The following is a 72,089-nucleotide window of genomic DNA, read 5'->3' on the forward strand; positions in this document are numbered from 1 at the left end:
TCCAGGGCTATCTGACACAAGAGTGCATCTCTTTCTGCGAGAATTTTCTATATGGCGCAGACCTGCAGCCGCCTGGTGTTAGTGTTGGTTTGCCCGTTAAGAAGCACGATGGGAGGCTCGAAGGAGAAGGTCACTCCAACGGTCATAGGGAACTGCACGTGGCATACTCAGATCGACGCAGGGACTTTGACAGAGCAAACTTGGTTGTGCTACAACACCTAGACGAAGTAGATCCTTTCATGGCACTGCACAAAGAAATTACCGCAAAGAAGTATCGTGACCGGGGGGTATGCAGGATAGACGCTGAAGTTACTAGAGAGCACAACTCTACTTTCCTGCATTGGTTCAAAGAGCATATTATTGCTAATCCCCCGGAGGAGGGCTCTAAGGACGGATTGCTCATATACGCCTTAGCACATGGCCCCTCGCCCAACCTCGTAATCTATCAGGCATACGATATCAACGGATACACGTTCTACACGGAGGCCAAAGATATGGACAGTGATGATCAGAACTCAGGGGTGACGATGGAATGCATGACCGGCAGCGACAACGGCGCAACTGAAAGATTTTACGGAAGGGTCGAGGAGATCTGGGAGCTTGACTACGCTGGACTGCACAACAAGACGATGTTCCGTGTCAGATGGGCTAAGAATGTCGAAAGAGAAAACCAAAATTTCACTACCATGACAATACCCGACGCCAAGAGCGCTACCGTGAATGCTATCGCAAAAAACGAGCCATGGGTACATGCTAAGCACGTGACACAATGCTTCTTCATAACCGACCCGTGCAATCCCAACCGTGTTGTCGTGAGGAGAGGCAAAAGGAACATCATTGGAATGGATGGAGTCGCCAACAAGGAAGACTATGATCAGTACGGCAACCCAATGAGGGAAGATGACGATGATGATGAAGTATACGTCAAAAGAAGAATCAATACTACATTACCTAACAAAAATCGTACTCCATGGAAAAGGCAAAGTCACAATGAGGGGCTCAATTATTCTTCAACGAACAAGAAGGGAAAGAAGCTGACTCAAAAACGAAAACATCAACGCTGAGGAACCGTATGTTATCAGTCAAATGATGTAATATATATATACATATATGTTCCTATTCTGTATACACACTTAATTAGCCATTATTATGCATGGGTCCAATGATGTAATATATATGTTCCTATTTTGTATACATATTTAACCCTCAAATGATGCAATATATATAGCCTTCCCTTCGGTCACTGCTCTCTGAAAAAAAAGTCAGAGAAAATCAAGGAAAAGAAAAAGGAAAACTGGTTATAGTAGTAGCGCTTGACTGAAAAAGAGCTACAGCTAGTCAAGGTAGCAGTAGCGGTTTCCGTATAAAACCGCTATAGCTGCCTGTAATAGTAGTAGCGCGTTTGGTCTAAAGGCGCTACTGCTACGTCCACTTAACCCAAAATCCCCACTCTCTCTACTTCATCCCGCCTCTTTTCCCCACAAATCCCCAGTCTCTCTTCCCCCGTCGCACCGCCGCGCCCCGGCGCTTGCCCCCGACCCCGACGCTCGCCCCCGACACCGACGCGCCACGCCTCCCTCCTCTGCTTCCTCCCCTCCCAACCTCGGTCGTCGTCGGGCCTGCCTCCTCGCCCCTGCACCCTCTGTAAACCCCCCTCTCTCTGCTAGCTAGGGCTCTTCGGTTAATTTACTTAGGTTTTAGTTAGGTCAGTAGGTTAATTAGGTTATCTATTTAGTTATGAATTTAGCTAGGTTTTAAAATAGGTAGGCTGAATTTAGGTAGGCTGAATTTATATGCAAATTTGAACTGGACATTTGATATGTGGACATGTCATGTTTTGGACATGTGATATGTGGAATTTGGACATGTGATGTTTTGGTTCAATTTTGGTAAATGATCCGAGTGGCCTATGTTACGCTGGAATGTTGATTCATTTCCATTCCAGTGAATTTCAGGCGCTCGATATGTCCATTTTTTAGCAAAGGTCATGCCGAAATTTTCCGTGAATTTTGGATGATTTGTGCTAGATAGTAGGCATATCGAGTGCTGGCACATAGATTTCTTTTTTATGTCATTTCTCATTTTTTCATACTTTTAGAAATAAACAAGGGGACTTAATCATAGGAAACATGTCGAACAACGAAGAAACTGGGCCTTCTGACCAAGATGCAGACGAGATGGATTATGAGGGTGAACAAGAGTACCTCGACTATTTGACTGCTAAGCAAGGTTTGCAGGTCGGCCTCGATGATGGTACTGACGCCGACATCGACACCGACAGTGCCTGCCCTGATGGCGGCGCCGAGACCGGCGGGGAAGGTATCGGCGGGGAAGATAACGGCAGGGAAGGCACCGGCACCGATGCCGCTACCGAAAAGAAGAAGCAGAAGAAGCAAAGGATACGAAAACCTAACAAACTAGGGATTGGATGACTAGTGATCACAAAGATGGCACCTGGCAAGTTTGAGCCATTAGAGCCGGAAGAACCTCGGAAGTGCTATGGGAACCAAGTAGGATGCATCCTACGGGAATGCGCGAGCATCAACGACGATGACATAAGGAGTAAAGAACATTTGACGCAGTTGCTCCTGACGAAGTTGCACAAGAGATTCAAGTTCCCCGACCGGGATGATAACATAGAACAACCGTGGGATGATCCAAATATGAAAAAGATTAACAATCACGCCATGGGCATGTTCAGCAATGATTTGGCCTCCTGGAAAGGTAGGGTGAAACGAGCTATTGAGGCTGAGGAACCCCTGTCCAATATTCTGGAGGAAAATCCGACACTTACGGAAGAGAAGTTCGAAAAGTTCAAGGACACTTGCGCTACCGAGGCAGCCAAGGCTAAGGCTGCGAAATTCAAGAGCCTTCAGCAAAGGAACACGGGGAAGCATCGCCTCGGAAGCCCTAGCTACCTTGGTAAAAGGCCCATATGGGATAAGGAGGACGAGGAACGTGAAGCCGCGGATCTCCCAGACCCCTTCGCGAAGTTCACCAACCCCTTGGAGCGTGACTTCATCAGGGCCCTCTACAAGTGGGACAAGGAAAAAAAGGTTTTCTACACGGACCAGATCACGACGAAATTGATTAGACTACTGGTAATTATTCTTTTAGCACCTTACATTTAGCTCCATATCTAGTCGACTACACATTCCTAAACGGTTCACGCTCCTTCTGCAGGAGAAGCAACACCAGCTTGCAGCCGAAAGCCCTACTTCTCCGATGAGGCCCAAGTGGGACACCCCTCTCATTCGGGCCTTGAACGAACTTAAGGGACTCCCTTTGGGCCAGCGGCCGCAATATGTTCGTGTGCACGGCACTGCAGACGGCGCCACGTGGAAGGTGTTTTACAACGAGGGCCCGGAGGCCAAGAAGCAGAAAAAGAAGTTTAGTCAGGCGAACATCGACGCGAAGGTGAAGCTTGCGGTCGAGAAAAAAGCAGTTGAGGACACGAAAAAAATAGCCGAGGAGATAATTGAGTTGCTACAACAGGCAGTCAATGCAGCTGTAACTGCCTGCAAAAATGATTTCGCTACTATCTTGGTTCCAGCTATCATCAACTGGATGAAGGAAAATCCAGACAAGACGGTACATGATTTCCCGATGCCCAGTTTCGTCGGGAGCAACTCCATGAACAACAACAACACCGCACCATCACTTGCTCATGCAACCGAGCCTCCTCTCGCAGCCGCTCCCGCTCATAGCAGCCCGTCCTCAGTCTCTGGCGCGCTAGGTGGGCCTTCGTCTTTGGCTGAGCTCGACGCCGTCACGGTAATTACATGTCGCACCAACATATATATATAGAATATTCCATTTTCGTTGCCTTCCGGATGTTTTACGCCACAGACATATGTGTTTGCAGGGCGAAGAAACCTTGTGCACCATACTCTACTTGATCAAAGGCCAGAAGGTGGACGTGGGAAAGGGGATGATAATGAACCCCTTGCAACCCACGTTCCACAACCAGCCGATCCCCGCTGGGCACTTCAGGGTTAGATTGTCCAGTGTGAAATCAGGGCACGAGGCTTTAAATTTGCCTCCTCCAGTACAGCATGTGGGAGAGGACGACGAGACCCCGCCGCGGATTGGAAGCTGCAAGGGTTGGCTGCTGCTATGGCCGAAGAATCTTATTCGTTTGGAGCCGGCCGAGAGCACACCAATAACCACACATCAACAAGCATGTGCGGAGACCACCACCCCGCCTACGCAATTACCAGCTCCTGTAGTGACGGGTGAGAGCGGCGGATGACATGATGAAGGGGGTGCAATAGTACTGGCTGATGTAATCAGTCCTGTAGAACAGAGAATGGATGATGAGACGGAGATCGACCCTATGGGTTTCCTCAATAGAAACGCGTATAACTGTGACATAGATATGATGAGTCAACCATATGACGAATCGGGCTATCAGCATGCTAATGAGGATATGGATGATCTGCCCGGGCAGGAAGGTCGTTGGAAGGATTGCAAAAAGTCTCTCTTCATGAATTCCTCACAGGACACGCCTGAAGATGCCGCCTCAACACATGCTCAACTAGCCGGGGGTCATACAGTTCTTAGCCCAGGAACCCTAGGGCAGGGGTTAAGGAAGGGTCTGGAAGGTGTGCCCAAGAAAAAGGAGTGGAAGTGTGCCTGAGGGGAAGTGCTAGGTCGACACATGGCCCGCGCAGGTGTTCTTCCTGCGGTTTGACCATATCTTTGAGATGTTTCTGACAAGTCGGCTCGATTTTACAATCGTTCGCCTTTTTGCGCTACATATGAGCTCCGTCATGAAGAGTAAAGAAGTCTCGCAAATCTGTGTGGCGGATCCGTACTACATGCACGAGTTTTTCTTGAGTCTCAGTGACTTTGAGCGTGAAACTGCTAGGGACTACCTCCAAAACTTCGTGGTACAGAATAAGGACCAGGAAATTGTCCTCCTACCTTATCATCCAAAGTAAGTCAGTTCCGGACAACCCTTCCGTACATTTCAATCATTCCTTCTCGCTCATACGAAGAATAATTTGAGGTTTCTTTTCCCTGCAGCAACGGGCGCGCCGTCCTTATCATTCTTTACCCGCAAGTCTCCCACGCCGTGTATTTTGACCCTTCCAGAGACTACGAGAAAAAGGACTACACCCACATAATGAATATTCTAGATGATGCTCTCCAAGGCTTCAGCATTAGAGGTGGCCACATGCAGATCAGGAAACAAAGGAACAAGAAGATGGGTTTCGTGCATAAAACTAACTTCTCCTGCATCCATGTCCCAAAACCAAGCAAGAAGGATGGATTCAACATCGTCCATCTCATGATTGAGTTCAGCACGGATCACCAAAAGCTTCGCATGACAAGCAGAAATGATGATCATATCCACAAGTGGCTAGAATCTCATGGAGAAGCGGATTATAAACTTAGAGATGACTTCTTTCGCATCCAAAGGGACATTGCGGCAACCATCATGAAAGAAGTCGTCGATGAGAAGGGGATGTTCCACCACGGCCCTATATCGCGAGCTGACGTCCGAACTCGCATATGCATGCAACGTCTAGAGCTCACGTCGTTCAAGAAGCTAGGGTCCATCCTCGATGATATGGAAGGATGGAACTTCTAGTGATTTACGATGCCGATGATGATCATATGTGTCGGTTGAACTTGTATACTTTCTGTAGCGATGAAACTTTGTGATGTCCACGGTCCCTGCCGAACTTGCGTAACGCTACTTTGTTAGTTTGTGTACGATGACATGCGTACCTCTAGTTAATTAGTTTGCATACTGTATGTTGCATCTAGTTGCTAACCCTTTCTTTTTCATGTTGCTCTAGTATATTTTGTTGCATATGATTGTACATCCTCTTCATGAAAATGCCTCTCTAACAGGTACCTAGTTTCTTGATGGCGAAGTGCTATGTCGTGTACGAAGGGAAGGTTTCGGGAGTGTATGACGAGTGGCAGGAGTGTCAGGCGCAAGTGCAGGGGGTCTCGGGTGCCAGCCATAAAGGCTTCAAAAGCAGACAAGAAGCACAAGCTAGTTACTTGAGTTTCAGGAGAGCGCGAGAGAGGACTCATGACCGCCGCCTCATGTACTGCATAGTGATAGCACTTCTCGCGTATATCATTGTTTAGATGGATGACGTTGTAGGTGCAAGTATACGAGACTTGCATGTATCGCTATTTTTGAGATGATGATGAGATACCACTTTGTGTTGGATGATGATTATGATGAGACTATTTGTATGTATATGCTATGATTACATTTGTGATCTCGCAGCGATTTGTATGTGTATCATGAGGACATTTGTATATGCTAAAGATTCTTGTATAAAGCCTATTCAAATACAAAACAAATATGCAGAAAAAATAAAAAAAACTACTAAAATTAGCAGTAGCGAGTGGAGGAAAGTTAGCAGCAGCGTCACTATAGCAGTAGCGCGTACAGCCAAAGCGCGGTAGAGCTATTAGCAGTAGCGAGCTTACACGCAGCATGCTGCTGCTACAGTTCTATAGCAGTAGCGCGGGCGCGCACGCGCTGCTGCTATGGGTTAGCTGTAGCGCCCTATTAGTAGCGCCGGTGTACGCGCTACTGGTAGGCCAAAAACCGGCGCTGCTGCTACGCTTTTCCCTAGTAGTGATCATCGACTCAGCAGATGGACCTGAGGAGTACACGGGTCCACAAGAGAGGTCGCACTCTTTTGTTTCTCCTTATGTTATGCATTGCTTAAAATTACCTGCTACTTTATCGTCTTGTTCACCTCTTGGACTCCAAGTCAGGTCCAAATTAATGTTCAAACTTGAGTTCTAAATTAGTTGTGGGGCACATATCGAGGAAGCAATGAATAGTATCAATGTCTAATATCTGGTTCGCCTAGAGTATGCTTATGTTGTTCATCTTGGGTGTGAAACAAATAGTAAAGCAATCATCATCTGTCTTTTTATTAAATTAAAGCAATCATCAGCCTGCTATCATTTTTTTTGGATCCATCCACTGGTTGTTACCATTACTCTAAATTTCTGCATGCTCTCCTTACATAATCAGACCATATTTTTTTCGTATGCATGTCAGATATTGTACACAGTCATGCTGAACATGTAGAGAAAAAGAGAAGAGTTTTGCGCGGCAATACAATGTCATGCAGACATCGCTCCATGGTGGGTTCAATGGCAAACCCTCCCCACCCCTCTCCAGATTGTAATCCGGAGGAAGATATCTATTCTGAGGCGGATTCAGACGCTGCTGACCACTCTTATTTACCCCCCAACACTACTAGGAAAAAGGCTACTAGCAACGCGGGTAAAATAGCTACTAGCAGCGTGGGTACCCGCGCTATTAGTATCGCGCTACAGCTAATAGTTAGTAGTAGCGCGGGTTAAACCCGCGCTACTACTAACTTTGTTAGTAGTAGCGTGTGCCACCCACGCTACTACTATTTCGTACCCGCGCTACTACTAACGAAATAGTAGTAGTGCCCCTATAATACCAACGCTACAAGTATCCTAAATACTAGTAGCGCTCAATTTGTTCCCACGCTACTACTAACTATTTAGGATTTAAAAAATTTAAAATTGACCAATTCCATTTTATGCATACAATTCCAAGAAACAATAGTGATGGAAAAATGTCACTATCACACAGTTGCCATATTCCTTATTCCTGATTCTACTATCACACAGTTGCCATATCTACTACCACACAGTTTCTCATTCTACATGTCCTCACTCCAATAGTAAGAAAAATGAAAAGGAAAAATAGAGCTAATCTGCCATTGAAATGTCATTATTCCTGAGTAATATACAATGGAACGGTGCAATTTTACTACAGTCTCATGGATTCACTCTGCCACTTCGACATCTCATTATCCTGCAGCGATGGAAATGAGCATCAGCAAGGCATATAGATATAATGAAGAAATGGAGAGGAAGCATAATCTCAGACGATACAGGAGAAAAGGACTAAGATTCTCATACAATGCGAATATGCACTGTAAGTACACATATATTTCAGTTACAAAAAGATATTCAGTTAAAAAGTGACAAATAACTGAATGAAACTCAGACTATATATTTCAGTTACAAAAAATATTTCAGCTTAGGAATGCAGTGTATAAATCAGACTAAATAGATAACACTACCGAAGCTTAAATTTTAAATGTGCAGTTTAAGTACGAGCACCTACCAACTGAATATAGCAAGCTAGCATAAATGTCAACTGGCGCATGATTTTCCTTAGTGCATTCGCACTAGGAAACTAGTCCTAACACATCAATATTTTGATCAGCATTATCCTACAGACCCTGTGTAGCAGAGTTGATGATCTTATTATCCTACAGACCCATCACTCAAGTGCATAACTAACAGTAGTAACCATCAACAGTACAGACGTATGTAATAACGTTACTAACTCAAAGAAGATGCTAGGGGTTTGTTAAGAATGCTAAATATCTCTAAGTTACCAAAGCTAGTGAGAATCATCTCAAATTCGTAAACCCACTTCATTTATCTTGTTCCGACTTGTGAATGGCGACTGAATTTGTTTTAGACAGTAAGTAAGGTTGGTAACTGTGCAGCAGAGTGGCAGGATTCAGATACTATTGCAGAAAGAATGGTGGTGGTAATGCAGGAACAGAAGGCGGCACATCTCCAGGAGGAAGCTTAGAGGCACAAAAGTTCAGGCAACTTCATCCTCCAAGACGACATGTACGCGCACAACTCCCAACCCGCCGCCTCACCTAGGAGGAGAAGCCAAGAGCGCAGAGAGAATCAAGACCCCGGCGGAACAGAGTAAGTCGAGAAGAGAGCACCCACCTCCGTTCCCGGCGACGGCGTCAATGCGCCACCCTAAGGCAGCGGCGTCCGATCTACCAATGCATCTGGCAAAGGAAAAGGCGACGGACGACCAGGGCGGACTCTGCTGGAACAGCCGCTTCGGCGTGTACACCCTCACCTGCATGCCCATCGCGCCATGCATGGATCAGTAATCTACTGCTGGACTGCTGGTTGGTACTTTGGTCAACAAAAGAAAAGATGCAGCAACATTCCATGGAGAAAAAGGGGTGTCAAGTTAAGTTTTGTTTCATCATTGTGTCATGCTATGGTGCATTTAGCTTTATCACTTTGGGAAACATTTGTTCCACTCCACTTTACTCTACTAGGGTTATACTCCTTATGTTTCCTCTACATCCAATTAGTCAAAAGAGTGTCTCGCGGCAGTGTATGTATGTATGTATGTCTCAGTGCTAAGAATGTTCCGTCTTTTGGGAGCATCTTTTCGGAAATCTGAAACTTCTCGTGCGTGCTAGAGTCTAGAGAGGAGGTGGAGTAGTTCTTCATACCGCGGGATCAGAGTGGCTGCCGGAGCAAAGCGCGAAGCGCAGTAGATGCTCGGGTCGATGGATGAAGGCTTGCCATTGCCCCCCTGCTTTGCTCCCTCTGCTTTTCATCCTTGGGTGCAGCAAAGTCCTCGGCCACTGCATGCGCCGGCCAAAGGGTTTACAATCAGAATTTGTCCACACATTTAATCGAGTATTGCAGGAATATTGTGCTCGATCTGCACCATGCTTTCTTGACCAAATGATGCAGCATTGGAGATACTACTACTCTTTTCTACAGAAACTTAAATTACCGAGAGCTGAACCAAACCCTATGTCATTCACAAGTATCACATCATTCTCTACTCTATTCTACTAACATGCACAGATTTAACTAATTCATTGGGCATGGCACGTCATACTCTTCTCACGGCGCATTACACGGTTTTCTTTTAATAACCCTATTATCTGAGATAAACACCTAAGATCAGACTATGTGCACTTGACATTACCTAAGCTCTCCTAGAACTGCATTCTGTATCACTAGTAGGGAAAAGCCTATACACAGAATTTTAGCAGTAGCGCATGTTAAAAAAGGGCGCTACTGCTAACCGCGCTGCAGATACATATATAGCAGTAGCGCGTCCCGCTGTAACAGCGCTACTACAAAAATTCCCACCACTAAGCCGATCGGCTACACATAATAGTAGCGCTCTTTCAGAAACAGCGCTGCCGCTAATTTTGTTGTAGCAGCGCGTTTATGTGTAAGGCGCTACTGCTAACCAAAATAAATTAAAATGAAAAACAAGTAGAAAAGTAAATGAAAATGAAAGAAATAGAAAAAGGAGAAAGGAAAAAAATAAAATGTAAAGAAAAATAAATGAAAAAGGGGAAAAAGGAGAAAGGAATAGCAGTAGCGCGTTTCAGGAAACGCGCAGTAGCTAACTTAGCTATAGCGCGTTTTCAAGCACGCGCTACCGTTACGTTCCTCTTAAACAGCGGTTTCCCTCCCCCGACCACCAGTTCTTCCCCAAATCCCTCGCCCTCGCTGCCGTCTCCCCAATTCGCCGTCGCCCCACTTCGCCGCCGTCTCCTGCCGGCGTGGACGCCCGCAACCTCACCGTCTCCCCACGAGGCTGCCGTCATCCTCACCGCTGCTGCCCGAGGCCGCCCTCGACCTCACCGTCGCCGCCCTCCACCTCACCGCCGCCCGAGCCCGCCCAGGACTACCGTTGCCCGTGCCCGAGCCCGCCCTCTCCGCCCCTGCCTCCGTCACCGAGCACCACCCCGCCACCATCTCCCCTCTCTGTATGTCCCCCACCCCTCCCCCCCCCCACTCCTCTCTTTGCATTTTAGATTAAAAATTAGTAGAGAAAAAGTTAGTTTATAGCAAAAAATTTAGTTTAGAGCAAAGGATGTTAAGTAGTAGATGTTAGAGCAAAAATTAGTTTAGAGCAAAAAAATTGGTTTACAGCAAAAGTTAGTTAGGGCAGTAGGGTTTAATTAGGGTAGATGCTGCTTGTAGTATATAGTGATACTAGTAGATGTTAATTAGGTTAGGGCAGTAGTGGTACTAGTAGATGTTAATTAGATGTTTTCAGTTAGGGAAGTAGAGTTTTGCTATGTTAATTAGGTTAGTAGTGCTGCTAGTAGTAGTGGTACAGTAGGTTAATTAGGTGAAGTTAAATGAATAACCTAAATGAATGAAAATAGTAGTTAACTGAATTGTTTTTCCTTTCATCATTATAGAGCACTAAAGTTAACTGAATTTTGTTCTATTAGTAGTTAAATGAATTTTTTCTACACTTTGTTTTTGAATTAGCTTGTGAAATTTGGACATGTGGTTGCTCGTGTATATTTGGACATGTGTTGCGGTGTCGAAGAGGGTGAACACTGTTTCCAGGGAATGAAGCTGAGTGGCCTATGTTTTGCCGGAATGTTGATTCATTTCCGTTCCGGCAAATATCAGGTTCTCGATTTGTCCACTTTTTAGCAAAGGTCATGTCGAAATTTTTCGTGAATTTCGGCATGACTTGTGCTAAAAACTAGGACATATCGAGTGCCCGGGATTTGCCGCACCAGGAAGGAGTCAACGTTCCTGCAAAACAATAGGCCTTTTTTATGTCATTATTCATTTTATTAGGTCTAGAATTAATTGACTAGATTTAATCATAGGAAACATGGCTACCAACGATGATGGACAGGGTTCTGGTGATTGCGATGATGTCTACCGGGTGGCAGACGAATTTTTGAGCCTTGTAGACGATCAAGCGATGTTGTTGCTAGGCCCACCGGTGGCATCGGGGACTGAGACCGACACGCAGACCGGTGCTGAGACTGAGAACGGCGCTGAGACTCAGACCGGCATCGAGACCGGCGCTGAGACTGAGACCGGCGTTGCCTCGGGGAGTGGAGCCGGTGTAGAACCGAAATCAAAGAGGGCGGCTTCCTAACAAACTCAGGACTACTAGACTGGTGGTCGCGGAGGTGGACGACGGCAATTTTGAGCCAAAGGCGCCCGAGGAAGCGCGTCGATGCTACGGCAATAAAATAGGTTGCATGGTACGGACAACCGCCACCATCAACGATGAGAAATTACAGAAGATAGATAATATGAGGCCCTCCCTCCTAAAGAAGTTTCACCAGATATTCTTGTTCCCGGGCCGGAATTATGAGAAGGATTATGAAGATCTAGATAAGGACCTGGCAATGAAGAAGATAAACAAACACGCCATGACCAAGTTTAGCGATGCGTTGGCCGCCTGGAAAGCAAGGGTGAAAGCAAGGATCATCGACAAGGAACCCTACTCCGAGATTGTAAAGGATAATCCGACAATCACGGAAGAGCAGTTTCAAATATTCAAGGAGACTTGCAAGGCCGAAGCTGCCAAAAAAAGTCTAAGTACACGAAGGGGCTTCAAGAGAGGAACATTGGGAGCCACCACCTCGGAAGCCGTGGTTACAGCGAAAAGAGGTCCAAATGGGCCAAGGAGGACACGGAAGCCGCGAGTATGGGCATCCCAGACCCCTTGGCGGAGTTCACCGTCCCGCAGGAGCGTGACGTCCTCAGGGCCCGGCACCGTTGGGACCCTGTGAAGAAGGTTTACAAGACAAACCCGGTCACGACGGAGTTCATGAGACTGTTGTTAATTTTAGTTTCTGATCAATTCAACTGCACACGTTAGTCATATTTGTAAACGATCCTTGTGCCTTTTGCAGAGAGAGCAGCACAGGATTGCGGCCGAAAGCGACTTGCCATCTGAGGCATTGGCGAGGCCCAAGTGGGACACTCCATTCAACCGGGCGTTGAACATATTGAAACGACTCCCGGTGCATACTCGACCATCGTATGGACGCGTGCACGGTGTCGAAGACGGCGCCACGTGGAAGAAGTACTACCGTGAGACCACGGAGGAGAGAAAGGAAAGACGGAGGTTAACTGAAGAAAACATCGACAAGAAGGTTGAGATTGCAGTTGAGAAGAAATCATCTCAGACAGTCGTAACAGCGGTAGCTGCCGCAAAACAGGTGGTTGCAGATATATCTACTTCGTTGGTTCGGGCTGTTTTAACTTGGACCAGGCAAAATCCAGAAAAAAATGTGGAGGACTTTTCCCTTGCTGACTTCGTGGGGAGCAGCTCGACTAGCGTTGCACCAGCACCAACTCAGGGTTTGAGCGTCATGAGTCGGTGCCTGAATTGCCATCTCCGGAGGCTGAAGGTATTATGGACGACCTTCCGGTAGTAAAGAAGTCTAGGAAGAGAGCGAGGAAAGGGAAAAAAGCTGATTCTATGATCCAGCCGCCTCAGCAGCCGCGGCTTCGGGACCGTATAGACATCCCCGATGCGGATAAATGGCATATCCCCGGTCAACCAATCCTACATGCAAGAGCGCTAGGGGCCAGATATGGCGATCTAAGGAGACTTCATGACGATGTGCTGCGGATAGAGAAAGGCCTCATCGCCTCGAAAGATCCAGGATACCCACTCTACGTGGTTAACGTTCCGCGGCAAATGTCGTACATCGACTGCTTCCCTGCGGATAAGTTCTTCCTTCGATTCGATTACATATTCGACATGTTTCACGTGAAGAAGCTGGATTATACGTTTGTCCGCCTTTATGCCTTGCACATGAACTACATCATCGGGGTTGAGCAGATACCTCATATCTGTGTCGCTGACCCGTACTACATGCACGAGGGCTTCTTGGGAGTCTGCGCAAAGCACCGTGAATACGCGAGGGAATACATCGTCAGTTTCATGCTCGCCAATAAGGACAAGGAGGCGATTCTCGTGCCTTATCATCCCGTGTAAGTCATCCGCGCGGTTATCCTTCCTTTGATTTCAATCATTCATTTGCACGGTGGAGGCTAATTAATTTGAGGTGTACTTATTTTGCGCAGCAGCGGGCGCGCCGTCCTCATCATCCTCTACCCCCGATACTCCCACGCTCTTTACTTGGACTCGTCGAAGAACATTCACAAAAAGGATTACACCCACATCAAGGATGTTCTCGAGAGTGCTATGTTTTACTACCAAGCACGGGGTGGAGAGGTCAAGGACAAGAAGAGAAGGGGCGGCAGGCTCGCCTTCGGCCATAAGACCGACTTCTCTTGCATCCAGCAACCGAGCGATTCTCTTAATGATGGATTCTATGTCCTACACCACATGCTGGAGTATAGACGGGATCACCAGAACCTTCGCATGTCACCTAGATCCGGTGATGCCCATATTCTGCAATGGCCAAAGGACATAGGAGATATCGAGGATCATCGACTTCGAGCTGAGTTCTATAACATCCAGCGTGAACTTGCCCAAATCATCATGAAGGAGGTCGTTGGAAAAACAGGCATGTTCTACGGAGAAGGACAAATGACGCGGGAAGACGTCCGAACATGGGTAGCCTCTCAGCGTCTCGACATGAAGCCTTTCACTAAGCTCGGGGACTATCTCCCTGACATGGATGGATGGCACGACATGTTGGAGTGATTGTCGATATATGACAATGTGTCCGTTTAGTCCATACTTTCTGTATGACAAAACTTTGAGTTATGCACGGCGAAACTTTATTTGTGATGTAATTAAACCGTCCTCCTCCTCGACTGGCGAAGATCACTCTAGTTAGGGCATTATGGGTACGATGAACTTTGTTATTTATGCTTATGATATGTTGTTTCTATTTTTGCCAAGTCTGTCTCTTTCTGTTGCTCAACTATATATGTTGCATATCATCGACTCATGTGACGATGCAGGTGCATAGATCATCGATGGCGAAGAAGTGCTATGCCAGGAGTATATATACGACGAGTGGCCGGAGTGTCAGGCCCAGGTGTACCGGTTTCCCGTTTCCGAGCGACAGGTAGTAGTTAGTTTAGGTTCACGCTAATGCGAGAGAGGGATACAAACTCATGTACTACATAGTTCCGCTCTCACTCAAAGTGGTAGCTCTTCTGGCGTATATCATTGTTTAGATGGATGATGATGTATTTGCAAGTAATCTAGACTATTTGTATGTATATGCTATGATTACATTTGTGGTCTCGCAGCCATTTGTATGTGTATCATGATGACATTTATATCTGCTAAAGATTCTTGTATAAAGCCTATTCAAATACAAAAAAATATGCAGAAAAAAACAAAAACTACTAAAATTAGTAGTAGCGAGTGGAAAAAAGTTAGCAGCAGCGTCACAGTAGCAGTAGCGCGTCCAGGCAATGCGCGCTAGAGCTATTAGAAGTAGCGAGCTTCCACAAAGCACGCTGCTGCTACACCTGTATAGCAGTAGCGCGGGTGTCCACACGCTGCTGCTACGGGTTAGCTGTAGTGCCTTATTAGTAGCGTCTGTCCCCGCGCTACTAATGTACCTATAACCCGCGCTGCTCCTAGGCTTTTCCCTAGTAGTGTATGTTTATATATGCTACAAACATTGCCAAATTTGTACTGAAACTTTTTTCTGTGTGTGAATGCTGAAACTTGAATTTCTAAGAGCTGAACCCAGACATGTGTCCTTCACATGTGTCACACCACTATCTACTCTTTTCTACTACTACTACTACTAGCAAGTGTAGCATGCACAGATTAAACAAACTCATCTCACGCCACAAAACAAACACCCACCTCAAAGGACAGAGCAGCCTCACCATGAGCCATGGAGAACTTCAGAGCTTCAGGGATGCCCCTCTCCCCATCGGCTGCAGCGGCAGCGGCACCGCGTCGAGCAGCGCCTGGGCCCTCGGAACGACCTGGAACTGGCCGTCCTGGCAGGCATCCTCCGGCGGCGACATGGACATGGTCGTCTTGTGCGGCGGCGTCAAGGTTGTCCACCTCCTCGTCTAGCATGTCATACGTAGCCTTCTGGTTGCCACAGCCGTGGTCGGTCGAAGGCAGAAGAGGTTGGATCTGCAACACGAAGCTGCCCCGCATGAGAGGAGATGGAGAAGAGATGTAGGCGGAAGGAGGAGGAGGAGGGCATACCTTGGGCTATGATGAGGTCATGCAGCCCGTCAGAGATGCTGCTGGCGTCGATGGCCACCGCTGCAAGCTCCCGGTGTGCCACGCCCCACCAAGAGAAGAGAAGGGGGCAGATCCCATTGCGGCCGGGGAGGGTCCATGGAGCTACAGGTGGGTGCGGGTGCGGATCCGGCGGGGTGGTCGCCCCAATCCCATCCCCATCCATGTGTGGGTGAGGGGCTAGGGTTTCGGGCGTTGTCGCCCCATCCATACCATCCATGGGTGGGCGGAGGTGTCGCCCCATCCATGGGTGGGTGGGTGGAGCTGTTGGCCCATCCATCCATGAAGGGAGAGGTGAGGTCGCCGGTGGGGGTCGGCGGCGGCGGGATTGTAGATGAATCCGGGTGGTGGGGAGAGGACGGAGGAGCTTGAGTGGATCTGCGGCGAGGGACGACAGAGGAGAGAAGGGGGAAGGGGTGGCCAGCAGTGGAGTGGAGTGGGACGGTTGTTGGTGGGGTGGGTGGTGCGGGTGGAGTGACAAGCTTAGTACTACTAGCGTGGGGTGTTTCATCAGTGCTATAGCTATTCACATAGTAGTAGCGCAGGTTTACAACCAGCGCTACTACTATGGCATGTCCGTGGGATATGGTTGGAGATATTTAGTAGTAGCGTGTTTTATTGGGCCACGCGCTACTAGTAAATATTACTAGTAGTGTGGGTCAATATAGCGCGCTACTAGTAATTAGCAGTAGCGCGGGTCAGAATAGCACGCTACTAGTAAGCTCCTGTCTATAGGCATTTCCCTAGTAGTACAAGGTGTTTGCTCTAGCATGCCATGATGATATTAGTCATAGCATGCATATGTTGCCTTGCAGTGCCTACTTTTGACATCATATATATCATCTGCTTAGTTTAGACATGTTTTGTAATGCCACCTGTTTAGTTTCTATATCATATATGGGAATTATGCTGTCTTATGTCTTTTAGCCAGCCATAATATATGTGAAATGTGCAATGTAATCCTGTTTAACCAGGCATCATATATTTGAATGATATCTTGCCCATCCTTTTCTTCATTACATTTCCATTTGTCGACAATGTTTGTACATTAAACTACTCTTCCTGTGAATCAGCCATTTGGGTGGGAGATGGATAAATCTGGAGTGAAAACAAGGCCTTCAGAGCAGACAGTGCTACCTGTCGAAGCAGATCTCTTGTTGGGTCCCGATAGCTTCTCAGAGATGGATTCAGAGACACATGATCAGTCATATTCCCCCACCAAGGTGTATGCTCTAACTTGGCATGGTTATACTGCTCATATCATGCATATGGTGTCTTGCATTGAATAGTTTAGACATCATATACACAATATTCAACACCATGTTCTTAGTTCAGACATCATATCGAATGCCCTCTGTTTAGCATATAAATCACATATGTGAATTAAATGATGCGATCCTGATTACTTAGATAACATCTAGGTGAATTATGTCATGCGATCCTGTTTAGTTATTAATCATATCTTTGAATTATGTTATGCTATGCTATCCAGTTTAGATAGACATCATATATGTGAAATTATGTCATGCTATCCGTTTTAGTTAAACAATATACATGTCAACTATTTCATGCCCTCTTTTTTCCACACTATCTATTGCATCTGTCTCTCATACAATGTCTGTACATTCACCTATGTTTCCTGTTTATCAGCCATTTGAATTGGAGCAGGTGATGCCAGTATCTAGCGGACTAAAAACACGATCTTCAAATAAAACAGTGCTACCTCTTGGTGGAGATAGCACCCCGGTTGTACATGCACGAGAACCAGCCCTACCACACATAACCAAAACACTCGTAGATTGTACCCCTACTGCGATGGACAGAGAACCAGCTTCACCCAATCAATCCTCAACCCCAGCAGATAGTAACCCAGTTCCTGTTGACACAACACCATCTCCACCACAGAGCTCCCAAACAAGAGCAGTAGTAAGGTAGCTCCAGTGCCCAAAGGGCTAGTACTACCACGGCGAACCCCAACTCCACTAGTTACTATGCCTATTCCTGTGGAGGAAGCACAACCAGCTAGTCATAGTTTAGCATCTATCGCATTTGATGTTGTTAAATCGTATGTGCGTATCTTCCCATCTTGGAAATATTATACTGAAGATGAAGGAAAATGACAGTTGCAGGTGTTTGTCCAGGAGTTATGTGTAAGTAATGTTATTCATGGCAATTACTTTGCTTTGTCCCATAGATCCTACCTCCATGATGGTTATAATACAACAAATTTTCCCATTTTTCTCTATAGAGAGGGACCGATTTGTAAACTTGGGATGAGGTAACCTATGCTAATACCTCTGCTATCTTTAAGAATGCTTGGTGGCAGTATCGGAATTACCTGAAGAAAACGTACTTCACCAGCAAAGAAACTCATCAAATTCCCTTACGTTCTCCTAAGACACATTCACTGGACGATGACTGGGAACGCCTTGTTCTATACTGGTCCCGAACCAAGAATGTGGTAAGGTCTATGAGCTCATTTTCTATTTTTAAGTACTATATTCTTGCGTCTTACTATACTCTGTTCATGTAGAACAAGTGCCTAAACCTGAAGAACAACTGTTCTAATTTAAGATTCCATTGCTATCATAGTTCAAAAAAGCGCTAGGTGTTAATTGTGCGTTTTGCCACCGCCTTGCGCTTTACTAACCAAAGCGCATGCTTATGCGCAGTTATGCACAGATTAAGCGTAGTTATGTGCAATGCGTTTTTCCAACGCCTAGAGCCAAGGCACGCTTAAGCGCTCGCTTAGGCGCGCCTTTTTTAACTATGATTGGTATCGTGCATACTGCTTTGCTCTTGTATCTCTGTATTTACTCATACAAACTTATTTTTAAATTGAAGGATCCAATCGAAACTCCAATGACACAGTAGGTATGTTCACGCATGTTTCTTTAACAGGTTTGCTCTTATCAATAGCTCTATTGATTTCAATTTCAATTGTGTATACAGTTGACTTCTCATATCATGCACATTACTAGCATCACAATAGAGCCAATAGTATTGTTGTACATATAAACCCGTGGTACCCATCTGAAATCTTGTTGTGTCGTGTAGTTTCCCACGCTTTGTATTCTTTCACTTCGGCTTTGTCTTGAACTGATATGATTTGAACTGTGTCTGTGTTTTTATTTGGCAAGACAATGTAGTGACCATAGGACATAGATATATGTTTGTTTGATCCTTTTATTATGTACTAGTACTTGGAAATAGAATACTTGGCAGTTTAATCCTATCCACCTTACTAATGAACTGGTTCACCGAAATGAGTTTCATATACTAGTACATGCTAAACCTGTTATGTGTCTGCTTGTTTCTTCTTTTAGAATGCTGACAGAATATTGGGGAAGAGTGCCTTATTAAGCAACGGTAAAGGAAGTAGTGAAGATAAGGTTCAGGATAGTGACACATCCTTGTTGGTCTCCAACAAAGCTGATAAAACAGCTAAGGAAGACTATCTTGAAGACAGTGAGACAACCCCAAAGTCCTGTCTTGGTTTAGTGTTCGAGTTACTGGCCACTACCGCTTGCACAAGCTATTCAAACTCATTGTATGAATCAGTTCGGTTCCTTGAGTCTCAACTACAAGCTGAAAGATAACGATCAGTTGTGCTGCGACAAGAAGCGGAAGGACTGCGGAAGTCCCTGGAGCATTCAGATGCATACTTTCTGGTGCAACAGCAAGGGTTGGAGGATTTTAGCACCAAACAGGACAAAGCTAATAAGCTTGCTATGCCAGCATGGTGGATACCCAGGATAACGTTTCTCAAGCTCTTCTGAATTTGTTTCAGTTATGCTCTTGTTTTGCTGCCGCGTTTATTTGCACTGGTGGCCAATTTTGACGGCCAGTGTATGTAATATGCCCAGTGGATGTAATATGTGTAATAGCGGTAATAGGCTAGCGTTAATTGCTTGCTTATTTATTTCCTTATTGTCTTGTTTAGTTGTTTGCTTGTAGTCACTGCAGTTCTTTTTCTGTGTTTTTCTAGTGGCCACAATAGCCTATTTTTGGTAACTAGGCCAAAATAATCATGGCAACACACGGACTGTTGTAACCATGGGCCTCCTGTGGGCCGTATGATCCATGGGCCTTCTATGGGCCGTAGGATCCATTGGCCTTTTATACGGGCCGTAGGATCCATGGGCCTTCTACGGGCCGTATGATCCATGGGCCTTTTACCGGCCGTACGATCCATGGGCCTTCTATGGGCCGTTGGATCCATGGGTCTTCTACGGGGCGTATCATCATTTCGCCAATCATGGGCCGTACTATTCATGGACCATACTGGGCCATTAACAGGCCGTATTTGATAACTCTATGAAAACAGCCCAACGGTTTTTTTACATGAAAACGACCCAACGTATTAACGTGCCAAAAACGGGCCGACTGTAACGACGGGCTGAATTTGGCCCACAAGCAGAAAATGACAGTAACGGGCCGTAAGTAACCAAATGCTGGAAATGAGCCCAGGAATAAATGGGCCCTGAGAAGGCCGAAAGATAACTTCGGCTGGAAACGGCCCAATGGAATAATGGGCCGTTAATGGGTATAAAGTGATACACTGTTCATTACGGGCCAGTTTCACCACGGGCCGTTAATGGGCCAAGAGTTACAAAGGGCCTCATATGGGCCGAAAGACGTCATGGGCCATACATGGGCCGGATGTTAAAACGGGCTGGAATCATATTGGACGGCCCAGATGAAGCTACTGAGCCTAATTCGGAGAGGTCGTAACGGGCCCTGGGTTAGCGTGATGTAAATGGGCTATATGCGAACATGCCGTTAATAGGCTTTCCGTGGGCCGGCCCGCCACCTTTTGACCAAGTCAAACGGGCCGGCCTTTTCACAGGAATGGGCCTCTGTTGGGCCGTGCCATGTGTCGACGTATCATAGGCACCTTGGGTCCAATGAGTGGATGACATCTGTCCCAACGGTGAGCCGACACATGTTTCCTCCAGCCAATGATGATTTTACACGTGGAAAATCCCCATTGGTCGGGGCTGTTAACGGGTTATCGGATCCAAAACCGGACCCGATAGCTTAACGGCGTTCCGTTACGGTGGATGCCACGTGTCGATCACCCTTGATGAAAGGAATTCTGTGACGCGTGATTTATCCTCATGGAAGTGGACACTTCCATGATGATAATTTTGGTAATGTCATGGAACACTTCTATGACAGCACAGGTATGACTATCTAGATTCTGTCATAAAATCATCATGGATGTACATGCATGACAAAAAACGTGACCTACTGTGACAAACACGTGTCATCACGGAAGTGTATTTTTTTGCAGTGCATGTTGTTATCGCCATCGGCCTCCTTCTCCTTTGGTGTGTCCACCATGTATATATTGTATGAGGAGGTGGCTGTCCAACGCTCTGTAGGCAATGGTTCTTGCTCCTCTCCGGCATCGTCGTCCATAGCGTCGATGTCTTCGGAGTCGTAGTCAAGCATGTTGGTTAAGTCGTCGAAAGTGGCTATAAAGTGGGTGGTGGGTGGGGAACGAAGTTTTTCGTCGTCCGCTTCCCATTCGAGCCGGACATAGTTTGGCCGAGAGTCCCCCGATAAGGAGAGGGATTTCAATGAGTTTAACACATCGCCTAGAGGTGAGTGACGAAAGATGTCCGCGGAGCTGAAATCCAAGATCGGCGCCCAATCAGGTTCAATGGACGCGGACACACGCGGTCCAGAACCTATGGCCGGAGACGAATCTGAGGTTCTGGTGACACAAGCCCAGCTCGATGTGGGGTATGTGTGCGGCTAGAGCGCCGCTCAGTCTGCGGCTTCCGCAGCGGGGTTAAGCTTCCCGTCTTCGGATGACGCGGTCTGCTCTGGATCTAGGGCCAGAGCGATCACAGGCGCTATCTCCTAAACGCGGCCAGATGACAGATCTAGGTCATGTTCATCGTGGTGGCCGGGGACAGCCGTCAGGGGCTCGAACCCGTCGAAGATCAAGTCCTCACGGATATCGGCCATGAAATTCAGGCTTCCAAATCTGACCTGATGGCCAGGGGCGTAGCTATCGATCTGCTCTAGTTGGCCAAGCGAGTCGGCCCGCTGTGCGAAGCCACAAAATCTGAAGATCTGTCCGGGGAGGAAGATCTCCCCCTGGACTGCGATGTTGTAGATGATTGATGGAGCCATCAAGCCTTCCGGTGACGACGCAGTGGAACTCTTAATGAAAGCACCAATGTCGGTGTCAAAACTGGCGGATCTCGGGTAGGGGGTCCGAAACTGTGCGTCTAAGTCTAATTGTAACAGGAGGCGGGGGACACAATGTTTACCCAGGTTCGGGCCCTCTCTATGTAGGTAATACCCTACTTCCTGCTTGATTGATCTTGATGAATATGATTATTACAATAGTTGATCTACCACGAGATCGTAATGGCTAAACCCTAGAAGCCTAGCCTATGAGATTAGAATTGTTGTGGCTAAACCCTAGAAGTCTAAACCCTCAGGTTTATATAGACACCGGAAGGGGCTAGGGTTACACAAAGTCGGTTACAGAGAAAGGAATCTACATATCCGAATCGCCAAGCTTGCCTTCCACGCAAAGGAGAGTCCCATCCGGACACGGGAATAAGTCTTCTATCTTGTATCTTCATAGCCCAACAGTCCGGCCAAAGTATATTGTCCGACTGTCCGAGGACCCCTTAGTCTAGGAGTCCCTTAGAGTGCCCAACTGCATGGTAGCTAGACTACCCCGATCGAAGCGCCGTAGTAATTCCCAATGAGCCGTCAAATCACAAAACCCCCTCTTTCCCAGCAGTAAGTTGGACGGATGAAGCAACCATCATTTCACTCTTCTCTCTCAGATTCCTCTCTACCCAACCCTCGCTTCTCCCTCATCTTGTTCCTCATTTCTTCAAGAAAACCCCGACCTGCTTCTGCTATTGTTCTTCTCTCCCAAAGAAGGAAAGGTGAGCGCATCAATGGTGTTGATTCTGGCCAAGGCCAGGTCTTGCAACCCCGAGACTGATCCTATAACTCCCTCTCTGTTCTTCTTTTGGGTTCGGGATTATGGTTTCTTTTCTTTTATTTCTATTTGACAATTTCTTGATGGACGCTGGAGCACCGGCCGAAGTGATGTCTATGGCCCTGGCCAAAACCGTCGAGGCTCATGGTACAAAGAAGCGCAAGCACGCCGCCGAGACTACCGCAGACAAGCTCAAAGCCATCGCCCTGTCCAAGCCCCCCTCTCCAGGATCCCTCATTAAGCAAGTCCAGGTAATATCTCTTCTTGACGATCTTTTTCTCGATCTTGATCGTGTTTTTTCATCTAACACGCAGTACCAGTACTAGTAGTACAACTTTCTGGGTGATCTTGCATGTGATTTTTCTGTGCCAAATGATGGTTCTAAATTCCTCTTTTGACCAAAACTTGCGAGAGGTTGACACTGATTTCTTATAGATTACTTTCAACTACTTTATGAACATCAATGCTACCTTTGAAGAGGGTATATTTGCATCACTAACTTGCGTTATGGATATTGCAAGTAATCCCTCTCCTCTCATGCCTTTGAAGACATGTTCTAGTGTCTTTGTTCACTCATTTCTATGCGTATATGTAGTCATATATGGAGTAAAATACCGAAAATCATCTTATATTTCTGAATGGAGGTAGTAATAAAATATTTGGTTTCTGTTTGAATTAGAACCAGGTCCGCGGTGGAGATGAAGTTCTCAAAGTCATGCCGTGTGAACTGGAAGACCTGAGGTATGAGTTCTATTGCTAAACTATCCAGCTGTTGTGTCCTTGTCGCCACGTCTCCTGAACTAGTGTTTTCCTGTAGCATTGTTGTCGGGCATGTTCTCGAGGCTGTACGTGACCACAACAATTTCCTGGCTGTTCCTTCAATTACGAATGGTGTGGTTCTTGTAAAGCTTCCCAACAAATCTAATGCGGCATGTATTCATCGTCATGTTTATGAGTGGAAAGACCACTCTGTTAGGTACTCCAGGGTTGAGGAGATGGTGATGGTGCCGGTAGACATCTATCACGAAGTCCATGGCCTAGTCAGTTATGCGGGGTTCATCCCGTAGGTTGGTGGCAAGAAATAGTCTGCAGAGTTTAATTAGTGCAACTTTGCTTATCTGTAGTAAGTACTATTGTTCAGTACTTGATTTGTGTTTGTGAACCCTGTATTATTTAGTACTGCCACTTTCGGTGTGTGGTGAGTCCTGAGAACAGTCTATGTTAATGTCTGTCCACTCAATTTAGTCTGTATATTTTGAAGTATCCAGATCATCTTTTTTGTGAGGACGGTTTATCAACTATGGTTACACTCCAATATATGTATGCATTGCAGGGTTTATCGCACCTACCAGGATTTCCAGTCCCATGGATGTTCGGTCCATACGATTTGTCACGACCTTTGAACTGTCCTACTTGTGGGAGTAGGCGGGGGCCCTGCATGCCACGCGTAGTTGGACGACCAATCTTCTGTTTAGTACTTCAACATAGTGATTTCCTGGTAAGGATTCACTCGTGTCACATCAAGTAAATATTGTTGATTTACTGTCTAAATCTTATTGGTTTAATGTCATGTTTTCTTTCTTTTGCTACAATTTTACAATGCAAGGTTTGCCATGTGACATTCATCACAGAATAAATTGTTTGGTTTGCTCTGCGTTGGATATTTTTGCAGGTTTCACTTCTTATGTCATGTCAGTAACGAAAGCACTAACCATCATTTATATTACTGGAAAAAATTGGACCAGTCTGTTGTCTGAGTACAAGCTGAATCCCTATGATGAACTGCAGTTTGGTTTAACAAACACGCCACAATTAGTCCTTCTCGCGTTTAAAAGAAATGAAGAAAAGGTTGGATCACCGTCACGGAGCCTAGTCAAGTTAGAAATCTGATCATAGCAGACCAGACACGATCGCTTTCAGCAATGGATCGAGCACCGACAGTTGCTCTTGCACTGACAGCGGCAGTAGCTCGGTCTAATCCAGCTGAGGATTGGGCACCGACCGCGTCAGCGGATCAGGCTGATCTACCGGAGGATTGGGCATCGACAACGGCACCTGCTCTGACACCGGCACTAGCTCTACAAGGAGCACCATCTCCGGCAGCAGCAGCAGCACTACCAGTCGCACCGGCATGGGCACTAGCAATGGCTTCGGCACCTGCACCAACACTTGCCCTTGCATCTGCTCCGGCCCGTGCAGCGAAAACAGAACTAGCAGTTGCACCGGCAACAGACTGGGCTGCAGTTCGCACTTCATATACCAAAGTCCTTACAAAAACCGACATGCCACCTTCTTGGTGAGCATTGGTTGCCCAAGTGCTCCGTTCTTTTTTCTTTCCATGTTGTTTCACATGATTCACTGTGTTGATCTAACTGTTTGTGTATGTATTCTTGTTTGCAAACAGAGAGTTCCTAGAGCAACGAGGGAGTCGTTCAACAATCCGGGCGACCGTGGCCAAGTTTCTCTTACCATGCACAGCCTTGGTGTGAATGAACCTGCTCAATATACCGTAAGTACAGAGGATGGTCGCATGATGATTGATGCTAAAGGATGGTCAAGGTTCAAATCTAAATCATATCTTGCGGTAGGGGATGATGTCAAAATCGAACTTTCTCGGCAAGGAGAGCTGGTCCAAATCAACTTTGAAATTCTTCAGTAGCAGCACGCAACTGCCGAACTGATCTATCCTCTGAGAGATTTTGATGTAATACTCTGGCATGGTGAAACAAGTGCCATGTGTGTATAAGTAGTACGATAGTATCGTTGATCGAATTGCAACTCTGATTGCTGGTTAGGAACTGTCGTTTGATTTCATTCCAACCGCTGTCGTGCTTTATAAAATTTTGTGTATTCTCCTTGCGACAGCATCTAAAACCAGCGTCATACCGACCGCTTGCAATATGAAAAGCGCTGAGGAAGAACACATGGGCCCCCAAACATGCAGGCCAACCTGCCTATGGCCCAAAGTCCAGAACCGTGAGCCTATCTGAGTATTTCTCAGCTGAACCCCCATAATGACCGTGCATTGCACGTAACATCAAGATGCATTGTATGATTATTTTATCTTGTGAGAGAAAAGGATGAACGAGGGAAGGCCTTATTTGCAAATGTGGAGAGGTGTGTGGGTACCTTTTTGCAAAATTGACATAGTTTCCTTCCTATCCGTCAGATATAAATCGGACGGCCTATATTGCAGGATGGCAGGCACACCATCATCACCAACTCGCCTATACCGTGTTAAAAAAACACTGTTTTTTTATAATTATATATGTTATTTATATTTCCCTTGATTTTTTACAGAGGGAGTATCTCTCTGTCAAAAATATATTTATGTGTAACTAGTTACTCCTGTCTTTCTACTTCCTTTCGCTGATATTTGGGGCATCCGGCAACGGACTCCACGTGCCATATGAACCAAATTAGAGTGCACAACTGCATGGTAGACGCACCCTGGTCGTAGCGCCGCAGTAATGCCTAATGAGCCGTCAAATCACAAAACCCCCCACCTTTCCAGCTATAGCAGAAAGCTGGACGGACGAAGCGACAATATTTCACTGGGCCTGAATCCCCTTCTCCCTCGTCTGCTTGTTCAGAGAAAACCCCCCCTTGCATAGGGTTTTCTCATGGAGAACCTGGTACGAATTCCTCATCCATCCCCGATAAATCCAAGTCCCTTGGTCGCGGGTACTCCTAGGATGGCAACCGCCGCCGTTGATGCATTTTTCTTCCTACTGAATCTAGTGTGTTTCATTTGCAGTGCCCAAAGTGCGAGGACCCTACGGGTTTCTGCTCCCATGGCGAGATGCCACACTTGTTCCTTCTCATCCTAACACATGATTTAAAAACGCGCACAGTATGTTCCTATAATCCTCTTTTCTTTCCACGAGGGTGGGGTTTTTTAACATGTTGTCAACTAATTTGGAAATTTGGATTGCTATATTTGGATAAAAGGTACTAGTACCATGGTCAACACTGACGTGAAGGAGGAAATTATTTCTAGATTTGGATATAGGGAATACATTGTGTTCTCATATTATTTTTCCTGCAGTGCATTCCTTGCTCTGCCAGAACACATGTACTCAAGATGCTCGGCCTTGCCATAACTGAATACACCAGTTTAATGGTCACAGTGAAGACAAGCCATGGATATAAGTTTCGAGTTGGGTTCATGAACCAAGAAGATCGCCGCTTTTTTATGGCCAAACTTGGATAAACTTTCTCAAGTGTTACAGACTGAAAGTTGGCACACGAATGTTGATGGAAATAGCAGAACCTGGTCTCATCTTCACTGCGATCTTCCACCCCAACGTCGTTCCAATTGTTCATCCATGTTAGTTTTGTATCTGGTTCTTGCTTCTTGCCTCGATTACTTCTTAATCGACCTATTCTGTCTAACTAATCACAATTTAACTTTAGAAGTAGCAACGAATCTCTCACGAAGATGCTACTTCTAACTAATATTTTCTTATAATTGGTGGCACGTGTAGGTTTTTTCAGAGTTAAGTAGGCTACTCGTTTGTTATTCTATAAGAACTCGATTGTTACTCATGGCACTGAAGTTGACTTGGACGACATCCACAAGTTCCTACACTTTATTGATCTTCTTGAGGTCCTTGTGGGGCGTTTCAATGGTGGACGGCCACGTGGGATATGTGTGCCACTGTTGCACTAATTGAACAGGTCCAACTGTGTTGAGAAACTTATGGTACGTGATACGTCTCCAACGTATCTATAATTTTTGATTGTTCCATGCTATTATATTACTTGTTTTGGATGTTTATGGGCTTTACTTTACACTTTTATATCATTTTTGGGACTAACCTACTAACCGGAGGCCCAGCCCATGTTGCTGTTTTTTTGCCTATTTCAGTATTTCGAAGAAAAGGAATATGAAAAGGAGTCCAAACGGAATGAAACCTTCGGGAGCGGGATTTTTGGAACGAACGTGATCCAGAGGACTTGGAGTGCAAGTCAAGAAGCAATCGAGGCAGCCACGAGGGTGGAGGGTGCGCCCTCCCCTACTGGGTGCGCCCCCTATCTCATGGGCCCCTCGGGCGTCCACCGACCTACTTCTACCTCCTATATATACCCACATACCCCAAAAACATCAGAGGCGACCACGAAAAACTATTTCCACGACCATAACCTTCTGTATCCGCGAGATCCCATCTTGGAGCCTTCGCCGGTGCTCCACCGGAGGGGGAATCGTTCACGGAGGCCTTCTACATCAACACCATAGCTCCTCCGATGAGTTGTGAGTAGTTTACCACAGACCTTCGGGTCCATAGTTATTAGCTAGATGGCTTATTCTCTCTCTTTGAATCTCAATACAAAGTTCTCCTCGATCTTCTTGGAGATCTATTCGATGTAACTGTTTTTGCGGTCTGTTTGTCAAGATCCGATTAATTGTGGGTTTATGATCAAGTTTATCTATGAGAAATTTTTGAATCTTCTCTGAATTCTTTTATGTGTGATTAATTTATCTTTGCAAGTCTCTTCGGATTATCAGTTTGGTTTGGCCTACTAGATTGATCTTTCTTGCAATCGGAGAAGTTCATAGATTTGGGTTCAATCTTGCGGTGTCCTTTCCCAGTGACTGTAGGGGTAGAAAGGCATGTATTGTATTGTTGCCATCGAGGATAAAAAGATGGGGTTTATATCATATTGCATGAGTTTATCCCTCTACATCATGTCATCTTTCTTAATGCGTTACTCTGTTCTTTATGAACTTAATACTCTAGATGCATGCTGGATAGCGGTCGATGTGTGGAGTAATAGTAGTAGATGCAGAATCGTTTCGGTCTACTTGTCACGAATGTGATGCCTATATACATGATCATGCCTAGATAATCTCATAGTTATTCGCTTTTCTATCAATTGCTCGATAGTAACTCGTTCACCCACCGTAATACTTATGCTATCTTGAGAGAAGCCACTAGTGAAACCTATGGCCCCCGGGTCTATCTTTTATCATATAAGCTTTCAATCTACTTTTATTTGCATCTTTACTTTTCCAATCTATATTATAAAATACCAAAAATATATTTATGTTATCGTATTATCTCTATCAGATCTCACATTCGCAAGTGGCTGTGAAGGGATTGACAACCCCTTTATTGCGTTGGTTGCGAGTTCTTGTTTGTTTGTGTAGGTGTGTGGGACTTTTGAGGAGCCTCCTACTGGATTGATACCTTGGTTCTCAAAAACTGAGGGAAATACTTACGCTACTATTGCTGCATCACCCTTTCCTCTTCAAGGAAAACCAACGCAAGCTCAACACGTAGCAAGAAGGATTTCTGGCGCCGTTGCCGGGGAGGTCTTCGCTCAAGTCAAGACATAACAAGTACCCATCACAAACTCATCTCCCTCGCATTTACATTATTTGCCATTTGCCTCTCGTTTTCCTCTCCCCCACTTCACCTTTGCCGTTTTATTCGCCCTCTCTTTCCCAATCTCCTCTCTCTTTCGCTTGCTTCTTTGCTTGTGTGTTGGATTGCTTGTTGCCATGGCGCAAGATAATACCAAGTTGTGTGAGTTTCCAATACCAATAATAATGATTTCCTTAGCACTCTGATTGCTCCTCTTAATGATGTTGAGTCTTGTGAAAACAATGCCGCCTTGCTGAATCTTGTTATGGAAGATCAATTCTCCGACCTTCCTAGTGAAGATGCTGCTACCCATCTAAACAACTTTGTTGATTTATGTTAGATGCAAACGAACAAAGATACGGATAATGATATTGTTAAATTGAATTTATTTCCGTTTTCACTAAGATATCGTGCTAAAGTTTGGTTTTCGTCTTTGCCTAAGAATAGTATTGGTTCTTGGAATAAGTGCAAAGATGCCTTTATCTCTAAGTATTTTCCTCCCGCTAAGATTATCTCTCTTAGGAACGATATAATGAATTTTAAACAACTTGATCCTGAGCATGTTGCCCAATCTTGGGAAAGAATGAAATTGATGATTCGGAATTGTCCTACTCATGGTTTGAATTTACGGATGATCATACAAAAAATTTATGCCGGCTTGAATTTTGCTTCTAGAAATCTTTTAGATTCGGCCGCGGGAGGCACTTTTATGGAAATCACATTAGGAGAAGCTACTAAACTCCTTGATAATATTATGGCTAATTATTCTCAATGGCACACCGAAAGATCTACCAGTAAAAAGTGCATACTATAGAAGAAATTAATGTTTTGAGTGGAAAGATGGATGAACTTATGAAATTGTTTGCTACTAACAGTGTTTCTATTGATCCCAATGATATGCCTTTGTCTACTTTGATTGAAAATAATAATGAATCTATGGATGTTAATTATGTTGGCAGGAATAATTTTGGTAACAATGCTTATAGAGGAAACTTTAATCCTAGACCATTCCCTAGTAATTCCTCTACTAATTATGGAAATTCCTACAATAATTCTTATGGTAATTTTAATAAGATGCCCTCTGAATTTGAGAATAGTGTGAAAGAATTTATGATCTCTCAAAAGAATTTTAATGCCATGCTTGAAGAAAAAATGCTTAAAGTTGATGATCTGGCTAGGAACGTCGACAGACTTTCACTTGATGTTGATTCCTTGAAACTTAGATCTACTCCTCCTAAGCATGATATCAATGAGGCTCTGAAAGATATGAGAATTTCCATTGATGAGTGCAAAGAAAGAACCGCTAGATTGCGTGCTAAGAAAGATTGCTTTGTAAAAATGTGTTCTTCTAGTTTCCATGAAAATAATGATGAGGATCTTAAAGTTATTGATGTGTCCCCTATTAGATCCTTGTTTTGCAATATGAATCTTGATAATGATGGGACTGGAGATGAGTCAACTTTAGTTAAAAGGCGTCCCAATGATTCGGAGTTTTTAGATCTTGATGCTAAATTTGGTAAAAGTGAGATTGGAGTGGTCAAGACTTTAAATAGCATTGAACCCACTATCTTGGATTTTAAGGAATTTAATTATGATAATTGTCCTTTAAAAGATTGTATTTCCTTGTTGCAAGCCGTTGTGAATTCTCCTCATGCTTATAGTCAAAATAAAGCTTTTACCTAACATATTGTTGATGCCTTGATGCAATCTTATGATGAAAAACTTAATTTGGAAGTTTCTATACCTAGAAAACTTTATGATGAGTGGGAACCTACTATAAATATTGAAATTAAAGATCATAAGTGCTATGCTTTATGTGATTTGGGTGCTAGTGTTTCCACGATTCCGAAAACTTTATGTGATATTCTAGGTTTCCATGATCTTGATGATTGCTCTTTAAATTTGCACCTTGCGGATTCCACCATTAAAAAGCCAATGGGAAGGATCAATGATGTTCTCATTATTGCAAATAGGAATTTGGTGCCCGTAGATTTTATTGTTCTTGATATAGATTGCAATCTTTCATGTCCTATTATTCTTGGTAGACCTTTCCTTAGAATGATTGGTGCAATTATTGATATGAAGGAAGGGAATATTAGATTCCAATTTCCATTAAGGAAAGGCATGGAACACTTTCCAAGAAAGAAAGTCAAATTACCTTATGAATATATCATGCGAGCTACTTATGAATTGGGTGCCAAAGATGGCACTACTTAGATCTATCCTCGCTTTTATGCCTAGCTAGGGGCGTTAGACGATAGCGCTAGTTGGGAGGCAACCCAATTTTCTTTGTGTTTTTTGTTTTTGTTTCTGTTTAGTAATAAAGTTTTCATCTACCTTCTGTTTAGATGTGTTTTCATGTTTTAATTAGTGTTTGTGCCAAGTAGAACCTATAGGATAACCTATGGTGATAGTTAATTTGATTCTGCTGAAAAGCAGAAACTTTGCGCGCACGAGAAAAAAATTAATTAATCATAGAAAAGTGTTTTTGCGTTGATTCTTGTTTCTGTAGATCAATTGACAAATTTGCTAGGACTTCCTATTTTGGTAGATATTTTGGAGTTCCAGAAGTTGGCGTTAGTTACAGATTACTACAGACTGTTCTGTTTTTGACAGATTATGTTTTTCGTGTGTTGTTTGCTTATTTTGATGCATCTATGGCTAGTAAAATAGTTTATAAACCATAGAGAAGTTGGAATACAGTAGGTCTAACACCAATATAAATAAAGAATGAGTTCATTAAAGTAACTTGAAGGGGTGTTTTTTTTTCTTTCGCTAACGGAGCTTACGAGATTTCTGTTGAGTTTTGTGTTGTGAAGTTTTCAAGTTTTGGGTAAAGATTTGATGGACTATGGAATAAGGAGTGGCAAGAGCCTAAGCTTGGGGATGCCCATGGAATACCAAGATATTCAAGAATATCCAGAAGCCTAAGCTTGGGGATGCCCCGGGAAGGCATCCCCTCATTCGTCTTCGTTTATCGGTAACTTTACTTGGAGCTATATTTTTATTCGCCACATGATATGTGTTTTGCTTGGAGCGTCTTGTATGATATTAGTCTTTGCTTTTTAGATAACCACAATCATCCTTGCTGTACACACCTTTTGGGAGAGACCCACTTGATTGGAATTTATTAGAATACTCTATGTGCTTCACTTATATCTTTTGAGCTAGATAGTTTTTGCTCTAGTGCTTCACTTATATTTTTTAGAGCATGGCGGTGGTTTAATTTTGAAGAAATTGTTGATCTCTCATGCTTCACTTATATTATTTTGAGAGTATTTTATAACAGCATGGTATTTGCTATGGTTATAAATTTGGTCCTAGAATGATGAGCACCCAAGTTGAGTATAATAAAAACTATCATAAAAAGTGCATTTAACACTAGGATCAATTTGATGCTTCATAATTGTTTTGAGATATAAAGGTAGTAATGCTAGAGTCATGCTAGTTGGGTAATTATGAAATTGAGAAATACTTGTGTTGAAGCTGGCAAGTCCCGTAGCATGCACGTATTGTAAAAGTTGTGTGACAAATTTGTTACATGAGGTGCTCGTTTGATTGTCTTCCTTATGAGTGGCAGTCGGGGACGAGCGATGGTCTTTTCCTACCAATCTATCCCTCTCGGGGCATGCGTAGTAGTAACTTGCTTCGAGGGCTAAGTAAACTTTTGCAATAAGTATATGAGTTCTTTATGACTAATGTGAGTCCACGGATATACGCACACTTACCCTTCCACTTTGCTAGCCTCTCTTATGCCGCACAACTTTCGCCGGTATCTTGCACCCATTATTTACCTTCCTCAAAACAGCCACCATACCTACCTATTATGGCATTTCCATAGCCATTCCCAGAGATATTGCCATACAACTTTCCACCGTTCCGTTTATTATGACACGCTCCATCATTGTCATATTGCTCCTTGCATGATCATGTAGTTTACATTGTAGTCGTGGCAAGGCCAACTTCATAATTTTTCATACATGTCACTCTTGATTCATTGCATATCCCGGTACACCGCCCGAGGCATTTATATAGAGTCGTATTTTGTTCTAAGTGTTGAGTTGAAATTCTTGAGTTGTAAATCAATAAAAGTGTGATGATCTTCATTATTACAGCATTGTCCCAAGTGAGAAAAGGATGATGAAGACTATGATTCCCCCACAAGTCGGGATGAGACTTCGAACTTTATAAAAATAAAAGAGGCCGAAGAAGCCCACCAAAAGAAAAAAAAGAGAAAAAGAAAAAAAGAAAAAAGAAAGGGAAGAAAGAAAAAAAAGAAAAGAAAAAAAGAGAGAAAAAAAAGAGAGAAAAAGAGAGAAGGGGCAATGCTACTATCTCTTTTCCACACTTGTGCTTCAAAGTAGCACAATGATCTCCATGATAGAGAGTCTCCTATGTTGTCACTTTCATATACTAGTGCGAATTTTTCATTATAGAACTTGGCTTGTATATTCCAATGATGGGCTTCCTCAAAATGCCCTAGGTCTTCGTGAGCAAGCGAGTTGGATGCACACCTACTGGGTGCACCCCCTATCTCCTGGGCCCCTCGGGCGTCCACCGACCTATTTCTTCCTCCTATATATACCCACGTACCCCGAAAACATCAGAGGCGACCACGAAAAACTATTTCCACCACCATAACCTTCTGTATCCGCGAGATCCCATCTTGGAGCCTTCGCCGACGCTCCGCCGGAGGGGGGATCGATCACGGAGGGCTTCTACATCAACACCATAGCCCCTTCGATGAGTTGTGAGTAGTTTACCACAGAACTTCGGGTCCATAGTTATTAGCTAGATGGCTTCTTCTCTCTCTTTGAATCTCAATACAAAGTTCTCCTCGATTTTCTTGGAGATCTATTCGATGTAACTCTTTTTGCTGTGTGTTTGTCGAGATCCGATGAATTGTGGGTTTATGATCAAGTTTATCTATGAGAAATATTTGAATGTTCTCTGAATTCTTTTATGTGTGATTACGTTATCTTTGCAAGTCTCTTCGAATTACCAGTTTGGTTTCGCCTACTAGATTGATCTTTCTTGCAATGGGAGAAGTGCTTAGCTTTGGGTTCAATCTTGCGGTGTCCTTTCCCAGTGACAGTAGGGGCAGGAAGGCACGTATTATATTGTTGCCATCGAGGATAAAAAAGATGGGGTTTATATCATATTGCATGAGTTTAACCCTCTACATCATGTCATCCTTCTTAATGTGTTACTCTGTTCTTTATGAACTTAATACTCTAGATGCATGCTGGATAGCGGTCGATGTGTGGAGTAATAGTAGTAGATGCAGAACCGTTTCGGTCTACTTGTCACGGACATGATGCCTATATACATGATCATGCCTAGATAATCTCATAATTATTCGCTATTCTATCAATTGCTTGACAGTAATTCGTTCACCCACCGTAATACTTGTGCTATCTTTTATCATATAAGCTTTCAATCTACTTTTATTTGCATCTTTACTTTTCCAATCTATATTATAAAATACCAAAAATATATTTATCTTATCATATTATGTCTATCAGATCTCACTTTCGCAAGTGGCCATGAAGGGATTGACAACCCCTTTATTGCATTGGTTGCGAGTTCTTGTTTGTTTGTGTAGGTGTGTGGGACTTTTGAGGAGCCTCCTACTGGATTGATACCTTGGTTCTCAAAAACTGAGGGAAATACTTATGCTACTATTGCTGCATCACCCTTTCCTCTTCAAGGAAAACCAACGCAAGCTCAAGACGTAGCAATACGAGCTGTGTTCTGTTATATATGTTGTTCATAAACTCTTTCTTATGCATAGTTCTACAGCTGTTATCTTCTTGAAACAGGAACTGCCTAGTTCTATTGTTCCTATACAGATGCCTGACCATGGTCGGATCACACTTGCACTTGGTAACAACATGATGTTTATGTTGACATACTCCATTCCCCTTGGAGGTGAAAAGATACTTATTCACGGGTGGTCTCAAATATTGAAGGCTCGTTCATCTTGGAGAATAGGACAGAAGATTATGTTCCTGCTTTTCCATGGCTCTAAAGCGAATATCCTGTTTATTGACCACATTGCGAGATGAAGCCGCTTTCAGAAGGTTGTGAATGCGCGGGGTGGAGCCTGGGCCTTGTCCTTGGGCTTGGCGACCTCACCCTTTGGTTAATTGTAGGAAAAGTAGCACTGTTCCAGGCATGCTTTGTACGACTGAACCTGTATAAGTACTCATACTCCTTTCAGCTATGGTTGTTAAGTGCCCCTGCTGGTTTCAGTTAAGGTTGTTAAGTACTCCTGCTGCTTACAGTCTGTCGTGTTTCTTCAGTCCTGTCTTCCTCCAGCCGCCAAAACCAAACCAGCGCCGGCGGGGCCGCCTGCTTCCGCCTCCCACGGCTGGCTGCGCCTCAGCACAAACATCGCTGCCCCACCATCTCCTAAATCGTTAACGCCGACCTCCGAGGCCTCGCCGTCGTCCTCCGCGCGCTTTGCTGTGCTCGCCACGGCGCCTCCCTCTTGCGTTGTCAACATGGTCAACAAACTAGAGGAACCAGCAGAAGACTGTACGTGGAGAGGATGACAGTAGGGCCCACCATGTCCATGGCCGGACGCAAGGAAGTTCCTCATTTTTTGTTATATATATATATATATATATATATATATATATATATATATATACTCCATTGTCAGCGTATGGAAAAAGAAAATGCTTCCTGCTAGTGGTTTCCTGACATCTGGGACCCAGGACATAGTCAGCGTATATAGTCAATAGATAAGAGAACAACACAAGATCGGCTGGCATGTGGGACGTAGCTGCTCGAGCAGTATTTTTTTGTTATTGTTGAGACGGAGCAGGGTTTCAACTGGGCTATGGCCCGTCTAGCCCAGGCTTATATTTTATGTTCACCACATGACCAGCCCAGCTATTTTTTGTGAAAATGAGCCAGTTTATTTTTTCTGAAGAATAACCAATCCAGGCCTACTTATTTTTCTATCCCCTAGTGGGCTGCAACTCTTTCAAGATGCCTGCAAATCTTGAAATTAATATGAAATGGGCTGTAAATATAAAAACAGATGACAAATTGGCAATTACTTTATAATTTCTGAATTTTTTCACATTTTCAGATTCCAATTTCACTTGGCTTTAACCTAATTTAAATATATCTTCAAAGTACTTTAAATCTGGCTCGACATTTCAGTATAAAAAATAGTTTGGAACCCACAGAAATATGCGAAATTTTGTTTAAATTTTTAACCCTGGCCCTGGCCAACAAAAAACGGACTGCAATAAATTGCATAAGAAGTTTCAATGAGCTATATATAAATTATTAAAAAAATAGGGAATGGTCTGACTTGTGGTCCTATTAAGTTGACGAGTATACAAGATTTTTTTACTTACTGTATATGATAACAAATGATTCTACAAGACGTAACCATTGGATGTCAATCAAACGGCCATCATGGTTTTTCAATCTCAGATCTTCTTGCTGCAGCCGCCAAATCTAGCGCCGGCGGGACCGCCTGCTCCTACCTCCCATGGCCGGCTGTGCTGCCGCGCAGGCCTCACCGCCCCCTACTACTCCCACCACTGGCCAGGCCATCCCTCTACTCACCCACATCCCTCCACTATTGTGGCTTCGCTGGGAGTAGGACTCCCCCCTTGGGCGCGCCATAGAGGGCGGGACCTCCCCCTCCTCCACTCCTTTATATACGGGGGAGGGGGCACCCCTTAGACACACAAGTTGACAATTGTTTAGCCGTGTGCGGTGCCCCCCTCCACAGTTACACACGTCGGTCATATCATCGTAGTGCTTAGGCGAAGCCCTGCGCCGGTAACTTCATCATCACCGTCACCACGCCGTTGTGGTGACGAAACTCTCCCTCGGCCTCAACTGGATCAAGAGTACAAGGGACGTCTCTGAGCTGAAAGTGTGCTCAACGCGGAGGTGCCATACGTTCGGTGCTTGGATCGGTTGGGTCGCAAAGAAGTTTGACTACATCAACAGCGTTAACTAAACGCTTCCGCTTTCGGTCTATGAGGGTACGTAGACACACTCTCCCCTCTCGTTTATATGCATCACATAGATAGATCTTGCGTGATCGTAGGAATTTTTTTAAATTACCGCATTCCCCAACAGTGGTATCAGATCCAGGTCTATGCGTATATGTTATATGCACGAGTAGAACACAAAGAGTTGTGGGCGATAATAGTCATACTGCTTACCAGCATGTCATACGTTGATTCTGCGGTATTGTCAGATGAAGCGGCTCAGACCGACATTACCCGTACGCTTACGCGAGACTGGTTCTACCGACGTGCTTTGCACATAGGTGGCTGATGAGTGTCTGTTTCTCTAACTTTAGTTGAATCGAGTGTGACTATGCCTGGTCCTTGTTGAAGTTTAAAACAACACACTTGACGAAAAATCATTGTGGTTTTGATGCATAGGTAAGAACGGTTCTTGCTAGAAGCCCGTAGCAGCCACGTAAAACTTGCAACAGCAAAGTAGAGGACGTCTAACTTGTTTTTGCAGGGCTTGCTATGATGTGATATGGTCAAGCATGATGTGATATGAATTATTGTATGAGATGATCATGTTTTGCAACAAAGTTATCGGCAACTGGCAGGAGCCATATGGTTGTCGCTTTATAGCATGCAATGTAATCGCCATGTAATTGTTTTACTTTATCACTAAATGGTAGCGATAGTCGTAGTAACAATAGGTGGCGAGACGACAACGATGCTACGATGGAGATCAAGGTGTCGCGCCGGTGACGTTGGAGATCATGACGATGCTTTGGTGATGGAGATCATGAGCACTAGATGATGATGGCCATATCATGTCACATATTTTGATTGCATGTGATGTTTATCTTTTATGCATCTTATTTTGCTTAGAGCGTTGGTAGCATTATAAGATGATCCCTTACTAAATTTCAAGGTACAAGTGTTCTCCCTGAGTATGCACCATTGCTACAGTTCGTCGTGCCGAGACACCACGTGATGATCGGGTGTGATAAGCTCTACGTTCACATACAACGGGTGCAAGCCAGTTTTGCACACGCAGAATACTCGGGTTAAACTTGACGAGCCTAGCATATGCAGATATGGCCTCGGAACACTGAGACCGAAAGGTCGAGCGTGAATCAAATAGTAGGTGTGATCAACATAGTGATGTTCACCATTGAAAACTACTCCATCTCACGTGATGATCGGACATGGTTTAGTTGATTTGGATCACATGATCACATACATGATTAGAGGGATGTCTATCTAAGTGGGAGTTCTTAAGTAATATGATTAATTGAGCTTTAATTCATCATGAACTTAGTATCTAATAGTATTTTGCATGTCTATGTTGTTTTAGAACAATGGCCCGTGCTATCGTTCCTTTGAATTTTAATGCGTTCCTAGAGAAAGCTAAGTTGAAAGATGATGGCAGCAACTACACGGACTGGGTTTGTAACTTGAGGATTATCCTCATTACTACACAGAAAAATTACGTCCTGGAAGCACCATTGGGTGCCAGGCCTGCTGCAGATGCTACTGATGACGTTAAGAACGTCTGGCAGAGCAAAGCTGATGACTACTCGATAGTTCAGTGTGCCATGCTTTACGGCTTAGAATCGGGACTTCAAAGATGTTCTGAACATCATGGCGCATATGAGATGTTCCAAGAGTTGAAGTTAATATTTCAAGCAAATGCCCGAGTTGAGAGATATGAAGTCTCCAACAAGTTCCACAACTGCAAAATGGAGGAGAATAGTTCTGTCAGTGAACACATACTCAAAATGTCTTGGTATCATAATCACTTGACTCAGCTGGGAGATGATCTTCTAGTTGATTGTGTCATTGACAGAGTTCTTCAATCACTGCCACGAAGCTATAAAGGCTTCGTGATGAACTATAATATGGAAGGGATGAACAAGACTATTCCCGAGCTCTTCGCGATGCTAAAGGCCGCGGAGGTAGAAATCAAAAAGGAGCATCAAGTGTTGATGGTCAGTAAGACCACTAGTTTCAAGAAAAGGGGCAAAAGAAGAACGGCAAAAAGGTTGCTGCTCAAGAGAAGAAACCCAAGTCTGGACCTAGGCCTGAAACTGAGTGCTTCTACTGCAAAGGGACTGGTCATTGGAAGCGGAACTGCCCCAAGTATTTGGCGGATAAGAAGGACGGCAAAGTGAAAGTTATATTTGATATAAATATTATTGATGTGTACTTAACTAATGCTCCCAGTAGCGCCTGGGTATTTGATACTGGTTCTATTGCTCATATTTGCAACTCGAAATAGGGGCTACTGATTAAGCGAAGATTGGCTAAGGATGAGGTGACGATGCGCGCGGGAAATGGTTCCAAAGTCGATGTGATAGCGGTCGGCATGCTACCTCTACATCTACCATCGGGATTAGTTTTAGACCTGAATAATTGTTATTTGGTGCCAGCGTTGAGCATGAACATGATATCTGGATCTTGTTTGATGCGAGACGGTTATTCATTTAAATCAGAGAATAATGGTTGTTCTATTTATATGAGTAATATATTTTATGGTCATGCACCCCTGCTGAGTGGTCTATTTTTGTTGAATCTTGATAGTAGTGATACACATATTCATAGTGTTGAAGCGAAAAGATTGAAGTTTAATAATGATAGTGCAACTTATTTGTGGCACTGTTGTTTGGGTCATATCGGTGTAAAGTGCATGAAGAAACTCCATGCTGATGGACTTTTGGAATCACTTGGTGCTTGCTAACCGTGCCTTATGGGCAAGATGACTAAAACTCCGTTCTCCGGAACAATGGAACGAACTACTGACTTGTTGGAATACATACCGATGTATGCGGTCCAATGAGTATTGATGCTCGTGGTGGGTATCGTTAGTTTCTTACCTTCCAGATGATGCAAATATGGTTATATCTACTTGATGAAGCATAAGTCTGAAGCATTTGAAATATTCAAAGAATTTCAGAGTGGAGTGGAAAATCATCGTAACAAGAAAATAAAGTGTCGGGGTAATTGACCACAGGTACCCCAAAGATGGAAAGACAATATTTCAAGACATCGGGGCTAGCAAAGCCCCTCAGTCCGACTGCTCAGGTCGCCGAGGCGGCCCCCTGTCGGACTGCCCGGACCAACTCGCCACCCGGCCTGCTCCTCGTCTGACTTCTCCGCCAGCCGGCTGCCGACTACGCCAACGGCCGGCTACCCAAAGTCAACAGCCGACACCGACGAGACGGCCGTACCCAGCACTGTTGACGAATAGTAGCAGCGACATCTTCTACAGTGTATCTGTCCCTGGGCACTATTTTATAAAGTGCGCCAGGGACAAAGGAGGCATGCACATCACGTCCACACCATCATGGGCATGGTTCCCCATGCCCACTTGTCCCATGGCACTACCTAGCTTACATCCTAAGCTATCCCAAGCCTATATCCGCTAGCGAGCAAGCACCCACCCATCCATCCACACCCGTATGAGCACACATACTCATTCGGCCACAAGAGCCACGGCCAGCCACGCCACACACTTGCATATATATGAGATCAGATGCCTGTGGCACTGATCCCAGATACAGCTCCAGGAGCACTTTGTACAGCCCGACGTACACCCCAAATATATATCCAGACATGCAGGAGTAGGCGTATTATCTCTCCGGAGAGCCCCGAACCGGGGTAAACTAGCGTGTGCTACTCGCATACCCGTCCCTAGATATTCCAGCAGCAGTCTTGCGATCACACTAAGCCACCCTGTGGCATCTGTCGTATCGCACCACTCCCTTGAGAATACCACGACAGTTGGCGCCCACGATGGGGCGTTACTATGCTACCACGATGCTGCTGGTTTCGCAGTCCGGGCGGGATCCCTTTCGCCATCATGACCGCGGCGTCGCCGTCGTCTCTCCAATAGCGCTCGGGGGCCCAACATCAAAACGCCCCCGGAGCGGCTGCGAGGGGCGGCGCGTCCTCGCCGTCGGCATCGTCCTCTTCGTCACCTCTGTCGCGGCCGTGCCACCTCCCCTCCGCCTAGAGTCGCCCCCGGGGCTGCACGCCCCGTGCTGCGTCTCGCTTCGGGGCGGTCGTCCGTGCACCTCCGCGGTTGTTCCGGTCGAGCGCCCTCGGCTGGCCTCTTCGGTTTTGGGGTGCTACAGACAGAAAAGTCCCAGTTGGAGGAAAAGAGCACCCCTGCCTGCTCCTTGCTGCGCCCGCGGCCGCCGCGAGCGTCCCGTCGCCTCTCCGGCTGCTCGTCGCTGCGCCGCTCCTCCAGCGGCTCCGCCCCCGCGCATCTCCTCGCGCACCGCCCGAGGAGGAGTTCCTCACGCCCGACTCCAATGGCTCGTCCTCGCCTGAGCCGTTGCAGCCCCCACTCCACACCGCGCTGGAGGCCCACCTTGCCTCGCGCGGCTGCGCCTGACCGCACGCCCCTCCAGCGGCTCCCTTCTCCAGCTGTGCTGGCGCCTCCCCGCGGCTCCCGGTCGCCACGCACCTGCGGCTCCGGCCAGCTCCTCCCGCTCCCCCGAGCGCCTCACTCCGCTCGAGCCCCGCTTCGCCCAGCCGTGGTTCACCCTGCGCTGCCCGACCTCCTCCGTCGCGCGGCCTCGCCCTGCTCGGCCCGTACCTGCGGCCTCCTCGCGCGTGGCGGCCACGCCCGCCACCGCTACTCCGCCCGCGCCCGTGCTCGTGGACGGGTCCCCGCCCAGGCCGGCTGCTGGCTCCGCCCGGCCTCTTGCCGCCCGCGCCGACTCCGGCTCGACCCCGGCTCCACCACCGCTCGCCCGCGAGCCCGGCCCCTCCCCGGCCGCGGCCTCGCAATGTCGTGGCTCACAGCCTCAAACCGCGCCTGCTCCAGCGCCCGGCCGCCCCGCCGCCTCGCCCCGCCTGGCCTCCGAACGTGCCATCCGACGGCTTCGCTCGCGCCTGTGCCCCGGCTCCGCCCGCAGGCCGACCCCACTCCATCGCGCGCGGCCTAGCCGCCTTCTTCAGCCTTGCCCCGGCTGGCCCCGGCCTCCGGCTACGCCCGCCTGCTGGGTCTCTGCCTGGCGGCCTTCTCCGTCCAAGCCCCGTCCTGCTCCCCCAACCCAGCTGCCTCCGCTGCCGGCCTCCGCGCCCAGCTCCGGCTGCTTGCCGTCTCCGCCCTGAGCCAGACGGCTGGCTCCGCCGCCTGCCGGCTTCGCCCACCACCCGGCCGGCCTGGCCGGCCGCCAGCTCCCTGCTCGCCTGCTGCTGGTTCCCACAGCCGGCTGCCTAGGGCCGCCTGGAGAAGAAAAAAAGGGGGTCGGCTGCCCCACGTGAGGCAAAGAAGAAAAGTCAAGCCAACTGCTCCTCGCGAAAAAAGAGAAAAGAAACGGCCGGCTGGGTCAACACAGTGCGCTGGCTGTGTTTGAAGGAAAAAAGGGGGGCCGGCTGCCCGAGGTCCGGCTAAAAAGTCAAGGGCCAAATGCCCACAGCCGGCTGGCAAAAAAATAAAAAAAGGGTGAGGCCAGCTGGAAAAATATTGCCGGCTGCCTGGCTGGACAAAAAGAAGAAGTGTCCGTCCGGTTGTGTGGGCGGACAAAGAGAAAAAGAAAAAAGCACAAATTTCAACAAAAGAAGACAAAGCAGTTGTCGAGAGATCCAGCCCGACTGCTCAGCAGTCAGCCCAAATCTCGGGGGCTGCACCCAGCGGGTGCGCTGACGCGCCCCGACAAGGAAGAAGACAAAGTATTTGCCGGGAGATCCGGCCCGACTGCTCAGCAATCGGCTCGAATCTTGGCGGCTAGACCCAGCGGGTGCGCTGACGCGCCCCCACAAGGAAGAAGACAAAGTAGTTGCCGGGAGATCCGGCCCAACTGCTCAGCAGTCGGCCCGAGTGGGTGCACTGGCGCACCTCCAAAGAAGATTGCAAGAAACAAAAACAAGAGATAAAAGAAGAGTTTCGTCCGGCTTCCAGCAGCCAGCAGAAGAGAAGAAAGAAGAAAAAGGGTGTTGCCAGATGCCTCGCCGCCTGGCCGGCTGTGCCAAGCCGGCTCGGCCACGTCCCGCTCACCCACTAGCTAGCCAAGCCCGACCGGCTGGACCCTCTGTCTGTGTCAAAATCGGTGGATCTCGGGTAGGGGTCCCGAACTGTGCGTCTAAGATCGATGGTAACAGGAGATGGGGCACACGATGTTTACCCAGGTTCGGGCCCTCTCTATGGAGGTAATCCCTACTTCTTGCTTGATTGATCTTGATGAATATGAGTATTACAAGAGTAGATCTACCACGAGATCGTACTGGCTAAACCTTCGAAGCCTAGCCTATATGATTACGATTCTGCCCTATGGACTAGACCCTCTGGTTTATATAGACACCGGAGGGGACTAGGGTTGTACAAAGTCAGTTACAGAGAAAGGAATCTACATATCCGAATCACCAAGCTTGCCCTCCACGCAATGGAGAGTCCCATCCGGACACGAGAAGATGTCTTCTGTCTTGTATCTTCATAGCCCAACAGTCCGACCCATGTTAATAGTCCGGCTGTCCGAGGACCCCTTAATCCAGGACTCCCTCAGTAGCCCCTGAACCAGGCTTTCAATGACGATGAGTTCGGCGCGAAGATTGTCTTCGGCATTGCAAGGTGGGTTCCTTCTCCGAATACTCCACAATAATCTTCGGACATGGAAAACGTGTCCGGCTCTGCAAAACAAATACCACACACAACCGTAGAGAGTATAATATTTCACGAGTCCAATCTGCTGAAAACTTTTTGTAGCTTGACATCACGTCACCGCCCGGCCATTCTTCGAACCGTTTTTTAGCCTGCCGCTCCGTATTTGGAGGTGTGGTTTCATTGGCACGTCTTGTCAAAGCAGAGATCGTGTCCACTTATTGAGGGATTCTCATCAATACAGGCATGGGCAACCCAACCGTGCCATATGCATGGCCCTTGGGGAATAGACGAGTTTTAAGGCGAGTGCGGAGGCGCATAACCTTCACTGCCTTTATAAAGGGATACGGATTCACCCTTTTTCACCCACGCCTTCTCTCTCTCTCTGCCCATCACATTCTCGAGCTCCACCCCCCAAGTCCTCATCTTCTCCGCCCAAAAAAGCACTCCAGCCATGTCCGGATCCGGAGCGCAGGGCAAGTGGATGGCCTCGTCCGTCAAGGAGAAGGACATCACGAAGCTCCGGGAGGCCGGGTACTTGGCCAAGGAAATCGCCCATCAGCTTTCGGCCGAGGGACAAATCGTACCCACCCCTGAGCCCGATGAGAGGGTGGTGTTCCTCTCACAGTTCGTCCGCGGACTGGGATCCCCTCTCCACCCTTTCGTCCGTGAACTCATGTTCTACTACGGGCTGGACATCCACAATCTGGCCCCCAACTCCATCCTCAACATCTCGGCATTTATTGTCGTGTGTGAGGCCTTCCTCTGCATCCTACCTCACTTTGGACTATGGCTGAAGACCTTCAATGTGAAGCCAAAGGTGGTGAGTGGTCAGCAAGCAGAGTGCAGAGGCGCCATGGTGGGCAAGATGCCCAATGTCACATGGCCCGAATGCTCCTTCGTGGAGACTGTCAAAGGGTAGCAGTCGAAGTGGTTCAACATAATCCAGGTGATGCTTGTTCGCCGGATCCTTCCGTGCCAACACCGGACTTGCCGTCTATGGGAGTTCGATCCGGCCAAGCACCATACCCTACTGGAGCTCTTCGGCACTACGCACGAAGACATCTGGAAGGTGCTCTTCAAGGCCAACGAGGCGCGGCCGGAACCACCGAGGATCGCGGGCACGACCTAACCCACCCTGCTAGTCTGGTAAGTCTTTCCATGTTTTCAAGGTGTACCCTTTACTTGCATACTCGACCAAGGCGTCTAGGCCCCCCTATTGATTCTTTCAGACCTGGACAGAGAAGGCGGAGCGGATTAGCTGTCCGGCTCCGCTACCCGAGGACCCAGAAAGCCCGTTGTCGGTGTCAAAACCTACGGATCTCGAGTAGGGGGTCCCGGACTACGCGTCTAAGGCTAATGGTAACATGAGGCGGGGGACATAATGCTTACCTTGGTTCGGGCCCTCTCTATGGAGGTAATACGCTACTTCCTACTTGATTGATCTTGATGAATATGAGTATTACAAGACTTGATCTACCACGAGATCATAATGGCTAAACCCTAGAAGCCTAGCCTATGAGATTATGATTGTTGTCCTATGGACTAAACCCTCCGGTTTATATAGACACCAGAGGGGGCTAGGGTTACACAAAGTCGGTTACAGAGAAAGGAATCTACATATCCGAGCTTGCCTTCGACGCAAAGGAGAGTCCCATTCGGACACAGGGCATAGGCCAACAGTCCGGCCCACGTATATAGTCCGGCTGTCTGAGGACCCCTTAATCGAGGACTCCCTCAGTAGCCCCCGAACCAGGCTTCAATGACAATGAGTCCTTCGCGCAGATTGTCTTCGGCATTGCAAGGCGGGTTCCTTCTCTGAATACTTCAAAGTACCTGACTTAAAGAGCAGCATCCGGCTATCCATTTAATGTCCCGCTCATCGGCTTCCGCACCTTCATGATTCCTGCTTCCACGTGTCGAGCAAATACGAGAGGTCGGGGCATTTTTGCATTTACCACCCTGACCATGTGAGAAAATTGTCTATTTAAAGAGACGGGGATCTTCAGACCTAATCCACACCATCTCCCACTAACGAGGTATCCTGGAAGCTTGCCTTCAGAAACCACCCCGACAAGGCTAGCGCTCCAAGCTCTTCCTCCCGCCCTCACGGCCCCAAACAGGGTGACTGGGAAAAGTGTTCCATATCCCACGGCCAACTAGTGAAGCTGCAGACCCAGGCATTTCTTCCCCCCGCAGATCTAATCCCTGTTCGAGCCGGATTGGCTTCCTTCGATGGCGGGGAGCAGGCGAAGAAGTTCCCCAACCCATCCAGGGGAACGAGTATGCTTTGTTCCCTACTTGCTCAGAGGCGTCGGATTAACAATCCATCCGTTCCTCTGAGGGCTTCTGGAGTACTATGGCCTCTAGCTGCACAACTTCACACCTGCCTCCATTCTGCGTATTGCGGGTATGTTGTTCTTTGCGAGCTATTTCTGGGTTGCGAGGCTCATTTTGAGTTATGGAAGAAGCTGTTTTGCCTCGTCCCTCGTAACCAAGAGCGATCAATATTCCAAGTGGGCGGAGCCGAGATATGGCACATCGTCGGGACCGGATACCTATTCGACACGCCTAAGAAGGCATCCGAAGAATGGCCTTCCTAATGGTTCTATGTTGAGGACGTCTCCCTTCCCGACCCAATCCGAAGGGGTCTTCTTGAATTTTCAAATGCTCCGTTGAAGAAGCGCCTCAGCTGGGGCGTCCCCGGAGCCTCAAGGAGGAAGATAACACAGAGGTCCACCAATTGATGAGCAAGATAAAGATGCTTGCTCAATCCGGATTGTCAATAGTCGAGGTTATGGAAATATCCATAATGCGAGGGGATCAGCCACTCCAATACCGAGGGCACTCTATGTGGCACTTCAATGGAAAAGATGACGCCACCTGCTATGGTCGTAAGGGTCCGGACACTGCCGCTACTTTGGCGAAAATACTGTCCGGATTATACAAAGGGGAGAAAGAGGAGTTCATCTGCATTAAGCCCAGAGATGGGTTTTCCATGTGCAACCCTCCCAGCTGGGTGCGTTTCTCCCACTACTCTACTCCATTCATTTTGTGAGTCCTTTTTCATAAATATTAATCCGCCCATTTATAACAGGAATGGCGGAAAAACCAGGGAGATCCACTTCGGTCCCTTGACCCCGGATTCGAAGAGGATCCGGATATATTCGTGGAGCTCGGGGAAGGGGTGTTTTACCAGGCGAGCTGTGACGGCACCAAAGTGGTCATGATTGCTGACTATCCCGGCCTTCTCCCTCCGTTGCATGTAAGTAATCAGGAGACTTGTCCTTTGAGAGAATTTTCTCTTTCCGCCTTACCCACCGCACTATATTATGCTCCAAAGGGGAGGCGATCGGCGCGCCACGCTGCACCTGAGGCGACGCGCAAGAAGGCGGCACCTATGACGGCCAGGCCTTCGAAGAGGAAGGAAAATAGAGATATGGCCGAGCCTTCATTGAAGAGGTATGGTTTTAAATATGCTCCATGGTTGTCATCTTAATGTATGACACTATCCGTTGTGTCTTATCAGGAAAAACATTCGCCGGACTGTGTCCGGGGATCCTGCCGATCATGCCTCTAATAGCCGGATTCTGAACCCTGTCTCGAGGACTGAGGCTAACGCGGAAGTGACACCGGATTGTCCTTCTGCGGAGGATTCAGATAAAGTATCCGTCACGAACTCCGAAGTGGAAAGCGCCATGAATCATCAGCTGTAACACCCCGGATATAACTTTCCATATTTGTAACCCCAACTCTTGCCATTTTCAGCTATGTGTTATGATATTCCCTCCGTGGTTGGGTTTCGTTTTCGTTTTGCATTTTTGCTCATGTCATGCATTTCATATCATGTCATCATGTGCATCTCATTTGCATACATGTTCGTCTCTTGCATCCGAGCATTTTCCCCGTTCTCCGTTTTGCAATCTGACACTCCCATGTGCACCGGTGCACCCCTCTTGTTTCTTTTCGTAAGCGGGCATTAAACGTTCTCAGAATGGACCGAGGCTTGCCAAGTGGCCTTGGTATACCACCGGTAGACCACCTGTCAAGTTTCATTCCATTTGGAGGTCGTTTGATACTCCAACGGTTAACCGGGTAACCGCAAAGTCCTTTTGTGTGTTGCAGCAAAACCCCCCTCCAAACAGTCCAGCCCAAAGCCCACCAAACTCTCTTCCATGCTCTCGGTCGTTCGATCACGATCGTGTGGGCGAAAACCGGACTCCATTTGGAGTCTCCTAGCTCCCTATGCCTATATAAACACCCTCCCCGTCCAAAATTCTGGGTCCAAAACCCAAGCCACTGCTCCCTCCGCGCGGCGGACACGTCCGCCCGGCGCCGAACGAAAGCCGCGCCGCCGCCCGTCTCCGCCCGTCCGCCCGCGTCCGTCGCCAGCACGCCTCGCCGATGACCGCGCCGCCGCGCCTGTCGGAGTAAATGGCCACGGGTATCCTAACCGACTGCCCCTGGTTCTTCTGAAAAATTATCAGGCCTTCGGGCCTCCAAGCACTCCGAGCATTGGGCCGCCTTCCCTGGCCGGCTACCACTAAAGCCGACTCCCGGAAGGCAACCCAGCCTCACCAACTCCTCCCCAGGACGACTACGGGGTGGCCGACTCCAAGAAGCCGGCCAAGAGGGACGCCGCTCCAAAGAGCCGGCCGAGACCACAACCACTCCGAGCTGTTCCCACATAACGGCGACACGACGGGGTGTGGCCACAGTGCGGCCCACTACCCCCGAAGCCCGAGGCGGGCGTGGCTACAGAAGGCCGTATGGGATGGCCATCTCCCGTGCGGCTCGGCACTATAGCCATGCTAGCCTCGACGTCACCCACGACCGACTCCCGTAGGGCCCGCGGGTGGCGGGCCCCTTTAGCCAGAGAGAGACGTGAAGGCGGCCCGGCCTTTTCCAGTCGGCCAAGAGCGTAGCCGGCCTCCAGAAGCCGGCTACTCCTTTCCTCGAAGCAGGAGCCCCATTAAGGAGACAAGACGAGGTAAGGCTACAGTGATAGCCCCCGAGGCGGCCCACTGTAGCCACGCTTACCTCGACAAAGCCCTCGTCATCACAGGCGAGGCAACAGTAAGCAGCCGCCGACAAGACCCTAGGCGGTGGGGCCGGCATGTCGACCAAGTAGCCGGCAGCCGGCGGGACCCACCAGCCGGCGGGACTCACCAGCCGGCGGAGAAGCCGGCGAGCGTAGACACTGACGGCTAGGACCAGAGCCCAGCCGGATTACCATTGTACCCCCGGGGGTAGGCCTATATAAACCCCCTGGAGCACCTATGCAAAGGGTTCGCACCTAAGCATAGTTGGCCTCTGAGCATAGAGTTGCCTTCTAAGCACAGCACACACACCATAGAGAGAGAGAGAAGCAAGAGCTAGCCTTGTTCTTCTTCTCCCTTGATCTCAACAGCTCTAGGAGCGATTGTAGCTACCTTTCATCGATCTAGTGATCATGCGGAGACCCCGCAGAGCAGGACTAGGGGTGTTATCTCCTCGGAGAGCCCCGAACCTGGGTAAGATTCGCCGGCGTGCATGTCTTCGCCTCATCCCGTTTCCGGGCACCGGCGACGTTTTATTGGCTCCCACACAGATAAGCCATCCCTTGGCATATGTCGCACCAACCACCCGACATTTGGCGCCCACCGTGGGGCCAGGTGCACCGTCATCCGGAGACCTGTTCTGGACGGGAACCCTCTTCCTCCCCCGCGAGCGCAGCCAGCCTGCTGCGCCCGATGGCGTTTGCCTCGACGCGCTGCAAGGCGTCGACGACGCCTGCGCAGCGAGCTGCCTCGCCGATCTGCTCGGCGAGACTCGCATCTCCGACGAGCCTGCGTCCGACGCAGGCACCGACTACCCCGAGAGCCGCCTCGTCAGCCTCCTCGACCAACTTCACGTCTCCAGCGAGCCTGCTGCGGACATGGAGTCGGTCGGCTCCACCGACCCGATGCTCATCGACTCCGACACCGCGTCGCTTGACGCCTACCCCTCCGACGTGGTGGTCTTCGACGACCCCCTCCCTCGAGCTGACAGCGGCAGCAGCGCTGTCACCAAAGTGCTGGTCATCAGCCACGTCTCCAACTCGGGCGAGAATGCCCGCGACACTTAGCAAGCGGCGATGCACGACCTCTTCGTCCCCATCCCGGCCGACGCCGACGCCGAGACCCTGGAGGCACGCCGCCTTGCCCTCATCGCGGAGGGCCAGAAGATAGCCTCGATGAGACGCCTAACCGAGGCCCACCAGCGCGAAGTCGACCGCGCCGCCTTCGGCACGCTGCCGCCTAGCGGCCCGAGCCGAGCTGGCCTCGTCCAAAAGCACGGCGCGGCCATTGCCAGCATGCTGGGCGCAGATCGCCCCATCTACGCCACCCCGCTCGAGAATCTGCGAGCCGCTCAGGCGGCTGCAGAGGAGCTCAATGGGCTGGGAGCCGATGAGCTCCCCTACATGACAAGATGGATCCAGCAGCTGATCGACGCGGCTGCAGAATGGCACGAAGCCGGCGTCCGTGCTGATAGTCATCCCCCGCGCCGGGAGCACGCCGCGACGTCCCGCTCGCCGATTGCGAGCGGCGCACGCCAGAAGAAAGACAAGGAGCCGGCTGCCAGCCGCAGCCGGACTCGCATCACCATCGAGCGCGACGCGGATGGCCGCCCTCGAGCTGTAGAGCACCAAGGAAATCTGCCTCCTCCCCCGCCTCGAATAGAAAGACGCCTCACTCCGCCGCCTATCACACACCCGACTCTTGGCGACCGACTCGGCCGCCGAGAAGGAGTCGGTGAGAACGACGCCCGCCACAGGATCGACCGCCTTGCTCGATCCTTGGCATTAGAAGAAGAAGACGATGTCGGCCCGCCATGCTTTGGCCCCCGCATCCGCGACGAGCCCTTCCCCAAAGGGTTCTCGCTCCCCAGAGACACGCCCAAATACAACGGCTCAGTGAAGCCGGACGATTGGCTCATCGACTACTCCACGGCCGTCAGCATAGCCAACGGCAATCGGCGCGTCGCCGTGAAGTACGTCCCCCTGATGCTGCAAGGCACGGTGCGCACATGGCTCAACAGCCTCAAGCCCTACAGCATCAACAGTTGGCTGGACTTCACCGAAGTTTTTGTCCGCAACTTCACCAACACCTACAAGCGGCCTCCCAAGCCTCGCCAGCTCTCCCTCTGCGTCCAAGGGCCCAACGAGTCGACCCGTGACTACCTCACGCGATGGGCCGAGCTCCGCAACTCCTGCGACGGAGTGCACGAGGTCCAGGCCATCGAGTACTTCACCGCCGAGTGCCGAGAGGGCACCCTCCTCAAGCACCGACTCCTCTGCGACGAGCCGGCTACCCTCGATGAATTGCTGGTCATCGCCGACAAGTACGCCACAGCCGACTCCTCGATGAAGACCGAGCTGAGAGTAGACGCCTCTGGGAAGGTGATTGCTCCAGCTCCCAAGACGCCGGCTGGCGACCCTAATCGGCGCCCCTACCAGAACGATCACAAGCGCAAGGGCCCCATGCCGACTTCCTCCAGTCGGCAGGTGGCCACAGTTGAAGACGAGCAGCCTGAAGAGCGGCCCGCTCCCAAGAAGAAGGGTGGAAGGCCGGCTTGGCAGCCGTCTTTCTCCTACGAACAAGCACTCGATGCCCCCTGCAAGTTCCACAGCGGCGCGAAGCCGTCCAACCACACAACCCGGAAATGCCACTGGCTCACCCGCATCACCAAGGGTGAGGGAATGTTGCCGCCTCCGCCTCCCGGCCAGCCGCCTCCAGCTCCCCAGCAGCCGGCGGCTCGGCCGGCAGTCGGCGCCATCCAAGACGAATTCCCCAAAGAGCATGCCGCCTACGTCGTCTTCACAAGCCAAGCCGACGACAGGCGCAGCCGACGCCGACAACACCAAGAAGTGAATGCAGTCGCCTCTAGCACCGCCGAGTTCATGCACTGGTCAGAAAAGCCAATCAGCTGGAGCCAGGCCGACCACCCAGAGGTGATGCCTTCGCCCGGCTCCTATGCAATGGTCTTCGACGTCACCCATGCGACGGAGAGGCGAGCTGCCAGATTTTCCCGCGTCCTGATAGACGGCGGAAGCAGTATCAACATACTGTACCGCGATACCATGGAGAAACTGAACATCAAAGCGAAGCAGCTCATGCCGAGCCGCACCGTCTTCCATGGTATCGTACCCGGCCTGTCTTGCTCTCCAATCGGCAAGATCAAAATGGATGTTCTCTTCGGAGACAAAGATCATTTTCGCCGGGAAGCAATATGGTTCGAGGTAGTGGATTTGGAGAGCCCCTATCATGCACTACTTGGCCGACCTGCTTTGGCCAAGTTCACGGCTGTGCCCCACTACGCCTACCTGAAGATGAAGATGCCGAGCTCGAAGGGGATCATCACGGTAGCCGGCGACTACAAGAAGTCCACCGAGTGTGCCATGGCCAGTAGCCGGCTAGCCGAGTCCCTCGTGGTGGCAGAAAGAAGAAGTTGTTGGAACGGGTTGTGGCCATGGCCGGCAAGCAGCCGGCCTTGTCCCCCAACCCCAAGGATTGTGATGCGCAGGGCTCCTTCCAGCCTGCAAAAGAGACGAAGAAGATACCTCTGGACCCGGAGAACCCGGAGAGGTTCGCTGTGATTGGGGCGAACTTGGAAAGTAAATAGGAAGGCGAGCTCGTCGACTTCCTCCGTGAGAATCGAGACATCTTCGCATGGTCCCCAAAGGACATGCCCGGTGTCCCGAAGGATTTCGCCGAGCACAAGTTACTTGTTCGAGATGATGCGAAGCCGGTCAAGCAGCCCCTCCGCCGACTATCAGAAGAGAAGCGAAGAATCGTGGGAGAATAGATAGCCCCGCTCCTTGCCGCCGGCTTTATCATGGAAGTGTTCTTTCCAGAATGGCTTGCCAACCCAGTTCTGGTTCTGAAGAAGAATAACAAGTGGCGAATGTGTATAGACTACACTATTCTGAACAAGGCCTGCCCAAAGGATCCGTTTGCTCTGCCACGGATTGACCAAGTGATAGACTCCACAGCCGGATGCGAGCTGTTAAGTTTTTTGGATGCATACTCAGGGTATCATCAGATCAAGTTGGACCCGGCCGACCGCCTGAAGACTGCCTTCATCACACCCTTTGGAGCTTTCTGCTACCTGACAATGACATTCGGCTTGAGAAATGCCGGTGCCACTTTTCAGCGTTGCATGCAGAAAACTCGGCAGAAATGCCCACGTCTACGTAGACGACATTGTGGTGAAGACAGAGAAGCGCGGTACCTTGCTGGAAGACCTGAGAGAAACATTTGCCAACTTGCGCCGATTCCAAATCAAGCTCAATCCCGAGAAGTGCGTGTTCGGAGTGCCAGCCGGCCAGCTGCTAGGCTTCCTGGTCTCCGAACGCGGCATTGAGTGCAACCCCGTCAAGATCAAGGCCATCGAGAGGATGGAGATTCCCACCAAGCTGCGAGATGTGCAGAAGTTCACTGGCTGCTTAGCCTCCCTGAATCGTTTTATCAGCCGACTAGGAGAAAAGGCTCTCCCCTTGTACCGACTCATGAAGAAGTCCACTCACTTCGAGTGGAATGATCAAGCCGACCAAGCCTTCCATGAGTTGAAGAAAATGTTGACCACTCCGCCTATCCTGGCAGCGCCGACTGAGAAGGAGCCCATGCTCCTCTACATCGCCGCGACTAGCCGAGTCGTCAGCACTGTTGTTGTGGTCCAGCGCCCGGAGGAAGGCCGAGCCCAGCTGGTCCAGAGGCCGGTCTACTATCTCAGCGAAGTACTATCCAGCTCAAAGCAATACTACCTGCACTACCAGAAGATGTGTTATGGAGTGTACTTCGCTTCCAAGAAACTGAAGCCCTACTTCCAAGAGCACCCCATCACGGTCGTGTGCACTGCCCCGCTCGCCGAGATCATAGGCAGCCGGGATGCATCCGGCCGGGTGCCCAAATGGGCCATTGCGTTGGCGCCCTACACAATTTTCTATCAACCCCGCACCGCCATCAAGTCGCAAGCATTGGCCGACTTCCTCGTCGACTGGGCCGAGAGCCAGTACTTACCGCTGGCTCCCGACTCTACCCACTGGCGGATGCACTTTGACGGGTCCAAGATGCGCACCGGCTTGGGAGCCGGCATCGTCCTCACCTCTCCCAAAGGCGACAAGCTCAAGTACACGCTGCAGATCCACTTCGCCGCCTCCAACAACGTCGCCGAGTACGAGGCGCTCGTACACGGGCTCCGGCTAGCCAAAGAACTTGGCATACGCCGGATCCTGTGCTACGGCGACTCCGACCTGGTGGTCCAGCAGTCGTCTGGCGACTGGGACGCCAAGGATGCGAACATGGCGAGCTATCGTTTACTCGTCCAGCAGATAAGCGGATACTTCGAAGGGTGCGAGTTCCTTCACGTGCCAAGGGCCGACAACGACCAAGTAGATGCCCTAGCACGGATCGGCTCCACCCGACAAGCCATACCGACTGGCGTCTCCCTCCAGCGCCTCCTCAAGCCGTCCATCAAGCCGTCTCCAGAGTCGGATTCCATCTTCGTACCGCCTGCGCCAGAAACAGCTGGATCCGACTGGAGAAATCCCGCAGGCGGCACGGGGACTTCGACGACTGGCCCGGGGACTGCCGTAGTCGCACCCGGCCCGGGGACTTCAGAACCTGGATCGGGGACTACAGCAGTCGGCCCGGGGACTACAACGACACAAAAAGCGGTGGCCGACTCCAATGCAACACCCAACCCACCCACCCGAGTCATGGTGGCCACATTAACAGAAGAAGAAGTCATAGCTCCCTCATGGCCCCAGCCCATCCTCAAGTTCCTAGTCAGCAGAGAGCTGCCGGCTGACGAGATCTCAGCAAGACTAGTGCAACGACGAGCCGCAGCATACACAATAATCAACAGAGAGCTTGTGAAGCGCAGCGTCACTGGAGTCTTCCAGCGTTGTGTCGAGCCAGAAAAAGGAGTGGCAATCCTCAAAGACATCCACCAAGGAGAATGCGGCCATCACGCAGCCTCAAGATCCCTCGTGGCCAAGGCTTTCCGCCACGGTTTCTTCTGGCCGACTGCCTTGGAGGATGCTAAAGAAATAGTCAAGAGCTGCAGAGGATGTCAAGTTTTTAGTTCCAAGCAACACCTGCCGGCTTCTGCCCTCAAGACCATTCCCCTTACTTGGCCTTTTGCCGTCTAGGGACTGGACATGGTGGGCCCTTTCAAGACAGCCCGCGTCGGCCTGACACATCTACTTGTTGCTGTGGACAAGTTCACAAAGTGGATTGAAGCAAAGCCAATCAAGAAGCTCAATGGGCCGACTGCCGTAACATTCATCACCGACATCACTACTCGGTACGGCGTGCCGCACAGCATCATCACCAACAACGGCACGAACTTCGCCAAAGGAGCACTGGCACGTTTCTGCGCGACGCAGGGCATCTGACTGGACTTAACGTCCGTTGCCCACCCGCAGTCAAACGGCCAGGTCGAGCGAGCAAATGGACTCATCCTCTCCGGCATCAAGCCCCGACTGGTTGTACCACTGGAGCGATCGGCCGGCTGCTGGCTCGAAGAGCTGCCGGCTGTCCTCTGGAGTCTGCGCACTACACCCAACAAGTCAACCGGCTTCACTCCATTCTTCCTCGTGTACGGTGCCGAGGCTGTCATCCCAACAGAAATCGAGTTCGACTCGCCTCGGATCACCATGTACACGGAGGAGGAAGCCAAAGAAGCAAGAGAAGACGACGTCGACCTACTGGAAGAAGGCCGGCTGTTAGCCCTCAGCCGGTCCGCCATCTACCAGCAAGGGCTGCACCGCTACTACAACCGCAAGGTCTAGCCAAGATCCTTCCAAGAGGGCGACCTTGTGCTCCGGCTGATCCAGCGAACAGCCCGCCAGCACAAGCTCTCGGCCCCTTGGGAAGGCCCCTTCGTCGATAGCAAGGCACTCGGCAACGACTCCTACTACTTGATCGACGCGCAAAAACCAAGAGCACGCAAGAGAGACGACTCCGGCAAGGAGTCGGAGCGACCATGGAACGCAAACCTCCTAAGACGATTTTACAGCAGAAAAGCAGTATGTATCACGCTCCCCTTTTTGTATTAAGTACAAACCGACAGGCCCCCCGAACAGTACTCGGGGACTGCCTTTTATTTATCTATGAATGACGAGTGTCATATCCATGAATGTATTATTACATTTTGAATTCTTGTCCAGCACTGGGTTCGACTAGTCAGCTCGGGGACTGGCCGCCTCGAGCTATATTGAAAGTTTTTCTCAAAGTCAGAAAAGTAGTGCGCCGGCTCCCGAGTCCCCTCTTGTTGCAAGTCGCAGCTCAAAGAACTGACTGTCCGACTAGCAAGAGGAAAGACAGAAAGGACACCCACACGAAAAACGGCTAAGGAACAACGGACCTATATAGCAAAGAGACGACCTCCAAACATGCCTGCCGGCTACTAGAGCAGCCGGCTGGCCGGCTTCCTAAAAAACTTAGGTTTAGTCCAGCAGAGCTAAAGTACTTCCCCCTCCCCAATCGGCCAAGCACTACCCCCGGCTACAGATTGCGGAGCAACTGTTGGACTGGGGAGGTGGCAACCAAGGGAGGGCGGCGAAGGAAAAAGCAGAAGGACAACAAGCAAAAGTACAAGGAAAGTCCAATTGCATAAGCTATATATAAATAAAGCCGCCAACAGGCCGGCAACAGACATAAGTTCGAATACACCCAGTGGGTGGAATTGTGCGAATTTAACCAAACATTGTTCTAAAGAGTAACAAGACAGGAAAAGCAAAAGACGACAGACTAGGGCGCGACATGGAGGCCGAGCTGGTCGGTGAAGGCGGCCTCGCCGGCTGAAGGAGTGGCCGCCTAGCGGGTCTCGGCTTGGCCACCACCTACGGCAGGCGACGCACTCGCGCGCGACGTGGTGCTGGAGGTGCGGTCAGGCTGAGGCTGGCCGGCTACTCCGCCAGCCGGCTCGGCGTCTTCACCCTCCTCGTCCTCCTCTTCGCCCTCATCGCTGGAATCGATCTCCTCCGCCGAGTCTTCGCCGTACGCCGGGTCCAGCCCGAACCACTCTTCCGGCTGGGCGACTCCATTGTCGTCCACCTCGGGGGCGAAGACGCAGGTGTCGGTGTAGTCGGCGATCGTCGAAGCCCGCCGAATGATGGCCTGCCGCGCCGGCTCCAGCTCCGTGTCGGCTTGCTGCCGCCAGGTAGCCAGCTGCTCCAGGTTCAGGCCAGGTTACCAGTGCTTGACGAACTCCAGCGCCCGCCTGGCGCCGGAGCGAGCCGCCGAGGCCTTCCAAGCCTCGAAGCGGCCGACTGCCACCTCCAGCTAGTCGGCGGTCCGACTGGGGGTGCGAGGGACCGCTTGGCCGGGCCAGAGGGCGGGCAAGACCTGCGCCCCGGCACTCTGAAGCCGGCGGAGCAGCCGGTGAGCCGGCTGGATGCGAGCCTGGATCGCCAGGAGCTGTTCCTCCAGCGAGCGGCCGACGGTTGGCGAGATTTCAAAGCCGGCTTGCCTCCGCGCCTGACGACGGGCCTCGATGGTCTGGTTGGCGGCAGTCGAATAGCCAGGGAAATACTCTGCGCGAAGAAGAAGAAAGGAAGAGAAGAACACCAAAATCAGAAAGCAAGCCAAAGTGGCATACGGCAAGAAAGGACGGAGAGGTAGGCGGCTTACCGTCAACCAGATCTTCGATCTGGCCGTAGCCAGAGACTAGAGTCTGCCTGGCCTCAGCCCAGCCAGCCGCCTCCGTCTCGAACTCGACCTAGAGAGCGGCTTCGCGATCCTGCGCAGCCTTCAGCGCTGCCTTGTGGCCTTCCTCCTGGTCGGCCAGCTTCTTGACCAGGCGGTCGCGCTCCTGCACCAAGGCGGCGAGCTCGGCATCCTTGGCACGAAGAGCAGTCTGGGACTCCCCCAGCTGTGCCCTTAGACTGGCGTTGGCCGCTGCAAAGTTGGAAGAAGAAGAAGAAAAGTAAGAAGTCGTCAAGGAAGATCCGACCCGACTGCTCAGCAGTCGGCCCGAATCTCGGGGACTACACCCAGTGGGTGCGCTGACGCGCCCCCACATGAGATAAAAGAACAAATCACGTACCTCGGCTCTCGGTAAGGTCGGCGGTCTTCTGAGTCAGCTCCCGAGCCTGCTAGTTGAAGGCGGCCGCTCGAAGGTTGTGGTAGTCCTGCAAAATGGACAGAAGACCGAAGTGAGAACAAAAACAGCAAAGACAAAACCTCCAAGAAGTTCCAAGCCGCGTGCTCAGCAGCCGACTCAGAACTCGGGGACTACACCCAGTGGGTGTGCTGACGCGCCCCCACGGAAAAAATCAAGATCAAGAAGAGAAAACAAGATCAAGAAAGAACAAGATGGGAATCCTAACCCGGATGGCCGCCCGCGTTGCGAGGAACTCGTCGGTGAACTGCCTCAGCGCCGCGGCTTGGCCTAGGAGCCGGGTCCGGACGTCTTGTGTGCAGCCACGTTCACCACGGCCGTCCCTCCGCCTGGTGTCCACCCCGAGGTAGCGCTGGCCGCCTCCGCATCTTGGGCTGACGAGCTGGAGCCCACGGTCGGCTGTGGGTCCGACGCAGCCTTCTGCGGCTCCGACGCGGCCTTCCCCGCACGCCGGCTTGGCGGAATCCGGACCGCCACCTCAGCCCTCACAGCCGGCTCGCCCTCCGCTGACTGTGCGGGTGCAGGCTCAGGCCGGCCGCCTTGGGCCGCCCCAGTCGGAGGGGTCGGCTCTGGCGCCTTCTCCAAGATGATGATGTCGTCGCCGCTTCCCCCCAGCCCTGGCTGGTCGCCGCTGGCTCCCCCTGGCGAGGGCTCCGTGTCCCCAGGCGCCATGGCGCGCAGGGGGGTGACCATCAAAACCTCCCCTGCCGCCGCCGCGGCCTCAGCCTCTGCCTGGGCCCTGGCTGCGGCCTCGGCGAGTGCCTTCGCCGCCTCCTCCTCCCGAGCCGCCTGGGCGGCGGCTGCCTTCCGTGCCTCCGCCTCCCGTGCCTCCTGCTCCTCCCGCGCCTCCCGCGCGTTCCTTTCCGTCGCCTCCTGGAGGTTGGCGCGGGGGTCCACGCGGCGGGTGGTGCTCCCAGAGCCCCTCGGCGACTCGACGACGGAGCCAGCAGCCGCCCGCTCAAGTGACAACGGAGATCTGATCGTTGAAGAAAAAGACGAGAGTTCAAAAACCACCAAAGAAAGAAAGAGAGAGAGTACACAAAGAAAGAGAACTTACGCCGACACGGTCTGCGGTTGCTTCACCACTTTGCGGAAACGAACCGCCTTCGCGGCCGCCTCTTCCCGCCTGGTGGCTGTCGCCCCGCCCCTGGGCTTCTTCGTTCGGCTGCCGAATAGACCCTGGGCGGCACGACGCTTCTGCCCTCCACCCCGAGCAGGCTGCGCGGCGGAGGAGCCCGCGCCGCGTCCAGATGCCGGCTGGCGGCGCGGGACGGCTTCGGCTTCATCCTCGTCCGGCAAGTCGTCAAAGGTAGCAGTGAACCCGGAGCCGCCTGCTTCGCCGCCGGCTTGGCCACCGCCCGGCTCGACGGCGTCGTCCATATGGACCGGCCCCAGGTCGGGGTCCTCCAGGTCGTGTTCGGTCCGATCGGGGACGAAGCGGCGCTCCGCGTCTGACCCGCTGGCCGGCCGAAGCAGAGGGCTCTGTCGAAGAACAAGCCGACTAAGTCAGAGTCGGCCAAGAGATGCTCGGCAACAAGGCTGAGATAGAGAGAAAAAGAGACAAGGGGAGCGTACCGTAGGCGGAGGATTGGCTCGGCTATATGGCTCCTTGCCGAACTGCCACTCTTCAGTGAGTTGGCAGTTTGCGAGGTAATTCACCATGTAGGCGACCTCATGGCGCGGCATCTCCTTGGTGCACATGCGGCTCGGATCGAGCTGGCCCCTCATCTGAAAGATCAGATGAGGCCGGCTCTGGAGCGGAAGAACCCGGCGCGTGACGAACGCAGCCAGAAGATCGGGCCCCGTTAGGCCCTCTGACTGGACCATCGCCCGCAGTCGAGCGATGGCGGCGTTTCCAGCCTGCGACAGCGTCACCGCCCGGAAGGACCACTGGGGCAGCCTGCCCGCCGGTGGGCCGGCTACGTAAGCCGGCAGATTGATGTAGTCGCCCCGTGGAGCGATGTTTCGCACGTAGAAGTACGACTTCTGCCACTTCATCACCGATTGGATCAGCGTGATGACGGGGAAGGGGTTGCCGGCGCCCAATCTCCGCGACGCGATGAAGGCGCCAGTATGAGCCGGCACGCCTTTACTGCGCGTGCCCAGCTCCGACTGGAAGAACTCCCCCCAGAGCTCAAGGGTGGGGAGGACGCCGAGATAGCCCTCGCACAGGGTGACGAAGGCCGACAGCAGCACCACCGCGTTGGGGGTGAGATGGTGCGGCTGGAGCTGATAGAATTCGAGCCAGGAGCGGAAGAAGGCGCTCACTGGCAGGCCGAAGCCGCGCAAGAAGTGCGAGCGAAAGACCACCCGCTCGCCCTCCTGCGGCGCCGGCCTGATTTCCTTCGCCGGCGCGAGGCAGACCTCCACTTTGTCCGCGCTGGGCAGCCGCCGCGTGTCGCGGAGGAAGTCGACGTGGTCGTCATGGACGTTGGAGCCATCCCAATCCCCGCCAAGCTGCTCTACGGTGGGGGCATGGCGAAAGCTTGCACGGCGGCGGAGGAGCGTGCGGTGGAAGAGCGCGGCGGCGAGGCGCTGTCGCGAGAATTGGCAAGAGGAAGAAGACGGTGGAAGTAGGAGGAGCGTGCGAGGGCCTGCCGCCCTCCACCTCCCCTTACTTATAGCCTCACGAGGCTGAAGAGGCCGGACGTGGGGGGGACGTGGGATTAACTGTGCCCACTCCCCCCACGTCTCGTGATTATTGCGCATAAGTGCGAGCCGAAACTGCCGCACGGAACGTGCGGGCGGTTTCGGGATACAAAGGATCCGCGCCTGGGCCGGGGCGCGGACGTGGCGGGCCCCCTCCCTGCGGCGACGTCCCGTCACGCGCGTGGGCTGGAAGGCTTTCCGACCACGTGGTTCGCCGACGGCCCGAGGCCGGCCCGCGGCCCGATGCACATGCCAGCGGGCTCCCGCCCTCCGACTCCAGAAGATTTCGACTCAGGCGGTGCGCCTGACCAAGGCCGGCTCCCAGCTGCCGGCTTGTCACGATAGGAAGCTGATCGAGCTTCTCAAACCCCACTCCACCTCGAAGCTCAATCAGCTTCGGGGACTACTGTCGGAGTAAATGGCCACGGGTAGCCTAACCGACTGCCCCTGGTTCTTCTGAAAAAATTATCAGGCCTTCGGGCCTCCAAGCACTCCGAGCATTGGGCCGCCTTCCCTGGCTGGCTACCACTAAAGCCGACTCCCGGAAGGCAACCCAGCCTCACCAACTCCTCCCCAGGACGACTACGGGGTGGCCGACTCCAAGAAGCCGGCCAAGAGGGACGCCGACTCCAAAGAGCCGGCCGAGACCACAACCACTCCGAGCTGTTCCCACATAACGGCGACACGACGGGGTGTGGCCACAGTGCGGCCCACTACCCCCGAAGCCCGAGGCGGGCATGGCTACAGGAGGCCGTACGGGATGGCCATCTCCCGTGCGGCTCGGCACTGTAGCCATGCGAGCCTCGACGTCACCCACGACCGACTCCCGTACGGCCCGCGGGCGGCGGGCCCCTTTAGCCAGAGAGAGGCGTGAAGGCGGCCCGGCCTTTCCCAGTCGGCCAAGAGCGTAGCCGGCCTCCAGAAGCCGGCTACTCCTTTCCTCGAAGCAGGAGCCCCATTAAGGAGACAAGACGAGGTAAGGCTACAGTGATAGCCCCCGAGGCGGCCCACTGTAGCCACGCTTACCTCGACAAAGCCCTCGTCATCACAGGCGAGGCAACAGTAAGCAGCCGTCGACAAGACCCTAGGCGGTGGGGCCGGCCTGTCGACCAAGTAGCCGGCAGCCGGCGGGACCCAGCAGCCGGCGGAGAAGCCGGCGAGCGTAGACACTGACGGCTCGGACCAGAGCCCAGCCGGATTACCATTGTACCCCCGGGGGGTAGGCCTACATAAACCCCCCGGAGCACCCATGCAAAGGGTTCGCACCTAAGCATAGTTGGCCTCTGAGCATAGAGTTTCCTTCTAACCACAGCACACACACCATAGAGAGAGAGAAGCAAGAGCTAGCCTTGTTCTTCTTCTCCCTTGATCTCAACATCTCTAGGAGCGATTGTAGCTACCTTTCATCTATCTAGTGATCATGCGGAGACCCCGCAGAGCAGGACTAGGGGTGTTATCTCCTCGGAGAGCCCCGAACCTGGGTAAGATTCTCCGGCGTGCATGTCTTCGCCTCATCCCGTTTCCGGGCACCGGCGACGTTTTATTGGCTCCCACACAGATAAGCCATCTCTTGGCATATGTCGCACCAACCACCCGACAGCGCCCGTCCCTGCGCCACTCCGGCCGCGTCCCCGCCTGCGCCTCCTCCTCCTCCCTCGCCCGAAACTCCGGCGAGCTGCTACCTCGGCGTCCGTGCGCCCCGATCCAGATCCACCGCACGGTTGACTTTCTTCCCCCCCCCCCCGAAATTCTCCAAGTCCAGAAAATATTGCATTATGTGCTCATGTTCATCGCATCATATCTCATTACATACTGCACCGTTTTGCGTGCAGGCTATATCCAAATGTTCGCCTCGAGATGCTCTTCATTTTGTTCCATTGTGCCATGCTCGTTTCCGGTGATCTTTATATCGATTTCGACCGAAATAATCTCATCTTTCCAGTGGAATACTTGGTTTTCCAAGTTACTGCCTTGTTCATTCTTTTTCTTCCGGAGCCCGCATACGCATCGCATACCACATCTCACATATCATGCATGTTTTGCATCATGTTGCTTGTGCATTTCCCGTGATTGATTGTGGTTCCGTTGCTTTTGTTCCTGCTGTGGGTAGAGCCGGGAGACGAGTTCGTGAACGAGGAACCTGTTGAGTATGCTTACGAGGATCAAGCTTTCGACAACTCTGAGAACCTTGCAGGCAAGATGACCATACCCTCGAAATCACTTCTATCTTTGCTTTGCTAGTTGTTCGTTTTATTGCTATGCTGCGCTACCTACCACTTGCTATATCATGCCTCCCAAATTGCCATGTCAAGCATCTAACCATCCTTTCCTAGCAAACCGTTGTTTGGCTAAGTTACCGCTTTTGCTCAGCCCTTCTTATAGCGTTCCTAGTTGCAGGTGAAGTTGAAGTTGGTTCCATGTTGGAACATGGATATTTTGGAATATCACGATATCTCTTATTTAATTAATGCATCTATATATTTGGTAAAGGGTGGAAGGCTAGGCCTTATGCCTGGTGTTCTGTTCCACTCTTGCCGCCCTAGTTTCCGTCATACCGGTATTATGTTCCTTGAGTTTGCGTTCCTAACACGGTTGGGTGATTTATGGGACCCCCTTGACAGTTCGCCTTGAATAAAACTCCTCCAGCAAGGCCCAACCTTGGTTTTACCATTTGCCACCGAAGCCTTTTTCCCTTGGGTTTTTTCGCGAGCCCGAGGGTCATCTTTATTTAAACCCCGGACCAGTGCTCCTTCGAGTGCTCGCCCAAACTGGGCGATGTCCGGCGCCCCCTGGGCAACCAGGGTCTATGCCAACCCGACGTCTTGCCCATCCGGTGTGCCCTGAGAACGAGATATGTGCAGCTCCTATCGGGATTTGTCGGCACATTCGGGTGGCTTTGCTGGTCTTGTTTTACCATTGTCGAAATGTCTTGTAAACCGGGATTCCGAGACTAATCGGGTCTTCCTGGGAGAAGGTTTATCCTTCGTTGACCATGAGAGCTTATAATGGGCTAAGTTGGGACACCCTTGCAGGGTATTATCTTTTGAAAGCCGTGCCCGCGGTTATGAGGCAGATGGGAATTTGTTAATGTCCGGTTGTAGAGAACTTGTCACTTGACTTAACAAAATACATCAACCGTGTGTGTAGCCGTGATGGTCTCTTCTCGGCGGAGTCCGGGAAGTGAACACGGTTTGGGTTATGCATGAACGTAAGTAGTTTAAGGATCACTTCTTGATCACTTCTAGCTTCGCGACCGTTGCGTTGCTTCTCTTCTCGCTCTCTTTTGCGTATGTTAGCCACCATATATGCTTAGTGCTTGCTGCAGCTCCACCTCATTACACCATCCTTTCCTATAAGCTTAAATAGTCTTGATCTCGCGGGTGTGAGATTGCTGAGTCCTCATGACTCACAGATTCTACCAAAACAGTTGCAGGTGCCGACGATGCCAGTGCAGATGACGCAACCGAGCTCAAGTGGGAGTTCGACGAGGAACGTGGTCGTTACTATGTTTCTTTTCCTGATGATCAGTAGTGGAGCCAAGTTGGGACGATCGGGGATCTAGCATTTGGGGTTATCTTATTTTCATTTGGATTTGACCATTGTCGGTCCATGTGTGGACTTTGGATGATGTATGAATTAATTTATGTATTGTGTGAAGTGGCGATTGTAAGCCAACTCTCGTTATCCCATTCTTGTTCATTACATGGGATTGTGTGAAGATGACCCTTCTTGCAACAAAACCACAATGCGGTTATGCCTCTAAGTCGTGCCTCGACACGTGGGAGATATAGCCGCATCATGGGCGTTACAAGTTGGTAATCAGAGCCATCCCCGACTTAGGAGCCCCCTGCTTGATCGAATCGCTGGCGTTGTTGAGTCTAGAATGAAATTTTTTTGAGTCTTAGGATTATATATACGGGAGAGTAGGATTCTTTTTACTCCTCAGTCCCTTTGTCGCTCTGGTGAGGCCTCCTGACGTAGAAGTTTTGACTCTTCTCTCCTCAAATTTCACTAAAAAAATTTAGGATCACGCGGGTATCTTAGAATCGTTCCGATGGTTTTTGCCGAGAACATTGTTCTTGGTGCCTCCTGACATTTAGGGGTTGTGGCAGTGTCCCGGGGAGTTGAGCTCCGAGGTGTTGTCGTCACAATTTTATTGTTGCAGTTCTGGAATACCTGAGTATCGCCGACATCGAAAATCTCTTTTATGCAGTTGTTGGTGAGATCACCTCGACGCTACCCAGTACTGGGGCGAGAGTTCGGGAGTATTGTCATAACTCGTATAACGGATGCTTTTCGAAGGTTGAGGTACACGATTTCCGAAGGTTTCTTTGTTATGTGTTGACGGATGGATACAGCTGGATCTAGGGATTGCTAGTTTGGGTGTTATATTTTGTGTCCCCTGTATCCCCAACACCAGATTGCATAACCAGAAAGTTTCGGGAGTTTATAGGTGGGATTCATGTAGCTCTTAGCATTTCTTCCCGCAGATATTTGGTTTGTGATTGGGTAATCCTTACCACTTATTTGTTTTAGTCGTACCTTTTTATTTTATCAATCAATCTCTTATCAAGTGGCTTCTCACCTTAATGGAAGTGTGATGATTTACTATGGAATTCATTCGTTCATCCGCGTTCGAATGTTTATTGTCAAGACTATATGTTGCAATTTTCTATCTCTTGATTCAATTTGCCTATCTGTCTATCAAGATGCTAACGGATGTCACCCTCTTCAGGATGGCTCCGCCAACGCGTCAGAATCCGGAAGGCAATGAGGGGAGTCAGGCGAACCCTCTGCCACCACCTCCGCCTCCGGAGGTATGGCAAGCTATCATGACAGCCACCAACGCCAATGCTCAGATGATTTTGCAACTCTTGCAAGAACTCACCCAAGGGCAAGGCAATCAAGGAAATCAAGGCCAAGGCAACAATCAGCCTCACTTCGCTACCCTCAACCAGTTCCTCGCAAATCAGCCTAAGTCTTTCAGCTACTGTGCCGAGGCCACAGACGCCGATGATTGGCTCGTGGACATCAACAAGCATTTTGAATGTAGCAATGTCAGGCCTGAGGACTATGTCAAGTTCGCTTCTTTTCAACTCAAGGATCAAGCTGCCGAGTGGTATCAACAATACAAAGATTCCAGAGGAGGTCGTGTGATTACCTGGGATGATTTCTGCCGAGACATCAAAGCTCACCACATTCCACAAAGTGTTGTTGAGAGCAAGCGTGAGGAGTTCCGCAATCTCAAGCAAGGTAGCATGTCCGTGTATCAATACAATACTCAGTTTCAGAAACTCGCTCGCTTCGCTAAGCAAGACGTTCCTGATGAAAAGAGCATGATCTATCAATTCAGAGGTGGTCTCAGAGAAGAGCTGCAATTACCTCTTGTGCTTTTTGAGCCGACCATGTATGATGATTTCTACAATATGGCACTGAAGCAAGAGGCTGCTCAGCTCAAGTGTGAGGCTTCTAAGAAGATAGTCAGGGACGCAGTTCAGTCTTCTTCTTCCTCACTAGTGGCTGCTAAGCAACAGAAGTTCTAGTTGCCTCCTCCTCCTCCGTTTCGTCAACCTTTCCAGCAGAAGAACAAAGGTGGCCATGGATCTTCCCACTCATCCAACCCTGGCTATCAGAACAAGTCTCAGAATCAAGCTCCAAAGTGGAATGCTCCTTATCATCGTCCACTCTCAGAGGTGACTTGCAACAAATTTTAGCAGAAAGGTCACTATGCTAACAAATGCTTCAACCAAAGGCGCCTTCCGCCTCCTCCTTCTGTGAGATCTTCCAGCAATCCAGTGGTCAAGCATAATCCCAAGTCTGCAAAGGTGAACATGATGAATGCAGCTCAAGCGGAGGAATCTACTGATGTGATTATGGGTAATCTCTCAGTTAATGATATTCCTGCAAAAGTCTTATTTGATACTGGTGCATCTATTTCTTTCATATCAAGACCTTTTGCATCCATGAACAATTTGCATACTGTCGATCTGTCTAAGCTGATAGCGGTTTCCACTCCGAGCTTCTTCATGAATACCAAAATGATGGCTCCGGATGTTTCTATCAAGATGGGCAACTATAATTTTTTATCTTCTCCAATGGTTCTTGGTGACTCGGATATTGATCTAATTCTCGGGATGGACTGGCCTTCTAAGCACAAGGCTCAACTTGATTGTGCTGCCAGGGAAATTCAATTGACACACTCTTCTGAGGATGTTATCATCTATGCCGCTCGTGATGAAACCATTCGGTTGTTTTCTCTCAATGAGAAGGGCGAGTTGAATGCCATCTCTCAGATTCCAGTCGTTTGTGAGTACCAAGATGTCTTTCCAGAAGAGCTTTCGGGTATGCCTCCTCACCGGCCAGTTGAGTTTGTTATCGATCTTGAGCCTGGCACTGATCCCGTTTGCAAGCGTCCTTATAAGCTTGGACCCAAGGAGCTGAAAGAATTGAAGAAACATCTCGATGAAGAAGAGTGTCTGGGTTTGATCAGACCGAGTTCATCTCCGTGGGGTTGTGGTGTTCTTTTTGTCGAGAAGAAGGATGGCACGGACCGACTTTGTTTTGACTACCGTCCATTGAACAAGAAGACAATTAAGAACAAGTATCCACTTCCCAACATCAATGAGCTATTCGATCAACTCGGAGGCGCTAAAGTATTCTCCAAGCTTGACCTTCGTATGGGTTATCATCAGATTCGCATTCGTGAAGAAGATATTCCCAAGACAGCATTCAGAACAAGCTTTGGTTCTTATGAATATACTGTCATGTCTTTCGGCCTTGTCAATGCTCCTCCAACATTCTCTCGAATGATGAATTTCATATTCAATCCCTATACCAATGAATTCATCCTGGTGTATCTCGATGATATCTTTGTCTTCTCCAACAATAAGAAGGATCATGCCAAACATTTGTGATTGGTGCTCGACAAGCTCAGAGAGTATCAATTTTATGCGAAGTTTTCCAAATGTGAGTTTTGGCTTGATGAAGTTCTTTACCTTGGTCACATCATCTCTGCCAAGGGCATCACTGTTAATCCCGAGAAGGTGTCTGCAATTGTGAATTGGGAACCTCCTCAGAATGTCAAGCAGCTTCGTAGTTTTCTTGGTCTTGCAAGCTATTGCCGAAGATTCGTTGAGAATTTCTCTAAGATTGCAAAGCCTCTTTCCAACCTCCTCCAGAAGCATGTGAAGTATGTCTGGACTCCTGAGTGTGATGTTTCTTTCAACACTCTCAAAGAGAAACTCATCACAGCTCCTGTCTTAACTCCTCCAGACGAATCCAAGCCATTCGAAGTTTTCTGTGATGCTTCTCTCCAAGGTCTCGGTGCTGTGCTAATGCAAGAAAAGAAAGTTGTGGCCTATACCTCTCGTCAGTTGAAGCCCAACGAAAAGAACTACCCCACTCACGATCTTGAGTTGGCGGCAGTTGTCCATGCATTAATCACATGGAGACATCTCTTGTTGGGAAGAAAAGTGGACATATTCACCGATCACAAGAGTCTCAAGTACATCTTCACTCAGCCCAACCTCAACCTCAGGCAAACTCGATGGGTCGAAATGATTCCAGAGTAAAATCCGAGTATTGAATATACTCCAGGCAAGGCCAATGTCATTGCAGATGCTTTGAGTAGGAAGGCTTATTGCAACAGCTTAATTCTCAAGCCTTTCCAACCGGACCTTTGTGAAGCTTTCCGCAAGCTGAATCTCCAAGTTGTTCCTCAAGGCTTTCTTGCCAACCTCATAGTCTCTCCTACTTTGGAAGATCAAATTCGTAGGGCACAACTCCTGGATACCATGGTGAAGAAGGTGAAACGTGGTATTGATAAGGATCTTTCCAAATAGAAGTGCTATCGCATTGATGACAGAGACACTTTATTCTTCGAGGACCGGATTGTGGTTCCTAAAGGTGATCTAAGGAAAGTCATTATGAATGAGGCGCATAATTCTCTTCTTTCCATTCATCCTGGAAGTACGAAGATGTACCATGACCTCAAGCAGTCATATTGGTGGACTCGAATGAAGCGAGAAATCGCTCAATTCGTGAATGAATGTGATGTGTGTCAAAGGGTGAAAGCAGAACACCAACGACCAGCTGGTCTCCTCCAACCTCTTGCTATCCCAGAATGGAAGTTTGATCATATCGAAATGGACTTCGTGACTGGATTTCCCAAGTCCAAGCCTGGAAATGATGCTATCTTCGTTGTCATTGACAAGCTTACTAAAGTGGCTCATTTTCTTCCAATCAAAGAATCTATCACAGCAGCTCAGTTGGCAGAGCTATACACCTCAAGGATTGTCTCCTTGCACGGCATTCCACAATTGATTTCTTCAGATCGTGGAAGCATCTTCACTTCTAAGTTCTGGGACTCTTTCCAGAAGGCCATGGGCACCAACATTCGCTTCAGCATAGCTATCCATCCTCAAACTAGTGGCCAAGTCGAGCGAGTCAATCAAATCCTTGAAGATATGCTCAGGGCTTGTGTCATTTCCTTTGGCATGAAATGGGAAGATTGTCTTCCATATGCCGAATTCTCCTACAACAACAGCTTCCAAGCGAGTTCGGGCAAGGCCCCATTCGAGATTCTCTATGGCAGAAAGTGCCGTAATCCTCTCAATTGGTCAGAGACTGGTGAACGCCAACTTCTTGGCAATGACTTAATCACAGAGCCTGAAGAAATGTGTAAAGTCATCCGTGAAAATCTCAAAGCCACGCAATCGCGCCAGAAGAGTTACTATGACAGTAAGCACCGTGATGTGGCTTTCGAGATCGGAGACCATGTCTACCTCTGCGTCTCTCCAATGAAAGGCACTCCTCGTTTCGGTATCAAAGGGAAGCTTGCCCCTAGATACGTGGGTCCTTTCAATATCATTGGCAAAAGAGGCAACCTCAGCTATCAACTTGAGCTTCCCTCCAACTTCGCGAACGCGCACGATGTGTTCCACGTGTCACAGCTTCGCAAGTGCTTCAAGACTCCTGAGCGCACCATCAACTCTGAAGAGATTGATCTCCAAGAATATCTATCTTATCATGAGCACCCCATTGCTATTCTTGAAGAAACTGAGCGCAAGACTCGCAACAAGTCTATCAAATTCCTGAAAGTGAAGTGGTCGCACCATTCCGACCGAGAAGCCACCTGGGAACGCGAGGACCACCTCCGTTCCGAATATCCGGAGTTCTTCCAGTCCTAGATCTCAGGACGAGATCCTCTCGTAGTGGTGGAGTGTTGTAACACCCCGGATGTAACTTACCATATTTGTAACCCCAACTCTTGCCATTTTCGGCTATGTGTTATGATATTCCCTCCGTGGTTCGGTTTCGTTTTCGTTTTGCATTTTTGCTCATGTCATGCATTTCATATCATGTCATCATGCGCATCTCATTTGCATACGTGTTCGTCTCTTGCATCCGAGCATTTTCCCCGTTGTCCGTTTTGCAATCCGACACTCCCACGTGCACCGGCACACCCCTCTTGTTTCTTTATGTGAGCGGGCGTTAAACATTCTTGGAATGGACCGAGGCTTGCCAAGTGGCCTTGGTATACCACCGGTAGACCACCTGTCAAGTTTCGTTCCATTTGGAGGTCGTTTGATACTCCAACGGTTAACCGGGTAACCGCAAAGCCCTTTTGTGTGTTGCAGCAAAAAACCCCTCCAAACAGTCCAATAACCCCTCTAAGTCCCTTCCATGCTCTCGGTCGTTCGATCACGATCGTGTGGGCGAAAACCGCACTCCATTTGGAGTCACCTAGCTCCCTATGCCTATATAAACACCCTCCCTGCCGGGGATATACCCCGCGGTATGACCCGGCCGGATATATGACCCGGCTGGGACTTGGCGTTCCATTGGTAAACCGCCGGAGGATTGGCAACTCACGAGTCTGGCGGCTTACTGGTCTGACGAATCACGAGCCTGGCGACTCACTGATGGCCCAGACGGTGGTCAGATAGAGGACTAGGCCCAAGGCCGAGAAGGCCGGCTCACGTTTATGATGGGCCGGCTTAAGAACAAAGGGATGTCGAATATTTCCTTTACGAGGAAGTAAGACCCGGACTTGTATTCAACTTGTAAGAAAAGATAGACTAGTCCTAGTCCTACTAGGACTCCACATGTAACCCGCCCCTCTAACTTATATAAGGAGGGGCAAGGCACCCCAAAGTGGGGGCAAGTAATAAGGAACAATCTCTAGGGCTAGACACCGAGAGCCGGTTCCTGGCGACTCTCTCATGAGCATAATGAGACCTAGCCACAAATAGCATGTAGGGCTATTACCGGATGATGTTTCCCGGGGCCCGAAGCTGTCTAAATCCTTGTCTTGTATTGCGTCTCTCGATTCCGCCCAACCCCTCTCAAGCTACCACATAGATGCGCTGGCCTCGCGACTAAGTCGTGACACTAAGGACATCTGCTGTGACAATTCCACGACAGTTGGCGCCCACCGTGGGGCCTGCGCACGGTGGTGTTGAGTTCTTGAAGGGATCGAGAAGCTCGCGACTAGACGGACAAAGAAGAGCCGACTTTAACCAATCGCGCAGGGTAACGTGAGGCCAGACAACCTTGAGCACAGCCGGCGATCAGAATCGTGATTAAACTTCGGAGCCATCGGGTACAAGATTATGATCTTGAGGAAGCTAGGGTTGCGTCGGCTCCGCCGCGGCCGTCCAGAAAAGTCGTCGAGACCGAGATTAAACTTTCCGCTGCAGTTTTTCTTTATTGGATTAAGGGACGTATACACCGAGGCCGACGCGAAGTCATCCTATGCTATGGTCAAGTCCACAAAATATACACCAAGAAGACTGAAGCTGTCATGTGTGGAGATTATACAAACTACGGCGAATTCTGGCAAGGCCCTTGAAAGGATCAACACAAAAGTTCTTGGTTATCTACGGACGGCATATAGTGATCATCTGTCGCCTAAAATCAGGTGATATTTATCTTACATATTTTATTAAGTACATGTTGATTTCCTTCGACAAACAACTACTCCGCCCTGTTGTATGTTTTCTACGCAGGACAATTGCGGCCCGGACTACTTCAACTCACCGGAACCGTCCCTGTGATTGACTTGTCCGTGCGCGCCGCCTTACAACGCCACGAACGACTCGCCCGTCTGCACTCGCGGCCGATTCACGTGTCCGCGCCAGCTTATAACGCCATGGCCGACTCGTTCTCCGCGCCAGCTTACAACACCGCGGCCGACTCATCTACCTGCACCCGCGGCTGACTCGCCCGTGAGTGATTTCAACGTCACCTAGTGATCATCAAATTCATGGCGGGTTACTTTCCGGCCTGGCACGTCAGGTGATATCCATCTAAAATATATTTTATTGGTACATATTATTTTTTGTCAAAGAGCAGTTTATCTTTGTCTTGGTCTGCAATATTGTTGATGCAGGACAATTGTTCACTACATCAAAACGACATGGTTAACTCGCCCGTCCGCGCCGGTTTACAACACCGCGGCCGGTTCATCTGTTTGATCCACCTCTGATGCTGAGGTCATCTTTTCCTTCCGTCTCTCGCGGCCTGGTCTACATCAACATACCGGGCCGCG

The sequence above is a fragment of the Triticum aestivum genome, chromosome 2D (assembly GCF_018294505.1).
Source record: "Triticum aestivum cultivar Chinese Spring chromosome 2D, IWGSC CS RefSeq v2.1, whole genome shotgun sequence".
NCBI classification, from domain to species: Eukaryota; Viridiplantae; Streptophyta; class Magnoliopsida; order Poales; family Poaceae; genus Triticum; species Triticum aestivum.